General features: G+C 34.5%; 5 protein-coding genes across 5 annotated transcripts in view; 2 read left to right on the forward strand and 3 right to left on the reverse strand.

The window, feature by feature from the left end:
- LOC123885118 (ankyrin repeat-containing protein BDA1-like) overlaps positions 1 to 2230 on the reverse strand; it is a 2621-nt gene extending 391 nt beyond the window's left edge. Inside the window, exons 1-2 of the mRNA XM_045934371.1 lie at positions 1595 to 2230; positions 1 to 424 (exon numbers count right to left, since the gene is read on the reverse strand). The exon at positions 1 to 424 is cut by the window's left edge and continues 391 nt beyond it. Of these exons, the coding sequence (XP_045790327.1) occupies positions 1 to 424; positions 1595 to 2215 (1045 nt within the window). The 5' untranslated portion in view covers positions 2216 to 2230. The remainder of the gene's footprint in view (positions 425 to 1594) is intronic.
- Positions 2231 to 9154: 6924 nt separating this feature from the next.
- On the forward strand, positions 9155 to 14455 carry LOC123887154 (probable prefoldin subunit 3). The gene is made up of 6 exons (XM_045936443.1): positions 9155 to 9368; positions 10683 to 10740; positions 11448 to 11519; positions 13664 to 13783; positions 13882 to 13983; positions 14062 to 14455. The coding sequence occupies exons 1-6, from the start codon at positions 9229 to 9231 to the stop codon at positions 14143 to 14145; spliced, it is 576 nt and encodes a 191-aa protein (XP_045792399.1). The 5' UTR covers positions 9155 to 9228; the 3' UTR covers positions 14146 to 14455.
- Positions 14456 to 22983: 8528 nt separating this feature from the next.
- LOC123887153 (probable WRKY transcription factor 48) lies at positions 22984 to 26700 on the forward strand. The gene is made up of 3 exons (XM_045936442.1): positions 22984 to 23719; positions 24745 to 24888; positions 25832 to 26700. Exons 1-3 carry the CDS (start codon positions 23196 to 23198, stop codon positions 26268 to 26270), a joined length of 1107 nt encoding a protein of 368 aa, XP_045792398.1. The 5' UTR covers positions 22984 to 23195; the 3' UTR covers positions 26271 to 26700.
- Positions 26701 to 33376: 6676 nt separating this feature from the next.
- Positions 33377 to 34168, reverse strand: LOC123886268 (integrator complex subunit 5-like protein). Its single transcript, XM_045935602.1, has one exon. It carries the CDS (start codon positions 34166 to 34168, stop codon positions 33377 to 33379), a length of 792 nt encoding a protein of 263 aa, XP_045791558.1.
- A 5804-nt stretch (positions 34169 to 39972) lies between these two features.
- On the reverse strand, positions 39973 to 40760 carry LOC123885661 (exonuclease 3'-5' domain-containing protein 2-like). The gene has a single exon (XM_045934961.1). The coding sequence runs from the start codon at positions 40739 to 40741 to the stop codon at positions 40115 to 40117; it is 627 nt and encodes a 208-aa protein (XP_045790917.1). The 5' UTR covers positions 40742 to 40760; the 3' UTR covers positions 39973 to 40114.
- Between the last annotated feature and the right edge of the window lie 31329 nt (positions 40761 to 72089).

Raw genomic sequence — 72089 nt, forward strand, 5'->3', positions numbered from 1 at the left:
ACATGACCGATTTCCCAGCATTTCCCGGATTAGAAATAGTAGAATTGGAGGAAGTGATGTTCACATTATTGTCACTACTAGCATTAGCCTGATAAACCCCTCCTGGGGGACTTAGTGCTGATTGATAGACGGAAGTTGCAACAAGAGTCGCAACAATCAACCAAGTATTATGTTGCTCCTCTGATATATTCATTCTTAGGGAACATGTAAAAATAACCAATTTGTCAATAATTGTGATATTTGATATTAGTTTATGTGCAAGTGTGTGAGCAGCGCGGACTCGTAAGCCAGGTTTTGCTCCAGCAGTCAGCAATTTACCCTTAATATCTTCATTGAATGCCATGTCTAATGCTGTTTTGTCCTCCAAATTCTTTGCATTCAAATTTATTCTAGTCTCTAACAACAATCCAAGTGTGTGTGCTACCTAGTAATTAATGAACAAGCAATTGTTAGAAATCATTCCTATTGTCAACTAAAATCTTGGTAGATAAGATTCAAGATCTTGTAGTTTGAACTTTAATGGGTTTATACCATAAAAGTTCATGAATTCAAAATAACTTCAAAAATTTATAATTAATAGAATAAAAACAAATTTATTTATACTTCGTGTACATTTTTTTTATATCAAAAGAAATTCAATTAGTGAAATTGATCAATATACACTTGATACTCAATGATGGAAGGGGTATACATCGAACTTTCAAAAAATGAATTAATTTTGATGTATCTCATTGACGTATCAAATGATTTCTGATTAATGTCATATTTTATAGACATGATTTATGTTATAATATATTTCAATTTAATGTTCAAATTCGTAAGATGATTATCCGATAAAGAATTATCGAAGTTGTCATATTATTAAGTTTGACACCTTATGTCATTTGATCTTGACTCTAGTAGCTAAATTGGTAGTGAGAATGGATTGAACATGTACTTGAAGTTGAGGGTACATCGTTCGATTCTCACGGAAGACAAAAACTCTACTAGAGAGGAGAATAAAAAAGATCATGAGGTGGCAGTACCGAGATCGCCCACAATATACTTTATCATTATCATTAGGAGTGTTGATGTAGGTTGAAAAGTTTTATGCACATCTATGGTGCGCAATTCATCCCATTTACATTATATGGTCCCCTACCAAACATTTACTTATGCTACCACAAACCTCAGTACTTTATGCAAAGGATTAATTTGGAGCTACAGAAGAAAATAATAGACTTTTCCGCTTTCAAATATGTCATGAATGAGGTGTGCCGGTGTGGTATGTACCAAACTACAATTAAGATAATTTTCCTTTAAGAAAACTAATATTGAGATCCTCATTCACAAATTTTTTTTAAATTTGCCTCTAATATAGAGGATTTAATATGAACCTGATCCAAAGTTGAATCTTACTATAAAATTCATTTTTTATTAAAAGTGGTAAGAGTCCAGCTTAAACCATTTTTCATATTAGACATACTCTTAATTTAGTGAGATGAATTTCACTTCTTTTTTTTTCCTTCTAATTTCATATAAAATTAGTATGAAAAAAAGAGCGAAATAAAATCAAGAGAAACACAAACTAGTATATATCTTGATCAAAGGTTACCTGTGGCTCGAAATTCCTTTGCGCTAAAATGTGCAAAACGGTGTTGTCAGCCTCATCCTTCCGATTTAGTATTTTATAATCGAACTTCCTGGCGCCTTTTTTGATAATTTTTCTAAGAATGCAAACAAGGAGATCAAGAGCCTGGTAGTTGTTATTTTTGACAGCAATATGCAATGCAGTCTCACCCTTCACCGTCAAGTCTTCGATAGATTCCGGACATTCAAGGAGAAATTTAGCTAAAAGATCAACATAATCTCCATTGTGACTTGCAAAATGAAGAGGAGTCAAACCTCCCTTCCCTTTCACTCTAACAAGGTCCTTGTTCATGTCAACAAAAGACAACACCATTCTGTTTTGGTTTTCTTGCATAGCTAAGTGGATTGGGCTAAATCCTTTCGGATTTAGCTTCGAAGCAAATGAAGGTTTCAAATTCATAATTTCATTGGCAAACTGGATTTGCCCCCTTGATGCAGCGATATGCAAAGGAGTTTCAACAAACTGTTTTGAATCTATAATATCCAAAATGGATGGGTTATCTTCAATTGCTTCATAGAGGAGGTTTATATTATCCTCTTCACCTCCAAGTTTCAGTTTGTCACTTAAATTTGATAGGTGGTTCATGTTTGAAGCTCTCACTTTCGGTATGAAAATTTTGTCAGCTCCTATTGCTAATAAATATGGCTGGTTCTTCTTAATTCCCAAATTATTTTATACTCTCATATATTTTCTATTTTAACCCTCCTATCTCATATATATATATATATATATATATATAATCACAGTCAGTTATTTGTTAATTTTAATTGCAATTTAATACTCTCTCCGGTCCTTTTTATAAGGAACACTTAGGGCAAAAAATTTGGTCCTTTTTATAAGAAACTTTGACCAATTTTCAAATGTTTTAAATGTTCAATTTCACTTATGCCCTTATTTATTATGAGAGAGAATTTAAAAATAAGTAAATTAGTTGAATAAAGAGTAATTAAATAAGGATATATATGGAATAAATTTAAATTTATAAGAGTATTAAATGAAAATAATTATGTTAAATGTGATTCCTTGGTCTGTGTGATTTTTTCAAATTGTTCCTTATAAAAAGGATCGGAGGGAGTAGTAGTTTAGTTAGTTTTTAATAGCAATTTCATGGTCAAAGAGAAGAATAATTGAAGAAATTGATATTGCAAGAAGTTTGAAGATAAAAGACAAAAAGGAGGAAAAATACTTAGGAAAATTTCAAGCCTGCTGTTCTGAATTTTTCGCGTCCCGATTAAATTGTGCAGAAATGTTATTTCAACAAATTTTTTGGACAAAAATACCAAACACACATTGTTCATAAATACCTTTTTTTTTCCTTAAAAAATATACTTTTTTTTTCCTCAGCTTGTTTTTTCTTTAATGTCACTGTTCTTTCTCTCTTCTCCGATCATCTCACTGTTCTCTCTCTCATGGTTGAGCTCTCACAGGAACCGGTGGTGGTGAGGGTGGTATTGGTGGTGTGACCCTTTCTTCCGTTTCCATGTTTTTGTTTTCTTCCATCTCGGCAAATTCCAATCTAAGGAAATTTCAAACAAGTGAAGGCGGTGGTCGTGCTCGTGCACCACCACGACGGAAAATGGCGACTGAGATGGAAGTGAAGGCGGATCCAGAGTTGTAGAGCCATGTCGGAGGAAGTAGAGCTACTCATCTGCAATAGTGATGAGGAAGCTATCTGTTTGACGGAGGTGATGTGCGACTTTGTTGTTGTAGTGGCTGCCGGATTAGTGACTGTGTGGTGGTTGCGTATGGTGGTTAATCAAAGAGAGAGAAAGTAGATGAAGAAGACGAAGTGATATTTGTTTTGACTGAAATGTCCTTAATTTAAAGGTTGGAATGTCAAAAATGCCCCTTAATGTTGTATTTTTGTTGGTCATTTTGTGTTGGAATAGTAAATTGTGATAGTGGTGCGATTTTGGCTTACTACTTGTACATGACGTCAGCATGACATCACTAGCTTTGTTTTCCACTTGAATGACGTGGCATAATGCTATAGGGAGGTTTTTCTTTTAGTGATGCGTTTTTGTCTCTTTTGGAGACATATAAAGAAAGCTTTCTTTTAACCTAGGGAGGAGGCTGAATCACGGAGGCTTTTGGAGAAGGAACGGAAGTGATAGAACGGCAGATACAACAACATAGCTTCCTGGTTTATTTTCTCTCTTTATCACTATATTGCTTATTAAATTAAGGGTCTTGTTAACATATGCACCAAGGACATATGTTAAGATTCTAAATATAGAAAATTGCATTTAATATTAAAAAAAAATTTAATATTTAAAAAATTAAATGCACAAATTTCAATACTACTTTTGCTTCCTTAACATTTCCTTAATAAATCCAAATCATGATGTATTAAATAGTAATGATTAATAATTCAATATGAAAACATTGTTTCATGTAAACTAATATTAATTAATTTGGTACCAATGGTATTCCAAATACAACGTGCTTCAGTACAATCAAACAAGCAATGGAATATAGTTTCGGACGCATCTGAACATCTAGGACACATGTTTGAGTCACAGGCTCGACGGTGATGTAACACGTCTTTAGTGGGAATAGAATTATGTAACACTTGCCACACAAAAAATTGGATATTTGAAGGAAGCCTCAGCTGCCATATCCACTTCCAGTTACTGTGATTGTTGATTGGCTGAGGCTTTAAAAGCCAATCATAGGCCTCTTTAGGAGAGTAAATACCTGTACTTGCATGCTTCCAAACCCAAACATCCGGCAAATCTCTAACCACTCGAGGTTTCAGCGAGAGAATGACACTTCTAACGTCATCTGGAATATTGGTGTAGAGTGTCTCCAAGTTCCACCTGTCGTTGTACCACACTTCATTAACTTTAGTTTGCGTGTCCTGAATCGCAACAAACGGGACAACAGAGCTTAGTCTTTCCTTGAGCAACCAAGGTTCAAACCAAAAGTTCGTATTACCATCACCAATCTTAAAAGTAAAGCCATCCTTTAGCCGCTGAAGTGCTTTGATCATAGAATTCCAAATAAATGAACCACCTGCAACTGACACATTAAATATTTGCCGACCCTTTAGATACTTTTCAGTGAAGAGCGATACCCATAACTTATCAGGAGAGTTAATTATTTCCCACACAAGTTTACCAAGAAGGGATACATTTTGGAATCGAGTAATGCGGACTCCTAGCCCACCAAAACGACGTGGTTGAGTGATTTTCATGAAACAATGAAATGAAAATCACTCAACCACGTCGTTTTGGTGGGCTAGGAGTCCGCATTACTCGATTCCAAAATGTATCCCTTCTTGGTAAACTTGTGTGGGAAATAATTAACTCTCCTGATAAGTTATGGGTATCGCTCTTCACTGAAAAGTATCTAAAGGGTCGGCAAATATTTAATGTGTCAGTTGCAGGTGGTTCATTTATTTGGAATTCTATGATCAAAGCACTTCAGCGGCTAAAGGATGGCTTTACTTTTAAGATTGGTGATGGTAATACGAACTTTTGGTTTGAACCTTGGTTGCTCAAGGAAAGACTAAGCTCTGTTGTCCCGTTTGTTGCGATTCAGGACACGCAAACTAAAGTTAATGAAGTGTGGTACAACGACAGGTGGAACTTGGAGACACTCTACACCAATATTCCAGATGACGTTAGAAGTGTCATTCTCTCGCTGAAACCTCGAGTGGTTAGAGATTTGCCGGATGTTTGGGTTTGGAAGCATGCAAGTACAGGTATTTACTCTCCTAAAGAGGCCTATGATTGGCTTTTAAAGCCTCAGCCAATCAACAATCACAGTAACTGGAAGTGGATATGGCAGCTGAGGCTTCCTTCAAATATCCAATTTTTTGTGTGGCAAGTGTTACATAATTCTATTCCCACTAAAGACGTGTTACATCACCGTCGAGCTTGTGACTCAAACATGTGTCCTAGATGTTCAGATGCGTCCGAAACTATATTCCATTGCTTGTTTGATTGTACTGAAGCACGTTGTATTTGGAATACCATTGGTCTGCATAATCTGATTCCGAATTCGACAATGGACGAATTGTTTAACTGGTGCAGACAGGTTTGTTTGTCCCATGGCATTATTAGCATCATTATTATGTGGGTGATTTGGAAAGCGCGGAATGTTTTCATTTTCAACAACAAGAGAACGACGGTGCAGGAAAGTATTACTCAGATTCAGTCACTGTTGTCCGCATGCACTGCAGCTTTCGGCACACATGTTTTGGCCTCTCCTCATACGGGTATTGCGCGCCTTGTCGCCTGGTCTCGCCCACGTGAAGGTACTGTGTGTCTTAACGTTGACGGAAGTCTCTTAGGATCGTCAGCAGGTTTTGGTGGTCTTATTCGCGATACCAACGGACGGTTCCTTAAAGGCTTTTATGGCACTGCATCTGAAGCAAGCGTGTTATTCGCAGAAATATTGGCTGTGCTTAACGGGCTTGATTTATGTTGGGTGAATGGCTTTAGAAATATTGTTTGTTTCTCTGACTCCTTGCAAGCCGTGACTTTGATTAAAGAGGGGGTGTCACCGCATCATCGTTTCGCGAATGAAATCCAAAGTATTCGGCAATTGATAAGCAAAGATTGGAGTGTTGTGATTGAGCATACCCTTCGGGAGGGGAATGCCTGTGCGGATTGCTTGGCCAAGATGGGAGCTTCCTCAAACTTGTCGCTGGTGATTCTTAACACACCCCCGACTGGGTTATACTTGTCCCTCCTTGCTGATGCTCAAGGAGTAGCTTTTGCTAGGGAGTAATCCCTTTTCTCTTGCTTTTGTTTTTTTTTTTTTTTTTTTTTTTTTTTCCTTTTCTCTCTTGTAACCAAAAAAAAAATTTAATTTGGTTTTAATTCGTCAAAGGATTTTGAGCAGCAAATCCTATAACTTTAGTTATTTGGACTAACCCAAAAATCTCTTTCGAACTCAGTCATATTTAGGAGTTACAAATTACATCTCTTGGCTCACATAACAATATAAATATCATTCTTCAAAATAAAGAAGTCTCAATAAAACAAATCTTTTACTCCCTCCGGTCCTTTTTATAAGGAACACTTAGGGCAAAAAATTTGGTCCTTTTTATAAGAAACTTTGACCAATTTTCAAATGTTTTAAATGTTCAATTTCACTTATGCCCTTATTTATTATGAGAGAGAATTTAAAAATAAGTAAATTAGTTGAATAAAGAGTAATTAAATAAGGATATATATGGAATAAATTTAAATTTATAAGAGTATTAAATGAAAATAATTATGTTAAATGTGATTCCTTGGTCTGTGTGATTTTTTCAAATTGTTCCTTATAAAAAGGACCGGAGGGAGTATATTATAAGCTTGTATACACAAGCAAACTCTAAACCCTAATTTGTTTTCCTGTTTTCCCTCCATTTTATCTTGCAATTTTTATTAAAAAATAATACAATTTTGTCTTAACTAGGATTCGAACCTGCAAACCTTCAATGCAAGACAATATTTCCAACCACTATGACAAGTATACCTATTGTGATTAAAATTATGTGCAATAATTGATAAGCACCATCAATTTTAAAAGTATATCATATCAAAATTATTGTTGACTATATTATTCATCACGAAATATTTTTATGTCTTTCCTCCTGATCAATGATTTTTTTTCTACCGGATCATAAATTTAGAGAATAATTATCATGTGAGATTTGAAAAATTATTATCACGTGTAATTTGAAAAGTTATTATCAAACTCAATTCTGCTAAATCAATTTTTTTTTGCAATACAACCAAACACAACCATAGTCATGTCACTAATCACATTCATTATTTTGATTTTAACATTGCAAATTTAATATTAACCGATGATCAATTGATACAACATGCACTAGCAGACCAATTGTGATTTAAATTATGTCCACAAAGCGTTAAGCTCCATCAACTTTCATAGGAAATATTTCATACGATAATTAAGCACCATCAATTTTCATTGCACAATTTAAACAATTTTTTTGAAGAAACAATTTAAACAATTAAAAACCAATAATCTCTTATATTATAAATTTTTACCCCTCTCATTTTTCTTTCTTTTTATTGTAGCTTTATATTAAAAAAATACAAATTTGTCATCGAATCTGCATCCCTTACTTACAATAAAATCTTTCAACCGCTAAAACATGTGCTTCAATTATGAAAGAATTTAGGAATCCTAATATGTTAACCCCGTTTTCAATAAATTTGAACGGCGGAATTAATCACAATTTTTATTTACTTATGGATGTCTACTTAAGTTTATGTTCTTGATTATGTCTTTAATTTTTTTTTAACCTTAATTATCATCAATTTTTTAACCTTTAATTATCAGCAATTTTTTTTAATAAGTAAACAAAACGATGGGGTTCCAAAAATATTTAAAAAATATATAAAATATACAATAAGCACATAAACAAATATAGAATAATTAGTCCATGAAATTCCCTATACTACTCTTATTGAAAATGCTCTTAGAATTTTTGTAGTTTATTTTTTATTGTTACATATTACACTTAATTAGACTCATGCACCGCATGAGTCAAAGTTCTAGTATTTAATAAATACTTTATAGAATAAATCCATTTTTTATTCTCAAAGTATTGTCCTTATATCATCTAAGTCCTTCAAACTTTATATTGTCCTTATTCTTCTCAGCAGAGTCTTCATCTCACAAACCTCTTTCTTTCAAGATTCTAATTTTTCTTTCGGTTGCAAGTTTCTTGCATCAAGATCCAATTCATCATGTCTGAAACCTATGCTAGCAGAGTCAACGGAGGACAAGCCATTCCTCAAAACAATGGACATCAAAATGATACTTTAAAGCAGATAGCACTAAAATGCGCATACTATTTAGTAGTATTTTATATCTAAATAAATCCTAATTATGCGCATACCATTTTTTATGTATTTCAACCTTTTTAATTTTTTTGATTATTGAGTGCGTTTGATTTTCTAAAAATTGTTTGGGATTGATGAAAAATCATGTTAGAATAGCAAATTTGCGGTTCTGATCACATATAACATGATTTCAAAAAACATTTTCCAAAGCAATTTCGAATTCTGCGTTTCGAAATATTTGAATTTTTTGAAACGTTTTTCGAAATAGTTAACTTTTTGAAAAATAGAATACGAAACACTAGAAGGTGAATGAAAAAAGATAGATCTAAAAACTACATTTTAGTTTATTTTGGAAAATCTATTCCAACAAAATACAAATTTTGGAAAGAAAAAAAAAAACGAAAATTTCTCATCCCACCTACTCACTTTCTCACCCACCCCTTGTTTTCCCATTTTTATCCTTGGTCAAAAAATTCGGAACGCGTTTTTCGAATTTTTTTTTGCCTTTAAAAACAACTTCGGAATGTGTTTTCCTAATTTTTTCCAAATTTAAACTAAAAAAATTCGGAAAACGCGTTCCAAATTTTTTGACCAAGGGCAAAAATGGAAAAATAGGGGGTGGGTGAGAAAGTGAGTGGGTGGGATGAGAAAGTTTAAAAAAAAAAACATGATGGGTGTAAAGAGAAAAGGCCCAATTATGTTTTTCTAACATGGGCTTAACGATGAGTCAGCCCAAAACAAAACGATTCGTGGTTTTGCGTTGGATTCGATTGCAGAGTGTCAACAATGGCTTCTTCTTCGTCTTCATCATCGGGTGCTACAGAGCGAAGAGGAATACCAGGTGCTCAGTTCGTTGAAGATGTTCAAACTTATCTCACTCAATTAGGTCTCGATGTTAATTCCGCTCTCGCTTTTCTTCAAGAAAGGTTTACTCTCTCACTTCATCAAATTCTCAAAATTATTTCATATCATATGGATCTTATTGGTTTTTAGTACTAAATTGAAAATTAGATTTTATTTTAGTTTTTGAAGTTACTTTGGATGCTAATTCATATTGTTGTATATAGTTGTATTTTGAATTATTTAATTAATTAATTAATTAATTAATTAATAGCAAGTAGGAGTATGTTGTGAAGTGTTATGGTGTGTTACATGTATTGATGTGGATGTATAATTAATTACTAATTAGTAACAGTAGGTTTTTGGTAGCAGTAGTAGTAGTAATAAGAAGAGAAATGGAGGATTTTCATTCAATGGAAATGATGGATAATAGTTTAAACTGAATGTGAGTATGACGTGAAATGGATCAATATAGCTGGTTTATAATGTACTATCTTGGTTAATCAAGTGATTGAGCTCAAGTGGTTAATGAGCTCCTCCTAGGAGGAATCATTCGGGAGAACTCGAGTTTGAGGAACAATTCTTGGCCAGGTTTAGTTACCCCGCGGCTGAACTTTGGATCACTAGTTCCCATTTCCCCTAAGAACCGGAGGGTTAACACCAAAAAAATAAAGAATGTACTATCTTGTCGCCTATGTCTATGGATGTAGTTTTTCGTAGGTTGGGTTTTGCAATACAGAAACATTTAGTGGTGCAGCTTGTTGTCCGTCTTTCTTTCGTTCATGTGTAATTATCTTAAATATATATATAAAAAGTATACTTATTACATACTCTTTAGAAAGGACTGGACCAGCTGGTTCAACAGGTAGAACTAGAACCGCCCAATCTTTCAGTTGGTTCAACCACAATTGATGCATAAAATTGGATCGAACTGATTTGAACCGTGGTTCAAAAAATAAAAATAAATAAATTTTGGGGTGGTTAGAAAATTGTGCTATGTTAATGACTGAAATATGAATTTGATAATACAGTAATTTTGGATATGATCATTTTGATAGCTACTTCTGCATCTGTATGATAATTTGGATATGATTTAGATTAGAACGCAGTTGATTGTGATTCCTATTTCGAACTTTTGAAAGTATTGTACCTAAGTTTTCATTCTTGAATTCTTTAACTGTTTACAGTTCGTATAATTAATAAACCAAAAGCACCTTGCATTGTTATTACTGGTTGATTTTACAGAGAAACCATGTTTTGCAAGTTACTGTTGCATTGACTCAACACTTGAGAAACCAAAAGTTCATTCTTACATATTTTATTTGATGCTTTAAAGGGGATTTCATTTTTATTTGTAAGTTTTTGTGTGACTGATGACCAAGCATATATATTTCTTGCAGACTTCAGCAATACAAGGTTGTTGAAATGAAGCTTCTTGCTCAGCAAAGGGAACTTCAGGTTTCATTAACTTCTATATCTGTATATTATAATACTTTATTATTCACCATACAAAAGCCTGATCTTGCACTAAGGAAACCTAATGGGATCGTTAGGTTTCATTACCTTGTACATCTATGTGTTATTATTATTGTTTCGTTAATATTTTTTTCAAAAATGAAAAGGAAAAATATCCTATTATATTTGAAACTAGAAAGAACCAATGGTGTTGTAAGATTTCAAGTTTACAACTGAAAGTGAAAGTGCAAATTTCACATTTTTATGCCGGTATAGTCTCGCACTGGTTGAATCACGAAGTAAACGCTTTGTTGTGTAAGTGTAACATGCAATAAATATTATTCTTTTGGGACTTGTGTTATGGGATTCAACAGTATAGTTTTTCGTTTTGTAACATATATATGTTGTTGAACCATACTAGACGGTTTGCTTTGAAGGTAAACTGAGTTGCATTGTAGTTACAATGAAAAGATACAAACTCCAATCTTAAGTTGTTGCATGTTTAACTGCCTAGGCTATATACTTTGATTAAAAAATGCTGGTTCTGTTTCTGAAATCATAACGATCATCTTTCGAAACAATGTTGTGTTTATTCTAGTTTGGTCATAGCTTTCAAATTCAACATGAAATTATTCATCCAAATTCCATTCTCTGTATATGTGTATTTTCTTTCAGTACACTGTAGTGACACTGTTTGTGGTGGTTTTCAGGCAAAGATACCAGATATTGAAAAGTGCTTAGAAGTTGTTGCTACATTGCAAGCTAAGAAGGGCACTGGTGAGGTTCGTTTGATACCTGATTGTCTATACCAAATTATATTAGTAAATAAGGCCTTGTTTACTTTGTGAAAACATTTTCTATTTTCATTTTCTAAAGTGTGTTCATTTTAACTTGCTAATAAGAAGATATAAGACTCTTGAAGAGAGCAATTGTGATGGAGAGAGATGAAATACTAGCTCGGGATGATGCATGTGTGGAAATAATGAAAACAAGTTTTTGTCATTTTCATTGTTTTAAAAAAATGCACATGATAAAAAAATGCACTTGATTATTGACTTCAAGGGTCTATAATCTCTTTGTTAGTAAGTAAATGAAAATAGAAAATGTTTTCAAATAGCAAACAGGGACTAATTATTACATAAAATATATTTTTAGATTAGCTGAAATTCTGTGCATGTTATTTGATTGCACTGCACTTGCAATGTATGCCATAATTTTAATACTGTTAATACATCCTTAAGTTCTCCTGATTTCTCAAGAACTTACCAGCACTAATTTTATGGCTCATGTCTTTTGTCAAGATGGATCATTTTTCCTTGTTGGCTCACAACAGCTACCATATATATAGGTCATAGGTGATTGCATTTTCCTGTTTTTTGTCTTCCATGAAGTTGGTGGTGGATGGCTCAGGTCTCCATGTTTTACTATTGGATTTCAATTCTGCTGCTTGTTTCATTTTTCCAGTTTTGCAACATCTGTTTAATTGCCTTTGATTTTTTTTTTCCGGGTATAGCTCTTATGTCAAGTTTATACGGTTATAGCATATGAAAATGTTTTTTGTCTGCTGGGAATTGTCTTTTGCCAACCCCTATTAGTTGATTTGCCATCTCAGCAACTCAGGAGTTTTTTTTTTTTTTCTTTCTGTGTTCTCATATCTTATTACATTGATAAATGATTAATTTTTCCCATATATAGATGCAGTTCTATACACACAGTTAAAATAATTAATGTTTGTGCTGAATGTACTGCATCATGAAGTCCTAAACAAGAGTTTTTCTGTTTATGCTGAATGCACTACGGGGCTTACATATTAACACGGGTACTCATGCAGAACAGCAAGCTTTTGTTCATTATTTGCTAGGTTTTCACTTGTATTTATTAGATCGTGTCCTAAGTTCTTATTTAGAACTCTTTGGCTGTCTGAACATTAGTGCACCATAGTAAAGTGTCAGAATAAGTGTGACTTGAAACGTAATACTACAGAAACCAAAGCCTTTTTCTCTAGGTGGTGTTGGCTACATACATCCAAGATGTTGTATCATACATCGCGTCGGATGATAAACTATTTAAATTCAAATCCTTCTTAATGATTCAACCTATAACTTTCGTGGTTTCACTCTACCTCTAATTATTGGACTGTTCTTCCTCAGTACCCCTTCTTTACTAGTGCTTTTACAATTTACATGTCTTCCCAACCCACGTCCAACTAAATTAAGACTGCCATCTCTTCCTTGTAGTCGCCACTCTAACTATGTCTTTAAAGCTTCCATTCCTAAACATGTCTTGTGTAATCACTCATTCATTAAACATTCCAATGTAGAATAGATAACTCCCATGAGAAAACCCAAAATACATACTTCTTTTTCCTCAAATGGAGAATTTAAGTGCATTTCAAGTGTTTGAACTTTGAATGTCATAGTCTATTTCATTTGCATCTTGATTAGGTAATTCCAAATGATGTTACATCTGTAATGCAAAATATAAACAGGCGTGCTTGATCTCATATGTTCAAGTCCCACCATTTTTCCGGACTACATTACAACCCTACCCTTCCAGTAAATTATTAACACTATTGCAAATGACTATATTTTGGCAATGGTAGCAATATCACAATGTCTAACATGTAGTACTGTTACATCAGTTAGTTTCAAATCTAAGGTTTGCGAGTGGCCAAAGTTTTTTTATACAATAGTTACTGCTATGTATGTTGTCTTCCTTTTATTTATGCAAATGCTCAGCTGCTGCTATGGAGCCCTCAGTAATAATTATCAATTCCACATCACTGTGTGTAGTGGAAAAAATTTAGACTTTATCCTCTTACAACATATGATGCCACAACTTAAAACTATTTTAAATTTATATACTACAAGGGAAAAACGTTAGTTATGGTATAAACTAGAAGATTTATGTTTGACTTTGGATACAGGAACTTATTACTGATTTTGAGGTGTCAGAAGGAATATATTCACGAGCTGCTATAGAAGAAACTGATTCTGTGTGTTTATGGCTGGGAGCAAATGTTATGTTGGAATATTCATTAGAAGAGGTACTTGTATCATTGTATGTTAGTTTAAGGGTATTATAGCTATTTTCCTTTCGTTAAATTTTAACCTTAAATATGTACAATATGAATTTCTGTTGCAGGCTACTGCTCTCCTACAGAAAAACCTCGATAATGCTAGAGCAAGTTTAGAAGTTCTTGTTGCTGATCTATTGTTTTTAAGGGATCAAACAACAATTACTCAGGTCTGATTCATAACTATCAACTGCTCCGTATCTTTTTGCTTTTCGCACCTTCTCATAAAATGTAACGAACTTGTACAGGTTACGATTGCTCGTGTTTATAATTGGGATGTTCATCAACGGAGAACTCAACAAGTTGCTGCTACTGCGATTGCTCAAGAGTAGTATTGAAGAGAATCCGTTCACACTTTTAGATCTAAAGTTGTGCACTACACATCTTTCGGTTTAGATTATGCTTCTAATCTCTTGCCGGTTTCAAATTTTAATGAATTGTGGGTTCCTTTCTGTCCCTAGTTCCGGTTTCCCCAAAGTAGATTCTAGGATAGGAACCATTTTTTTAATATGTATGTTATGTTGATTATGAACATTTTTGTAAAATTAACAGGAAAGTTTTGTCTTGTATGAACCTATGGGTATATTCTACTCTACAACTTGGTTTTACTTGTTTAATTTTATATTGTTGTTGCGAATGTTACTTTGTCTTTAAGTAAGCTGTATTTTGAATTCAAATTCAAGATTAGAGGGATAATCAATATGGACCCAGAGAAGTTTCAATTTGTTAATGAAATCTTAGTAAACTATGCAAAATAAATACACAAAGGGACAAGACATCATATTCAATTGCTCTCAAACGTTGTCAACTTCATCATCTTATCATTCCTCAAAAGGGTCGTAGATTTGGTTGTTTTATAATGAATATATAAATGTTGCCATGTTAGTCAAGGATGAAATTATGCCTTGTCTTGTTTTGTATGGGATGATCCAGTCAACTTGTCTACTAATACAGTTGTGAAAAGAAACAATAATATAAAACTGATAAACCCAATATATAGTCTGAAAGATCTCTTAACCAAAAATCAATTTTATAAAATTTGTTTGAATGAATGAATGGATAATCTAGAAGTTTGGTTGAGTAGCATGTTCCAAAACATGGACCTGGATTCTGTGAATTCGTGAACGGTGCAGTCTGTAGGTTTCTAGTCGTCCAATTTTGATCGGACGGTCTAAATGTCTTCTCAGAATTTTATATTAAAGTTAAGATCTAAACTATCTGATCCGTTTGATCTTAATTAGACAGTTCTAAATCGCTAACTTCATATATAGTCTGACCCTTTTTTTTCTTTCCAAATTCTCCAAAACATGTATGATTCATTGACATGAGGTTGATAGTATGGTTGGAAGATTAATTAAATTTTCCAGCATAGACTCTTCACATGACATGGGGACCCATAACAACCATTGTGGATGTCTGAATCCAAAAGCATACTTTGACCATTCTAATCCATGAAAGCAGAAAAACAAATATGTGTAGTTACATTTAAGATGTTTGCTTAAACTAAGAAAAAAAAAGTTAGGTTTTTAACAAAATTAATAATCTTTAAAGATTGTTCATGAGGTGTAGCTCACTAAGAGTTTGATTGTGCAATTCTCTGATTCTCAGGCGAGTGGGGATATGATAATCTAGAGTTCATGTGCGAAGTAAGTAAAATTTACTAAAAAATTTACTAAAAAATTATTTTCATTAGGAATTGAACTCGGATTCTTTCGAAAATTTCTAGGAGAAGCACATTAACCACTTAAACCTAATATTTTAGTTAGACGAAGTTCAAATTTTATAAGAGGGTAAACTGATTATTAATGTCCGCGTTATTAATAATTTTACTTTCATATTTTTTTTTTTAATCAACTTTCATATTTTCTTCTTAAAGAATCGATAAATGTAAATTTCATTAAAAGTGATAAAGATGACTTTCTTATTAGCTTGACAAGTTTATACAAAAGTTTTCATCAAACTTATTTAAAATTTTAAGAGTTAATTATGTTTTTTGTCCTTATAAAATTATCGAATTTTTGTTTTCGTCCATATTAAAAAAATCAGATGTTTTCATTCTTAAAAAATATCTTGTTTTGGTTTTAGTCCTTAATGAACAACTTATATTCATTTTAAGATTTAATGTTAATGTTATCACGCTGTTATATTCAAGATGTGCCTATATTATGTTTATATAATATATTAAACCTAAAAGTTTATATTATGTTAAAAAAAAATATAAAAAAAAAAAAACATGTCAAAATTTTGTCACAAAGCTAAAAAAAATTGGGGATAAAAACATATGATTTTTTTTATATCGACGAAAATCAAAACTCACTAAATTTATAGGAACGAAAAATATATTTTTTTACCGAAATTTTAAATACCAAAATATAACAGTTTCTTTATTCAAACTTAAAATGTTTTATTCAAACTGTTGGTGTCCTTTAGCACAAAAATATAAAAAGACTTGGTGCAGTCCATTCTTAAGAATTAGTATTATCACAAAATCTATCTACTGCTTCACTTTTTAAAATTAAAATAAACTTTTATTAACTTTTTTTTTTTAAACAAAACTTTTATTAACTTATCTCCGGTTATTTTCAGTCTAACACCCAACCAGAGTTGAAATGGTCTTGAGTATTAAAAACAAAAACAAATGGGCCAGTGGGCCAAAAAGTATGCCTCGTGAACCAATAACTTTTTTTTAATAAAAAAACAATAATCTCTCCATTTTAAAATGAGTAACTCAGGTTAGTTAACCATTTGTACTATTCACATATTTTATTTTGATCATATTTATTTACTAATAAATAACAACAAAAACATATAATATGTTAAATTTTTTTCGATGAATATTTTCAAAATACAAATTTATTATAATACAATTAAATATATTAATGGTCAAAATTATCTACTGACATACCTGAAACAATCAACTATCACTTATTATAGAATAAAGGGAGAAATAACTTTTCTATTTTTTTAGTTGGTAGGTTTAATTTGAGGTTTATTTTGCGTTGAAATATATTGAAAGGCTCAAGGAGAAATTCAAACATCTCTTTCAACGAAATTGTCAAAGGTATAGCTATGGTTGACCATATAAAAGGGACCCTTGCTCATTTAATTCCCAATAGAATGGTCCTAAATCTTCTTGATTAACATGCTGTTGACCATTTATATGTCACCTTCTCAACATGAATTTCTATTGTATTTTTTGGTCCTTTGATTATATATATATATATATATGAGGAGGGATCCGTTGACTCTAGGAGTAAGTCTATAGCTTAATAACTCGATATCGACACTACATTTCTTCAATTCAACCGTTGAATTCAAAGATTTCATTGAGTAGATCAACTCCACAAATTTTTATAAAAATTCAAAACCGTTTGATATTTTTTCTGATAACTTCAATTGAACGTACGACAAACTTTTAAAAAAATAGTTGAATTTCAAATTATTTTTAAGTACAAAAATCCAATAGATAGACCAAAAAAAGATAATTTTAAAATAGAAGGTCAATTTTGTGAATGACCAAAACAAAATAAAGAGACAAAAAGCTAATTGGTACATGTATAAATTAGTTAGACTAATTGGTACATTCATTCAAAATTAGTTAGACTTAACTCACTCGTTAGTCGGTTGTTAGTTGATTGGTTAATTGGTTCACAAGTTAACTAACTTAGTTTTTTCAAGTTTTGCCGATAGAGTTAGATCATGATTGTATCAATAACTTTCATTCTTATTAATCAATAAAACGCTATTTTTCTCTCTTCTCCTTCATCTTCTCAAAGTACAAAGTGTGTGTGAGTGCATTGCAAGATAAGGATCAAGCTGAGATCAATCTCTACAACTGTGACATAGGCTCATTTCATGCCTATTGTCTATGGAGTAAACTGTCAAATACCCCCCTCCCCCTCCCCGAAATTTTAAAATTCGTTAAATACCTTTCTTGAAATTTGGAAATAGGCAAATACCTCCCTCAAATTATAAAAAGTCAATCAAATTGCCCCCTGACACTACCTGTCAGAGTCCACGTCAGGGGGGTAATTTGATTGACGAATTTTAATGGGGTATTTGTCTATTTCCAAATTTCGGGGGGGGGGGGGGGGGGGGGGGGGGGGGGGGGTATTTTTGACGAATTTGGAAATTTCGTGGGGGTATTTGGTAGTTTACTCGTTGTCTATGATTGTCCCAACAATTATTTTTTCTATTTTTAACCGGAGCAAGTAGTTTGATCATAAATTTTATTTGTCTAATAATTTAATGGCTAAAAATTTTACTTTAAAAGGAATAAATGGAGGGTTTTTAGTTTCTGCATATGTAAGGTGATATTTCTAATAACTGAGTTAAGCTCACGAGATTTCATCGTAAATTTTAATTTAGATAAAAAAATGTTTTTCTTTGTATTTCCTCCGTCCCAAAATATAAGACCTAGTTGACCACAGCACGTATGTCAATGCACAACTTTGATCACTAATATCTTTAATTGTCTATTTGTAAAAATTATAAAAACTTAATATTTGAAAATACTCATCAAAACAAATAAAACAAGATCTCATATTACTAAAAAAAATACGGTTAAAACAAGATAAATGAATAATTCATTTAGTCAAAATAGTTCTTATAGATTGGAACGTAGAGAGTATTTGATCGGTGGGTAAAAGGAGCAAGAATAAATATTCAAAAGGTTGACCGTTGAACAGGTGTGTTTGTTAGATCTCATTGCATTGCATCCCCCAATACGGGGTTCCTCGTCCAAATACATATACCCCCAAACATGACCTTAGTATCTCATGTCGGTTGTTCCCTTGTACTTACGGTGAACACCGAGAGAATAAAATGGTAACCACCGACAGCGCCGTCGAGACCCGTTATATGCTCCCGTTTTCTTACTCCAGCTAAGACTCAACAACATTGGTCACGTGAACTTCATGTGACACTGAAGACAATAATTACGTAATTAATCTAATATTTTTTGTTGTGAATTACATGTTTTTTTAAGTAGTCTGTTGGGAATAAGTGAGATGTCTAATGTACAAACAGCGGTTCTGTATATATAATCTAATGTTATTATTAGTTGAGTTAAGCTCACGGAAGATAATTACGTAATTAATCTAATCAATTTTTTTTTATTACCATGTTATATTGTATGAAATTTCTACCGCCGTTAAGAACATGTGGAGTACATAAGGACGGTTCTTCTCTCAACAGAATTTTCTTAAGTTTTGAAATGAAGATATAATATTTTCCTCTCATAAGCATTTTTCTCGTTTGTTTGTTCCAAAACTATCTTTGGATTGATGAAATGTGATGAATGAGATGAAATGAAGTGATGAGAAATTAGGATCCATTATTTGGACTTGAAAAAATAAATGGAGTGGAACATAACGATACTCATTTCATTTCATCTAATTTTTCAATTTTTCATTCATACCAATTTAAGGTATATCCAATAAAATGAAAATTCACTCTATTCAACTATATTCTGTTCCGCTCCATTTTAATTTACCCTATATTTCATCAATCTAAACATAACCTCGACTTTCCCAACAACAATTGAATTGGTATGTATGTGCAAATTTGTAAAGTGGGATGATAGTAAGGCTAACAGCATTCACAATGGAGTACACTGAAGTGAACAATGAAGGATTCCAACAATGAAATTGAAGAAATGAAGAAGCAAGAGAAAGCATCTACTACTACAGTACATGGTACCCACGTGTAAACCCCCACAGATGCTTCCTACACAAGCTAAACCGGTAACCAGTCAAATATCCGCGTGAAACAGAAGTAGGACCCATTAGCGGTCCTGTATTGCATTAAATGCTATCAACATCGTGCTGCCATTCTTTGTTTGTACACTCTGCAACTGACACCTGTCGGTCATAGTATCAACTTGGAAATTGGATTATTACCTCACATTCCCATCTCTTGTCCAAATTCCCAGCCCAATCAAACCTTTCCTATACAACAATCCACTTTTTTTTATGACTATTCTAATCAATAAATTTAGATGAGATACTTGCTCCCAAGATCAATTTTTATATTCTCTCGTTGCAAAATGTAAGTTACTTTGGTCAAATTATACTCCCTCCGTCCCAAAAAGAATGACCCAGTTGACCGAAACATGCATGCCAATACATAACTTTGGCGACTAATATCTTTAATTGTATAATAGTAAAAATTATAAAAAATTGATATTTTGAAAATACTCATCGAGACGAATCTAACAACATCTTATATGTTAATATTTATTTTTATTTATTAGTAGAAAAATATAGTCAAAACAATATATATGAATAGTGCATATATTCAAAATGGGTCATTCTTTTTGGGACGGAGGGAGTATAAATTAAGAAATATAATTAATGTTGTATGGAAAAGAAAATTTATGAGTTAGTTTATAAAATTGTCCTTTATTAATGGTATAAGAAAGATAAATTTGAACAATTGAAAGAAGAGAAAGTAATAAATAGTTAAGAATATAATAGGAAAAATAGTATTAAATGCTTCATTGATAATGTAAAGTGACTTATAGTTTGATATTTTTTTTCTCAAAGTGACTTACATTTTGGAACGGATGAAGTACTAAGTAGGCTAATTTTAAACTCGCAAGTTTAGTTCAGTTGATAGAGAGATTTCATTATAGTAATATGTAAGAACCAAAGTTTTAATTTAGGATACCTCATTTATTTATAATTTTGCATCATTCAATATATATAGATCGTATGTCATATTATTTAAAATATGTTAAATCACATATGAAATATAAAAATCTAGTGAAGGAACTAAAACTGAATGAATATGGAGATCAATTTCATGAGTGAGTGAAAATAAGGATAAATTATAGGGCGAAGGTTCAATTAAGTCCCTCATCGGTGAGGGAGAAAAAATACACCATTAGATCTAAACAACCGTTTAGATTATATTAAAAATAAAAATAGAAGATACACAGATACTCGCACACAATTTAACCCCCATGTCATCTACAAAAAGCAAAAGTGCAATCTGCATCTAAAACCACAAAAATTTCAATTTGGATCAAAAGTCAAAACATATTATCATCCAAAGAACAAGATGAATTTGAGATTTAACAAATTCTATTCAAATTTCATCCAATTCATAAAATAATTTAAAATAATCCATCTTCATAATTTCAAGTGTGATGAATAGGAAAATAAGGGTTTTTAGATCTCATATGAAAATGGACGCACGCAGTAACCACGAAATTGAGAGATATTTCATTAGTGAAGATGGATCTAAAAATTAGCCATGTAATTTGCAGATATGGATATAGAAGAATTAACGGATGAGTATAAAGAAGAGTTTCAATTTGCAAGAATAATTTTTTTTTATAAGAGAATGGAGAAGATGGGGAAACCATGGAAGACCAAAATCTAGTGCGGCAATGAGAATTGAAATCATGTGGGACAATTTAATCTAATGATGAAAGTTAATGTACATCGGTGAGGGACTTAATTAAGCCATCACCCTGAAGCCATTGAAAATAAGGGGACAAAATTAATTAGGCTTAAATTTTATGAGTCATGCTAACATGTGTTCTTAGCGTTTTTCAATTTTATTTTATCAAATGCTATTTTTTTTGTCAATTAATTTGATGGTTAGAATTTTATCTTTAAATTTTATAAGTGGGGTATCTGGGATTGAAAAGTGCGAAATGAGAAGTGAGGGATGAAGCTGTGAAGTGTGTGATATTTATAAAAACAGTTTTTTTTTTTTAATTATCTAACCCTAAAAAAAAGAAATTTGAATTTTTTTGGGTAAATTGCATTTTTCACCTCTTAACTTTTACAAACTTGCGATTTTGACCCCTTAACATTCAAAATAATACTTTTGACCCCCTAACTATCACAAACTTGCAATTTTGGCCCTAACTTTGGCCAATTTTGCAAAAATATGACCCCAACTAATTTTGCCCAAGTCAATGCACATGCAAGTCGCTTGCCACATGTGCATTGACTTGGTTATCGATTCAAAATCGAAAGTTTGTGAAAATTAGAGGGTCAAAAATACTATTTTGAAAATTAATGGGCCAAAATCGCAAGTTTGTAAAATTTAGGGTGACAAAAATACAATTTAACCAAAAAACATTCATATATATTGTATTTATATTGTTTTTTTTAGTATTTTTTAAAATAATTTTGTTTACTAAAAACTTACACACCCTAAATCCCAAACCCTAAACCCTTCTAACCCTTTGCTCCTCAAAAACGAAAAAAAAAACCCAAAACTGAACACTACTTGGTAAGTAGCGCGTTCTTTCGATAAACACTGTATTGACAATAGCGCTTCCATTTATAAGACGCTAGCTCACCGGTAACGCGTTCCCCTCACCAAAAAATAAGACGATTTAGACTCTTTTTTAAAATGTACGAAAATTGCGAATTTTTTGTTGTGTTCAGGAGCAATTAAAAAAAATCCATTTATATATGGTGCAAGAGTTTTTTACTCGTACACACTAAACAAAACTCAAATAAAATGTAATGTGACTAATTGGTCTAATAGTAAAAAATAACTTAAGCATGGTACAATATATTTTATTTATGCATCATATAATTAGTCATTTATTTAAATTATTTACTTACTCTCATTTTTTTTAGTATATATTGCTAGATTAACTTGTCAATACTTTAATGTGTGACAATTTCCTAAGAAGGCATATTTTGATGTTGTTTTCTTCTTATAATTGACTAGAGAAAGTATATTTTTAGATTTTTGTTCTTTTTTTAACAAAATAAATTATATTCATTCATTCAAATTGATATAGTACATCAATGCAATATAAATTCATAATCTCTTTCTTCAAAAAAAAAAAAAAATTCATAATCTCTAAAATAAATAAAAAATAAATCTATGAACAAATTCATAACATCCATCGTCCATATTAATGAATTAAAATGTTATTGTTAAATTATAAAATTTGTCTGGTATTGTTCTTTCTAGTAGTATTTGTAGTCTTTTGCCAATTAAACATGACTACATACTTTTTTTTTTAATGGAAATTAAGCATGACTACATGAGAATATTAGTACTAATTAATTATGTAAACTATAAGTAAAATATTATTTATTTAAGCCAAAGATATATTGCGATAAATAGTAACAACACGCGTTAAGAAATCTCAAAATTTGAATGAATCCATAGAAAGCACTTCTCCAATCCCCAAACCATCCCTTTCATCTTTTTGTCTCTCTCTTTCCATCTCCTTTTTCTATATCTTTCGAAATAACAAGTTGAAAAATTAATTAGCACATTTCCTTTTTTTAAATTTGTTTGAGCAAAAAAGAAACATCTCACACAAAAAAAAATTTAAAAATAAAATAAAAAGAGGAATATGTGCCATGCTTTGTATTGATACATAATAGCATAAAAATCAATGGAGGAGAAGAAGAGAGAAGAGAACAAAAACCCCACCAACTCATCATCCACCACCATCACCACCACCATGACATTTTCCAACGAGATTCCGACCACCACCACCACCAACAACAACTACACAACTTTATTCCCTTTTCAACCTTCAATCTCAACTTTCTTTGACACCATGGCATCTTCTGACCAAAAAGCTTCATCTTTTGGATTCATGGACATGTTGGGTTCTCATGATTACATCAACAACAATTTTTTATTATCCGATTGGGTTCTTCCTACTGTTGCAACAACAACAACTCATCATCCTCTTCCTTCGCCAGCAAGTTCTAGCGTCCCAGACTCTTCTGGGACGCTGAACACTCCGGCTAATTCTACTTCAATTTCTTCTTCGTCTAATGAAGCGACGATTAATGATTCATTAGAACAAAATAGAAGTAAAGTTTCAAGAAATGAACATGATGCAGAGGTTGAGGAAGATGTAAATGGAGGCAGAGGAGATGAGCAAGATCAAGACAAGTCTAAGAAACAGTGAGTATAATTATTAATATTATTTAATTATTAAATTAATTTTCTTATAGAATATTTTTTTTTTTTTTTTTTTGTGATAATTAAGAAAACGTGTGATGAGAGAGGGTATGGTTGTCAGTGGAGAAATTTCAATGAAAATCATGAAGCAGTTTCTGTTTCTGTTTCCATTTCTATTCATTGAACTTAAAATAGTACTAGTAGCTTTCTGCTAGTGTCGTTGCTATGTATGTGTTTGGTTTTGCGGTGGACATAATTGATTTTGACAGAATTGAGTTTGATATAATTGATTTTAATAGAATTGAGTTTGATAGAATTGATTTATGTTTGGATATATTCATACAAAAGTGAGTTGAACAAAGAATTTGAGTGTAAAAATCAATTCTAGATTGAGAAGCTACAATTTCTAGCTTCAAGTAGAATCCATTCTAGAGGCAGAATCAATTCTACTTTTGAGGAACCAAACAAGTCAGAATCCATTCTACATGTCCAGAATCAATTCTGGCTACTCCAGAATTGAAACCAAACATACACTATGTTCATCTTTTGTCTCTGTTTTTTCTTACCTAATTTCTTCAATTACTTTATCATTTTTTTTATTAACGCTCTGGTTATTAGGGAAAGCTAAAGACTCCAATAATTTTGAATTTCGGGTGCGATTTTTTATTAAAAATCGAATTTGGATATCTCCTGAGCAATTCGTCGTAGGAAAATTGATTAATCACTTGAACCCACACCAATATTTTGGTATTCTTTTTATTGTTCGAGAAAAAATTAGTAAATAAAATAGAATAAGGTTTTATTAACTAAGAATTTATTTTTGACAAAAACTAATAATCTTTTTAAAAAGTAAAGAAATTTTTTTAGTAAAAAGTCACAATATTTAGTACCTTGATAAGTTTTTGAAAAATTAATTTTCTTTTGTATTTGTGTCATTGCACTCATCTGCAATTGATATAAAAATAAAAAAATGAGCATAATGATTTACTAACAACTATTGCTAATTTTGTTTAAATCCTACTAATGAGATTGAAAGCAAAGAAGAAGAACCAAAAGAAGGAAAGAGAACCCAGATTTGCTTTCATGACAAAGAGTGAAGTTGATCACCTAGATGATGGCTATAGGTGGCGTAAATATGGTCAAAAAGCCGTGAAAAACAGTCCTTATCCCAGGTACACATACATCTTTCCTCTCTTGTGAGTGTCTCCTAATCTATGAATCAGGAAACTCTTTGGATTAAGTGTGTTTCAGCATCGAACATGTATCAGTGTATGACACTGAGATAACATCGATATATATATGATTATATTAAATTATGTTAATTTTTATTGATGTGTCATAGTATCAGGGTTGTGTCGTATCCAATGTATGTGCTTCATAACCCTCAATGTATGAAGAAGTACACGATATTGACGGTGAACACAACACTAACTCATCGATACTTAAAATATTTTTAAAAAATAAACTGATTTGGAATATGTAAATTTGCCTCATGTAAATGTTTCATAGATGATATGTGTCGGATACCGAACACTTTTTCGGAAAAAAATAACAGTGTTATTAGAAGTATCGTTGTTAGAATAGAGCATCTATTCAATCGTCATCTTGTAAGGAACAAACTTTGAGTTTCATATACCACTAACAAGTCGTCCTCACAATACATGTTATAGTTGCTCCCCTCGGATTAGTTGGTCCTAATACTGGATACTGAGTTTTCAAAAAAAATAAAATAATACATGTCATAATTATACAACTCATACACATTTTGGTCGATGATATAAAATTATATGACTTAAATACTTCTATACAAAATTATTTAAACATGTCCACTTAAATAATCCAACATTGACAATACGGTAGCATAACTTGAATTATTTCTTTGCTACTCATCCTGCCACGTCATATTTTCTTTAAATGGAAAGAAAAAATAAGAAACAAATCATCACTATAGGAAAACTCAGTTAGATATGATTATAGGAGTATTGGAGATGTTGTACTCTGAATAAACAGTGTAGTAGTTAAAATTAATTAATTGTAATTAATTGGGACATTGATTATTAATTAATTTAACTTTGACTTGTGGGACACGTAATGTGTTGTTGAAACAAAAAACAGGAGCTACTATCGTTGTACAACGGCAAGTTGCGGCGTGAAAAAACGCGTGGAGCGTTCATCTGATGATTCTTCCATTGTCGTAACTACATATGAGGGTCAACACACACATCCTTGTCCTGCCACGTCACGTCATCCTAACCTCAGCTTCGTCAACGCCCAACCTACTGCTTCGGGTTCACACTCACACTTTCTATTACCAACATTGTTGTACAATAACCCCACTACTAATATTACTACTACTACTACTACTACACCCCCTAGTTCTTCTCATGTTGGTGCTTCTAGTGGTACTTATCTTAACACGTCGTCGTTTGGTGGTTTTGTTCATGACCAAGGGATTAATCATATAAGAGAGGCTTTGTTAAGAGATAATGGATTGCTTCAAGATATTTTTCAGATGAAAAAAGAAGAGAATGATTCGTTCAAAGATCAACATTAGGTGACGACAAATTGATGATTATTAATGTTAATTACTAATATTCCATCTGGTTTCATATAAGAGCAAAAATTTAAATTTTAGACTTATTGAATAAAATAACTTATGTATCTTCAAATTATGGACTAGAAGGGCACCAAAAATATTATGGACCAGATACATCAGTTAATTAGTTCAATAAATTTGAAAAAAGAATTTTTGTTGATATATGATATCGGAGGAGTATTATAGATTTATATATATATATATATACTAATTACTGTGGATTTTTTGTCAAGAATTACTATGGATTTATTTCATGTGTCAATATATTGCTTTTGCAGCTAGTATAGGTTGAGTTTATATGAAATTACTTACCTTTTGGAGCCTAGTTAATTTTATTTTAGCATTTCCATTGTAGCTTATAATGGGGCCAGGATTTTGTTTATTTCATTATTATTATTATTATTATTATTATTATTATTATTAATTTTTCTTTTCCTTTTAATTTTTTTTGAAGCACTTTTCCTTTTAATTATATAGGCTATTCTTTGTAACTATGGAGATTTTATTCCATGTTGAATTATTATATTCCATGATGAGTTATTTTCCACCTTAATTGTTCTTTTTTATTGGTGAAGATTCTTTTGATCACTGTTTAATTCTGTTTGTTTGATAGGACAATAAGGTGATATTCTTAGGGTTAGGCCTTTAGGGTTTTAACTTAATTTGGAATGTGGAGACATGATCTAGCCACGTGAATCTTCCTTGACCCCTCTTAAAATTACATCAAATTGAGGCTTAATTGAGGAAGGTAAGTTGAGTAAACTTGGAAATTGTTCATATTGCAATTGGTGATGGGATGGGGAAACTGATGATACAAAATTAATATGTTGAAAAAGTTAACACTTAACACCAAAAGCTATAAAATATTAATACTCAGGTTTTTAATATAAGAAACAAACTACATATTAGGTTTTTTTAATATATTTGGTCCATAATATATATACTAAATATATTAATTTTTTCATGAACCTAAAGAATTGTTTGTTTCTTATATTAAAAACCGGAAGGAGTATATTATTACACTATAATATCGTATATATAAGATAGAAAAATAAATGTTTAGGACAATATTAAAGTTAATTAGTTCCAAATTACTTTTAACATTAAATTTTTTATATAAATTAATAAAGGTATTTTTTTTTAACAATTAAAACATCTTTTAAAAGTTTTTTCTTTTCTTATAATTGGAATAAAAGAATGACCAAAAACTTTGGTATATTTAGATGGTGCATCTAAAAAAAGGTAAAAAAAGAAAGAGTACTATGAAAAAGTGTTAGGATTGTCCCATGACTTATAAACAATGCATGAGGAGTGGAAAAAGTTGAAACATTATTACTTGAGCAATGAACAATAGCTTTTTGTACAATAGTACCATTCTACCTTTTTTATCATCATTACTAACTCTTCCTCAATAAGGTTCATACAAATATGGGCTTCAGCCATTCAATGATGACGTTTGTTACCAATGATGGTATAGTATAGTTGAATTCGTATATGTTGATGATGGCCAAATATGGATAATGGAAATTAATATTGGTGTATTTCCATAGATATATGGCTTCATATATATGCTTTATAGCTAGCTAGTAATGAAGTTGTATTTGTAGCTGTAGTCATTCTCCTTAATTATAACTAAATTTTATGTGCTAGTGCTACCAAGCCTAGGCATATGACATTAAGATTACGCCATAGTTATTGTTATTTTTCTTATTTTATACTCTAGGTCAAGAATTTAGTTAATCAAGTGAAGTTAAATTATAGAATTGGTGTATTGTTTTATTTCAACATTAAAGCAGCAAAATACATATAAAAATCTAATGAAAGTGATCAAAATTTTGATGCATAAACTTCTTGTAAAAAATACAAGCTAACGCTACTATGCCTATCCACTACTACGGTGGTCATCATCGTTATGACATGCAATGTGGCATGTTCTATGCACGGAGAGTGTAAATTTTAGGCCGAGGGAAGGACTCGATAGAGATCCTGACTATCGGCCATATTCTTCCTACAAACTACATATGTATAGTGGAAACCTCCTACAAATCAGTTACGGTTGTTTTCATCATGTACATAAAAAACAATGAATAGATATTGTGGCACTCTACTTGCTGCCAATGCGAATGGATGTTGCAGAAAAGAAGGATTTTTTTTTTTTTTCAAAGTCAACTCAAGAAGAAATGGAGTTTAAATTTTTAACAGTTTAACAAAATAAAAAAATGAGTTTTTTTTTTTTTGCTAGAAGCGTCCCCAAAACCAATTATTATTTGCCAAACTGATTACTTACCTGTTACATACGATTGATTTGAATTAAATCACACTAGAATTAATTTGTAATGGGCTTACCAAATAGAGTAGACCCCTTATCTAAAGTGGTTGATGAGACAAAGAAATATTAACAAATTCTTTGAGACCCCAAAAATAGGACAAGTCGGCATTTAAATTTCATTTATTGAGAAGTTTATTAACTACTTTTGTGATTACTTGCAAAAAAAAAAAATCACTTTTGTGATCACTAAAAAAGTGTAGTAGCATAAATCAATTTTTTTTTCTTGGTAGAGATAGCATAAATCAATTTATTCTCTAAACTATCGATATTTCTTCAATCTAGTGTTTAAATACTAATAATTTTCTATTTGTACATCGATGGAATTATTTCCAAGGAAAAAAAGGTTTAAGGCACTTACAAGTGAATAAATATTTTATAACAAATAAAATTATATTTGGCACACTCCATATAAAGTTAGGGCAACCTCCAAGGAGAATTTAGAATTTGAACAACAATGTCCCAGTGGTAAGGTCTTGACCTACTTAAGCATATGGTAAGGGTTTCATATCAAAGTAACCTAAAAAATTTAAAACATTGAACAACAATTAGTGTAAACTACAGTTACCTACAAATGGAATATTTAGCCTATATAATTGCATTAATCATGCTTTTTACCCAATTATTCAAGATTTAAAATGCAACATATATAACTTCAAATTTGTCAAGAGTACTATGATGAAAAGGTATTGGCAAAAATTGATATGTGTATACATCTAGATCAAGACAAGCTGGAGCTGAGGAGGAAGATATGGGTTTGAAATTAGGGACATAAAGATAAGGTTTTATAAAAAGTTTTGTGATCAAATGCTCTTTATCTCTCTCTTTATAATTATATGTACACTTTTCTAAATATAGCTCATTCATTATTAGAAAGTTCTCTTGACAAGACACTTGATTTATTTAGCAAAACCTTAAAGCATATGATCACGTATAGTACTTGTTGGATGTTGCAAAAAAAGGTTAAGTTTTTTTTTTTTTTTTTTTTTTACCGTAAAAAAAAAAAAGAAAAAAGGTTAAGTTATGGGAGACAAAACTGTGAAATAGTATGTAATTAAATTCCTGTTAATATTGTTATCTTTATATTATAGATGTTTACAAACGGACAACAACTTATTTTTTAGGTGTGTTACCTTAAGGTGCATGTTTGTTAATGTAGACCTTCTAAAAAATAAGTGGGTGTACAAAAGACACAATCATTCTTTAGCACAAAGAGGAATACAAAATTTTGGTATAATTTTTGTTTTTAATTTTAGTCTAGTTTTTCTTTGAATTTTCCATATTGTCATTTTATTTGAGATGTGTATGATACTAAGGGTCATTTGGATTTGACTTATTGGTGAGTTTGTGAATAAACTTTTATGTTAATCGATAAATTTTTGTTAACAAAGATTGCATCTCTATAAGATGTTTTTTCATAAAATATCTTGAAAAATTTATAATAATACAATTTTTTTGAGCATTTGATAAAAACGAACAAATGTGTCAATCTACAATGGTTTTCGTTCGATATGGGTTTCAAACTCTTATTTACAATGGTTTTCGTTCAATAAAAACGAACAAATGTGTCAATCTACACACTAGTTGTTAAGAAGAATTTTATATTGAACATGAGTTTATAAATATGAGTTAGACCATATGTAAAAATCTAACGTAATATCAAAATATTTATGATCCGTTTGACTATCTGATATCATATATCACCGCTATTGGGGATCTCACCAGATGTCTAATTCTCGCGCAACCCAAAATTCAAAGGCCGGTGATAATTAAGAGGAAATATGTGAAGAAATTAATTAAGACAATTTAGAAGAAAAAAAACAAAGCAATAAAGATAGAGAAATCATATACAAGCAAGTGAATATATTTCAATGAAGCTTGCACGCAATATTTCCACCATGCTGCAATTGCAAGTGAATATTCTCTGTTAGAAATCATGCAGATTTTTTCCCCAATATGAATAAAAGACTATTTGCGTGTGACTGTTCTAATATTCCAAAACTTTCCAGCCATTAAGATATGTTCTTTGGTATAATAATACAATTGTTGAATGTGTCAATAAGTTTGATGCTCATACAGTGGCAAATTTAGATTTTTTTCGTAGTGAGACAATAAAATAGTCTATTATATTTATAGAAGCAATTTTTTTTTTCTTAAGTCGTCTAATAACTAGACTTATATTTATAGTACACTTTAAACGTGGAAAAGTAGGGGATTTGGATTTTAACCTTTCCAATAATGTTTTAAGTAGCTATCAATTAAACAATACTTATGGGACTTAAACAAATTTTTTCAATTTAACTTTAACAAAAATACAATTAGTAATAAAATTCCCCAAATGGTATATAATATGTAAAACAATGTTTTTTCTTTTTAAAATATGGAGTATATGTTAATTAAAATTAGTAGTAGTTTTTTTCTAATTTATCTCTTATAACTTTCTCTATATCCTTTCAAAAAAACAAAATTTCTATATATCTTTTTTAAAATTCGATTTATGAAACAGGTTACATAATTTTTTTTATGGTGGAAAAATAAATATGATTAAGCATTTTCAAGTAAATATACTCCCACCATCCCAAATTATAAGGGAAAAAAACCCTTTTTTTTGTCCCAAATTATAAGAGAGAGAGAGTCATTTTCAAGAATGTTTTTCCCTTATTCTCATAAAATTAAATGCAAATTGCATTTAATTTTCCCTCTCTACCATTTTCTCAATAAACAACAACCAATAAAAATTGTTTTTACATCTTCCTATGCAACTTATTCCAAGAAAAACCCACAAAAACATATTTCAAATTTTCATGTTTTACTTTTTCTTAATAAATGTGATTTTTTTATTTTCTCTTATAATTCGGGACGGAGGGAGTATTTTGTTATGTGGGGGCAACAACCACCATACCAATATACATGTATCCGCCACTGTGTTCAAAGAAGTCCGTGCAATCCAAATGATTCTATGGGGATCTTAATTATGACTTTTTTTTTTTCTCTGCTGATATGCATAAAAGACACATTCTTCAGCATTAACATGATGTTGCTTAATTTATTGGTACATGACAAAGTGGACGTTTCTCTCGTGACCCCGTGTTTCTTTTATACTCATTGAATTTTCAATTTCATTCTTGAAAAAACTTCGGTTTATAGAAATCGAAGTTTTTTTTTTGCCTTGAAAACAAATTTCGATTTCTATAAACCGAAATTTACTCTGAATTTGCACTAGAAAAAATTCAGTTTCTGCGAACCGAATTTTTCTGCAAGGGCAAAATTGGAATATTAGGGGTATAAAAGAATCACGGGAGGTCGAGAGAGAAAGCATCGACAAAGTGTTGTGGAGTGGGCCCAAGCCCAATCCGGTGTTACGTTCGTCCCAATTAATACGTTGGTCCAAGATCACGCATCTGCCCAACGGTCACAAAAGCCGACATTACCGTGTAATATAAATCATATCATTCAGATTGTTACTACTTACTATAATAGTCATAAATGTTGAGACCGTCAAATTCGCCCTAATATTGATGGTTGTAGCTTCGCGTCAAATGCTATATATACCCCTTTGATGGAAATGGGCCAGGTATTCTATTTCTTATTCTCAAACCTATCACTTCACGCAAATATTTACTTTAACGGCGGCGGAGTATCTTCCAGATAAACCCCCATCATCACAACCATCGTTCAGACGCAACATTTCACTAACCAGCACCCTTCTAATTAGGTAAGATCACAAAGAATCCATGGACAATCTCCTATATTATGAATTCATGAGCACAATGCTTAGAATAAAGGTTATTGACATTTGAACATTCAACCATAATAGCAAAAATCCATCCATGTTCTTTCTAACTATGGGAGCAATTTATGTAGGAAGACATAATTCTTTTGTTATTCACACATACTGCATAAGGGGCAATGAGCATTACCTCTTTCTATATTAAACTTCTTTAATCTGCTCCTCATATTCAACTTCTCTTGTAATATATGAACCAAAATTAGCGCTAAAATCTAGACAGAACCACTCCCCATTTCTGACTTTAGAGAGTGAACTCCTATCACATGGCTAGACATTTGGAAGGAAACCATGTATCCTTTAAATTTGATGCATTTTTTCAAATTAGAATCAATTTGTTTTAAAGCAAAATAGTGTTTTGCATACATGGAATGTGACATGGAAAGACACGTTGTCATTTAACATCACACGCCAACATGTCTAATAGTCAAATTTGACGGAAAAACTTATTGAGATAAGCTAAAAAAATTGAAGGACTATATAACTATTTCAAAAATATTGAAAACCAATTTAATTGATGACTACAAATTGAAGTTACAAGATACCTATTTACAAGTATTTTATGTAACTCAAATTATCAATGTTGTTCATATATACACAAAACAATTTTAATTAACAAGTTTTAATAAATTAGACTAATCCCTAAAATGTTCATATCATGCATAAACACACACAAACTTAATATAGATTTAATTCTATACAAACAAATCATCATTATCATATTCATCTGTAAAGAATTTATTTATTTACATTCTTTCTTATTCCCAAGATCCAAAACAGAGTAATTGACTCTGTTTTCAGTTTCTGCAACAAGTACTTAACAAGACTAAAACCAAACACAGTATACGAATCAACCTCAATGAAAGAAATTAACAAACTAAACCTCAACATTAAAACTTTAATCCCTAAAATTACTCATCAACATGCAATTTTAATTCAATGATTAACATACTAATCATCCTTATACCTCCAAGCTTCAATAGAAACCCCCATCTTATACGCACAAAAAGCATCGATCGACGCATAAGCAATTTGATCTAAATCAAGATTCAATTGACCCCAATTGCTCATTGCAGTGTCTGTTCTTTGCTCCACTTGGAACCCTAAGCATTTCAACGCAATTTCATCCAAGTTAGCTAATGAAAGATTTTCATTACATATTATATATGCCTTATACCTCAGATCCATAGGATATCTGAACAATTCCAAGCAATGTTTCGATCTTGACAGCCTCCAGCGATCTCCATTGTTCCAGAAACCTACGAAAGTATTATCACGATGCAAGAGAAGTTTTCGGAGATTTTCCGGTATCATATCGGCATGTTTCAGTTGGAAAATAAGGCATTCGTTACCGATGCATAGCTGTAAAGTGTCGGTGGTAAAAGGATTCTGATTGTTGTTGTTGTTGTTGTTATTGTTGTTGTTGTTGTTTCTGGTGGAGGTGGAGGCGGTGGTGGTGGCGGTGGTGGTGGTGGAGGTGTTGTTGTTGTTGCGATAGTTAGTCCATTGAACACCGAGGCCGACTACCAGTTGATGAGCCGAGAGAGTTTGGCGGTGCTGGCGGAGTACTGTACTGAGCCATTGTGTTACGGCGGATGCAGTGGCGGTGACAGTGACAATGATACGAGGTTTAGTTGAATTACCTTGATGATAAGTAGCGTCGATTGAATCTTCACCGACGTAAACGACGTATCTTCTAAGGTTTTGTTCCGGCGGTTCAGCCAAGACGATGTAGGTGGCCATGAGAATGGTGAAGAAAATCTCTCCAAGAAAATCTCTTCAAGAAAATGTGGCAATGAGAATGTAAAAAACGGTTAGAGCGGTTGGAATGAATTTCCCGCGCGAAGGAATTATATATAGTCTGAGAGTTTGTACCGTTTTCTTTTTAATTTTGAAAATAAAATTGCATTTCAATTTTTATTTTATTCTTAAAATGAAATGCAATTGCAATTGATTTTTGGTGTTGGAGTTTGTCTATATATTAAAAATAAATGTCTATATTGTTTTTTTGAACAATTAACTATATGTAACTTTATTAAGAAAAAAACTATAATGTATACTTCGTCTCATTACTAATGTCTATATTACAAATTTATAGAAAAATATTATTATTAATAACATTATTACTGTGTCTATGTAAAAAAAAAAACATTATTACTGTGTCAAAAAAATTAATAACATTATTACTAAAGAAAAAATAGTAAATTTTTATATTTTTTACACGATAAAAATAGGAAAAAATAAAAAAGAAAAAATAAGGGACCGGAGCACCAATGACAAACTAGAAAAAAACTAATAAATCATAATAAAAAAGTAAAATTACATCTACAAGTCCTTCATCTTATTTTTTTAACACTTTTTGGTCCTTTATATATTTTTTTTAACATTTTGATCTTTTATCTTTTATCTGTAACACTTTGGTCTTTTATTTTTTTTTATTTGTAACATTTTAGTTACTTTTTTGTAACACTTTGATTTTTATCTTATTTATTTATAAAAAACTAGCTGGACACCCGTGCGTCCGCACGGGAGTCGCGGCGTTGCCGCTCCTCACTTGCTAACATGAAATAATAATTTACTGGAAAGTAATTCAAAAGATAAAAAAAATAAATAATAAAGGATATAATATTTGGTAAAAAAAAATAGAAAAAGAACAATGGTAAAACCATCACAAAAAAACCTCAGATATCCGTATTAGTATAATATGAATTTTGTTCAAAAAAAATATATAAATATAGATAATGGAGAAATCATGAAAAAATAGGCTACCTTATTAATATATTAGTAAAAACATCGTCTTGTAAAAATAACCAAAAACTTATGTCTGTGTATTCAATATATGAGTATAAATATAGTCCCGTAAAAATTATTAGAAAATAGGCAACCTTATTAATATGTTAGTGAAAATATAGGTCTCACAAAAATCATCAAAATAATTAGGTCACCGTATTAAATATTAAATATGAGTATAACCCGTAAAATTGTAAAAAAAAAAAATAGACAACATAAAAAATAAGTTTCCATGTTAATATATGAGTATAAATATAGGTTCCGCATATATTATAAAAGAACATGCAAGCTTAGTAATATGAGTAAAAAACATAGGTCCCACAAACATTACACAAAATATTAGGTCATTGTATTAACATATGAGTATAAATATAGATCTCACAAAAAATAGTAAAAAATTGGAAACTTTATTAATAAGAGTAAAAGCATATAGCCCTGCAGAAATCAGACAAAAGATTATATCCTTGTGTTAATATATGAGTATAAATATATGTCATGTAGAAATTATGAAAGAATTGACAACCTTATTAATATATTAATAAAAAACATAGGTCTCGTAAAAATCAACAAAATAATTAGGTCCCTGTATTAATATATGATCTATTATAACCAGTGACGGAGCCAGGAATTTTGTATAGAGGGGGCATCATAATCGTATAGTATAAATTTGTAGCATTTAATATATTTTACATTTTATTTTTTAAGCATAAATATACATCATAAATGTAAAATATTGAATGATCTTCTCATTTTTCAATCTCAATAAAAATACCTCTTTATAAGACAAATACGAATATCATGTTTATCCAACAGAGCGAACATATATATCTTACAATATTATGTAAAATGTATATCCATTTACATTCCTAGAAGTCACTTGTGTGTAGTGGGGTGGAGTACAAGTTTTACACTCATAGCAACTTTAGTATTTGGATGATAAATGGATGTGGGCTTAAGTGGTAAAAGTGTCAACATATATAGTATAAAAAAATTCTCAAAAACTTAGTGCAGGCTTGTGCCCCCATTGTCATGCATGTGCCTCCGTCCCTGATTATAACCCGTAAAATTATAAAAAATTAATTTTTTTTATTAAATTATGATTAAAAATATAAATCTTGTAGAAATTAAAAACAAAAAAGGTTCTGGTATTAATATATGAGTATAAATATACGTGCTACATAAATTATTAAAGAACGGGAAACCTTATTAATAAGAAGAAAAATATAGGTCCCTCAGAATTCACACAAAAGATGATGTCCTCGTATTAATATATGAGTATAACTCGTAAAATTAATAAAAATATATACAACTTTATTAATATATGAGTAAAAATATAAGGCCCGTAGATATAACCAAAAAAATTATGTTCTCATATTAATATGAATATAACCCGTAAATTATTAAAAAAAATAGACAACATAATATATTAGTAAAACAAAAGTTCCGTGAGACTAAATATAAATTCTGCATAATGTATTGGTCAATCTATTTCAAAAGAATGACCAATGTATTGATGACAAGTGAATTTTTTGTTCCGGTAAAATAAAAGATAATTTATTTCTCAAAAAATTAATTTGTCCTTACATCAACAACAAAATATCTTCCAAAACAAAACTTCTAAAAAAATGTCATTTATTTTTTAACTTTGTATTTAATTCTTTTTTTTTTTAAACTAAAAGTATCATCCGCACAACCCTGCAGAGACCAATCCCCTCGAGATGACTAAGAATTCTTATTGTTTTAGTCTCAACATTTTTTCGGGAGTTTTTCAATTATATCAGTAAAACACAAGTTCCGTGAGACTAAATATAAATTCTGCATAATGTATTGGTCAATCTATTTCAAAAGAATGACCAATGTATTGATGACAAGTGAATTTTTTGTTCCGGTAAAATAAAAGGTAATTTATTTCTCAAAAAATTAATTTGTCCTTATATCAACAACAAAATATCTTCCAAATAAAACTTCTAAAAAAATGTCATTTATTTTTTAACTTTGTATTTAATTTTTTTTTAAAACTAAAAGTATCATCCGCACAACCCTGCAGAGACCAATCCCCTCGAGATGACTAAGAATTCTTATTGTTTTAGTCTCAATATTTTTTCGGGAGTTTTTCAAATTTTCTCCCACCATATTCTGATATTAAATTAATTAAATATAAGACAAAACTTAGAAACGGTTCCATTTTTCTCCCACCATATTCTCATATTAAATTAATTAAATATAGGACAAAACTTAGAAACAGTTTCATAGGTACTGTTGATACTGTTCACCAATTAAAATGCGACACCTGAATTAATTTATTCGTCATTAATAATTTATTAAACTCCGTCAGTTCACCATTATTTAAAAATCTAAAAGTGAAACTGAGTTTTTAATTTTCACAGTTGTTATCAACATTGATTGTATCATTGAAAGTGAAATCAACAATAACAACAGTATAAACATGCCAATAACCCCCAACCATGGAGAGGCTTTGATGAAAGGCTAACAAAGTTAAAAAATCGTTTGAGTCCTCCCATTGTTAAGCCATAAGTTGGGAAGGTGAAAAAGGAACGGATGAATTGAAGGAAAGAGTATTGGTGATCTCCATCGCTTTACTCTTATCTTCCACTTGCTCGACGAAATTCGAATTGACAACGTGAATTTTATTAAAATTGAAATTAGTGATATGGAATAAATTAATCCATGTGTCATGTTTCAATTGGTCACGGTAAAAACCATTTCTATGGTTGTACAAAAAAAAAAACAGTTTCTATGGAACTGTTTATAAGTTTTGTTCTTAAATATATTTAGTTGAATTAAAAATTAACTTAATTGAATATTGGCTTGAAGTCCATAAATGAGTTTGATATTAAAAAAAAAATCAAAAATATATGTGTAGACAAATATAAAATAAACGGACAAATATAACATTAATATTTTATTCTTTTTAAGTAATTAGTATTGCTGGCTTATTGATGAAAACTTTCCATATAAAACTTTTCAAAAAATAAAAAAAACGGAAACATAAAAAAAAAAGGACAGCTATTTTTGTTTTAAGTAAGATTAAAAAAAAAATATGTGTAGACAAATATAGCATTAATATTTTATTTTTTTACGTAATTAAAAAAATGGATTTGTAGATAAAAAGAAAAAAAAAATGTGGGAGAAGAGGTAATTTAGATTAAAAAATAAATAAAAATAAAGTGATGTAATTTAATTTGGGTTACATACAAAAAATTGGATTTGTAGGTAAAAAGAAAAAAAAGTGTAATCTACCTATATTAACAAAAACGTGGCAAGATGGTCGATGCCCATTTAATAAATATGTGGCTTAACTACACATTTGGTCCCTTACGTTTATTTTAGGTTTCAATTTGGTCCCTTACGTTTAAAAAGTATCAATTTAGTCCCTTACGTTTATTTTAGGTTTCAATTTGGTCCTTTCCGTCAATTTTGTCACTAACACCGTTTGAACAGTACACGTGTCAGTGTGTCCAAGTGCCACGTGTCAGTCCACATGTGCAAATTGACTGCCACATGTGACAAAATTGACGGAAAGGACAAACTTGAAACCTAAAATAAACGTAAGGGACCAAATTGATACTTTTTAAACGTAAGGGACCAAATTGAAACCTAAAATAAACGTAAGGGACCAAATGTGTAGTTAAGCCTAAATATGTATAGGATATATCGATGACCAGTTAATAATTGATTTTTATTTACTAAAAAATTGAATTTGTATAAAGTGAGGTATTTGAATTTGGGTTACATACAAAAAATTGAATTTTTAGATAAAAAGAAAAAAAGCGTGAAAGAAGTAACAAATAAAGTGGAGTTTTGTGGTTATAATTGGTCATTTAACTCATATTGATTATATGTTGGTTCCAAAAATATAACAAATTAATTCATATGGCTTAGTGGTAAATGTAATAAGAAGTGTAACTAAAAGGTTAAGCGTTCGAATCCTACTGAAATTTGTCAAAAAATGAATAAGGGACAAATTGGAAATTTCATTAGTATCTTCTTTTCTTATATTATATAGTAGATGGTTCCAAAAATATAACAAATTAATTCATATGGCTTAGTGGTAAATGTAATAAGAAGTGTAATTAAAAGATTAAGGGTTCGAATCCTACAAATGGGCAAATTGAGAATTTCATTAGTATCTTTTTTTCTTATATAGTAGATAAAGGACCTATACGTTACAAAAAAAAAATATATAGGACCAAATGTTACAAAAAATAAGATAAAGGCATGTAGTGTAATTTTGCATAATAAAAATGTATGCTTCAAAATAAAATTCTAATTTATAAACAATATGATTTCATCTTTGTAAGAATATAAACACAAGTATTCTCTTCACGAACAATATGCTTCGAAACATAGTTCCAATTCTTCTTCATATAATCTAAGATAATATCCAAAATATTATCTTCACGAACAATATGGAAGGCACATAATTGTTGTTTCACAAATTTGAAAGACCAAATTGAAAAAGTCTTACCATTTCATGGACATAAATGTTCATTTATTCTTATTTACTAATTACTACTACTATTTTTTGAGGAATAATCTTTATCTATTTCAATATTAATATCTAAATGTGTTTTTTTTATTTTATTTTTATATTAGCTCAATATCTAAATGTGTGATGCATAATGTGACAATTAAGTCAATATACACTACTTATAAGTGACCAAAATATTAATTCAATTCAACTAATTTTCTCATTTTGCACAAGTCCTTACTCACTAGTCAAAATCCATGGAAACATTACAATACTATCACATCACCATTGATGAAAAAACAAGACTAAACTTCAGAAATATGTAAAACGAGATTAATCAACATTTACAGTCATAATCCATTTTTAGCAGATTAATCAGCAAAACAAGATTTGATTAAAAGCAATTATTACAATTCCCAAGCTCCGATATTCTTACCCATAAGAAAAGCACAGTAAGCATCAACACAAGCATAACTAACTTGTTCATCGCTCAAATCTTCATCACTCCAATTACTCTTACTAATTTCCCTTCTCTGTTCCACTTCATAACCAACACATTTCTCCACAATCTCATCCACCGAAGCACCTGCAAGATCTTCATCACATAAATCTTCCGCGTAATACCTCAGATCTATAGGATCATCAAACATCTTCAATTCATGCTCCGATGACTCCAATTTCCGACGATCGGAATGATTCCAGAAACCTACAAATGTATGATTAGGATTCTGAAGGAATGAGCGAAGACGTTGCGGAATGTATTCGGCATGAGCGAGTTGAAAGATGAGACAGCGACGACCGATGCATAACTGCATTGTGTCGGCGGGAGGATTATAGCCGCCGGGAGTCCACTGGACACCGAGACCGATGACGAGTTGGTTGATGTAGTCGCGGCGTAAGTAGAGTGTGTCGTTGAGCCATTTTTTGACGACGGAAGAGACGGCGGTTACGGTGACGGTTATTTCGGTTCCGTCTAAATCGACGGTGTAAGTGCTGTGGTTGTGATAGTGGTTACTGTCGATTACGATCGCCATTGGGAGAGAAAATCAGTGATGCGTGATTTGTGAAGTGAGTGATGTGTGACTTTTTGGTTTTTAGGCGGTTATGAAGCTTCTAGTGGAAGTTTGAGAGTTATTTTTTTTTATTTTTATTTTTTTATCTTAATCTTAATATTCTTAATATAATAAAGGATGAGTTGTTTTCCTAACCCTTATTGCTTAACCCTAATCTTTTGCCCAATGAATCTTATACACTTTTGCATATTGTCCAATCATAAGTTGCCACCTCTAGGTTTCCATTTGATCTAACCTAATTTGCTTGTCCTTTGATAACCCTAATGTTCTATCCAATTGTTAATTGACACTTATTATATGCTTAGAAAATCATATGTTGGCAACTAGAATCTTCCATGTGGTTGCAATGATTCAGTCTGCATCAATTCTATTAGACCTCTCCTTGAACCAATTGAAGAGTTCCACTAAACACAAGGTAACAGTAGGCCCAAATAAGTATAGATTTCTATTCTCTCATATTTATTTTTTTTCATTTGTCAAATTTGTTTCTCTCTCTTCTCTCCTTTCTCTCTCGTACGCTCTCCTTCTTTTCTCAAATCTCACACTTTCATCTCTCCTCTCTGCCCCATCTCATCCTTCACCATAGCATCCATCACAACCTCCACCACCACCTACAAATGAATCACTCGTGAGAGTGAGGAAGTGGTCGAGTGAGAGAAGATCTGACGGCGGGAGGAAGTTTCGGCGAGGAAGAGAGAGTACCGGCCGACACCGGAAAAGCTTCGACCACCACCATTGGCACCACACTGCTTGACTCTCACCACCGACCGCAACCTTTCTCTCTCTCTGCTCGGCTGAGTTTTCAAATCAAAATCACCGGAAAAGCCAGTCGCGCCACCACCACAAAAGCTTTCTCTATGCGACAGACAGGTACAATTATTCTAAATCTATAATTTTTCTAGGTTTTAGGTTCTTGGAAAATTTTGATTTGTTTCTTTGATTGATTGATTGAATAAATATAGATAATGGATATACTCAATCCTCTGTATTGTTATGTTGAGTTAGAAAATTTTGAATGCTGAGTTAGAAAATTTTGGTGTTGTTAACCTTAACTTACTATAGAAAATATGGTGTTGAGTTACAAAAACAATATATCATATTAACTAAGTGTTCTGGACTGGGCCAAGAGCTGGCCCAATCACTTATGCCCGACATTTGGGGCAAGGCCCAATAAGGGGATACTTCCCCGACACGTCAGCCAATGACGTGTCCTGCTCGACATAACAGATTAGCTCCACGCTAATCACGTGCTCGGCTATCCGTGCACGACGACTCATTCAGCCTTAGCTTAACAGCTAAGCAGCACGTTTAACACGTGCTCCATTGACCAACCATATCCGTCACGGAGTCATCCATTACCCGCCAATAGCGGAACGACTCCAAACCAGGATAGAGGCAAATAACTGCCTTCCCCTACGATACAGGGACTATCCTGGCAGTTGGACCTATTGGGCCGGTTATCCAGGCCCAATAGACCAACCTTTGGCCCAGCGCTGGGGGCACTATATAAGCTCTCCTATACAGGAGAGCCAGGTATTCTAAACCATTCTATACCTTACTTTCTCTCTCTTCTCTTGTATCTCCTTTGTTCTCTTTGCTGACTTAGGCATCGGAGCACCTGCAGGTACAAACCCCCCCTTCGGTGTGGAAGCTTGCTCAACGGACCGGCCATCAACCTTTCTGATCACCAGGTACGATCAGTGGCGCCGTCTGTGGGAACTGAGTTCTTCCCCGTTCTTTAACCTTTCCTCAAAGAAACAAGAATAAAAAACCAAACCTCTCAAAAAACTTCATCATGGCCAGTTCTTCGCAGCCACTCAACACCGATACCGGCGACGATAACGTGCTCAACGTTCCATCCTCTCCGCCGCCGCAGCATAACACCATGCTATCCCCGGTGCGTGACAATACCACCGCGTCTCACGGTCCAGAAACCGACTCCCGCGACGGACGGGAAACCTCACTCTCTTCCGATGAAGAAGACGTCGAGATCCTAACCGATCGTCAGATGGGCAAACGCCCGCAATTGAAACAAGAAGCTCCGGCAAACAACGCCGAACAGCCCGCCGTCTTGGCCAACTCTGAGGTCGCAGCCTTGATCGCTGCCCTCAAACAAACAACAGAGGCCATGCAGGCTCAAAATCGTCGACTGGACGAGCAGAGCGAAAGAATCGCCGCGCTGGAGAAAAGCCGGCGTCGCAGAAAGACCAACTCTCCCCCGCGGAGACACCAGGCTACTCCTTCCCCTCCCCGACCGGCGGCCGTCAAACATCGACGCCCCGACTTAGAGAGGGTCGAAGTTACTCCTCGGAAGAGGGACCGTACTCCTCCACATCGCGAGGGTAGGCTCTCCCCGGGCAAGAAAGGAAAACACGAAGCCCCGCGCCGCCATTCACCTCAAGGGTTGACGAACATGGCCAAGCATGGCGCGTCGGGCAGCTATCGTCCACGCAAATCTCGCAGTCCAACGCCCATGCCCGGCGATTATTCTCCCCGGTCTTCCGAGGACCATTCTCCCAACGGGAGCGACGAGGGCGATCCCCGATGCCCTCTTTCCAGAGACATCTTAAAGAAACATATTCCAAAGGGTTTCGAGAGACCTCCTACGCTCCCCGCGTATGATGGTTTGACCGACCCCGACGATCACATAGCCAATGTCAACGCGAACCTGGATTTCAGGAACATTAGCGGTGCCATTAGGTGCAGACTGTTCCCAACCACGCTGAGGAAGGGAGCAATGGCATGGTACCAAAGCCTGCCCCCTCAATCCATCCATTCATGGAGGGATCTTACTGAACAGTTTTCCAGACACTTCACTGCTTCCCGCAAGCATCCAAAGACTGTGCACGCCTTGGAGGCCATATACCAAGCCGAGGAAGAAACTCTCCGCAATTTCGTCGAGAGGTTCAATAAAGAGGCCGTGCAGGTCGAGACGACCGACGACATGAAGAAATACTTGCTGCAGAGGGGCCTTCGCCCGGGCAGCGATTTTGCTAAAGCTGTGGGCATAGAAAAACCACCCACCTGGGACGACCTCCTCCTAAAAGCTTAAAAGTACATCGACTACGAGGAGGTCCAGGCAGCTGATGTCGCTCGCCTTGCCCGACCTGGGAGCAACCACCCTGCCCGCGAGTCCACCCACAGGAACGATGACAGGGGAAGCGACCGGGGACATGATAGAGGCGGCGATCGGGGCGGCGAGAGGGGCAGAGACAGAAGGAGGGGCGACAGGCGTGAATCTCGTGGCCCTCCAAGCACATTCGCCACATACACCCCCCTCGTCAAGTCACGGGGAGAAATCTTTGCTGAAGTTCACATCTCTGAGTTTAACAGAGCGAATGTAAAACAGCCTAAGCCGACTCCCCTGAAGCCCGGCCAAGACAAGAATAGGTATTGCAGATACCACAAGAGTTACGGTCACAGGACCGACGATTGCATCCAGCTGAAGGATGCTATCGAAATATTAATAAGAAACGGACAGTTACGAGAGTTCGTGAAGAGAAACAATGACCCTCGACCAGAGGCCGCGGAGACTCGCGCCGTCGAAGAGGTAGTTCCCCCACCAGTCGGGCAGAGTGGCACCAAGCAGATTGCCATGAGCGTCTCCCGGCCAGAAGACTTTGCTATCCCCAGCGGTTTTGGGGACACCCATACTAGTCCTACGCTTACCACGGGGGACTACTTCACAGACTCACTCGTCATATCCGGCGGTCACATGGACAAGCACACCGTCGGATCAATAAAAAGAAAATTCGAGGATCTCATAAATACGTCCTCGAATATGAACGCCACGCTGGACAAGGCGAAGGGGCGATCAATGCCTTTAGCCTTCTATCGAGAAGAGCTGCCCGGTGGGACAGCCAATTTCCAAATTCCCCTCCTCGTCCGGGCAGACATGGCCAACATGGACGTTCGTCGGGTCCTCATCGATCCGGGGAGCTCCTGCGACATCATGTACGCCAGTTTGTTCAGGACCTTACAGCTGGACGAGACACATCTCACCCCGTACTTGGGCTCAGATCTCACAGGATTCAATGGAGCAACTACTAGGCCTTGGGGTTATGTCGACCTGATCGTCACCTTTGGCTCCGAAGAGACTGCTAAGTCGATCAGGGTGAAATTCTTGGTCGTGGACTGCCCTTGCCTCTACCAGTGCATCATCGGCAGGACGGCCATAGCAGACCTGGTTGCTGTCCCCTCCACTGCCCACTTGAAGATGAAGTATTATACTCACAAAGGGCAGGTTGCTACTCTACACGGGGACATTGAAGCTGCAAGAAGGTGCTTTGACGCAGCCTCCAAAGGCAACAACTTCATCGGCAAAGCTCCTGAGCCGAAAAAGCAAAAACCCTCCTCGGAAGCGCCATCAAAGCCTTCCCCGGAAGCATCATCAAGTCTGCCAGCCCCAAATGTGAGCTCTGTTGACCTCGACAGCCGCACCTCCAAGAAAGAGCATAAGGAGGAGAAAAAGTTAAAGAAGGAGGAGAAGGAGGACGACGAGGCGAGCAAAGAACATTATCGCCCCATTCCAGATGGAGATTTCGAGATAGTCCAGTTTGGCGAGGATCCAGAAAAAGGAGTCAAGATTGGGACAGGGCTCCCCGAGTTGGCGAGGAAGCAGCTGAAAGCCTGCCTTAGAGAAAATGCTGACTTGTTCGCATGGCACGCTGCCGACATGCCCGGGCTGGATCCAAACATCGCTTGTCATCAACTTACTGTCGACCCACTTGCTAGTGCTGTAGTGCAACGTAGGCGTAGGCAGTCTCCCGAAAAAGCGGAGGCTGCTGAAAAAGCTGTAAAAGACCTCCTAGAGGCAAATTTTATTTCTGAAGCCAGATACACTACCTGGTTGTCAAACGTTGTACTAGTTAAAAAATCTAATGGAAAATGGCGCATGTGTGTTGACTATACCGATCTCAATAGGGCTTGCCCTAAAGATTCCTATCCTTTACCTTGCATTGATAAATTAGTCGATAATTCTTCTGGCTTTAAATTATTGTCTTTTATGGATGCATATTCAGGATACAACCAAATCCCAATGGCTGTGGCCGACAGGGGAAAAACAGCTTTCATGACCGAGTCGGGCAACTATTACTACAACGTAATGCCCTTCGGTCTAAAAAACGCTGGTGCTACATACCAGCGGATGATGAACAAAGTATTCCGGGCAGAAATAGGCGACATGCTCGAAGTCTACATGGACGACATGATCGTAAAATCCCACGAGGAAATCGACCATACCGCCCACCTACGTAAGGTCTTCGAGCAGGCCAGAAAACACAACATGCGATTCAACCCAGAAAAGTGCACCTTCGGGGTACGAGCAGGAAAGTTCCTCGGATTCTACCTAACAGAACGAGGAATCGAAGCCAACCCCGACAAATGTCGTGCATTTACGGAGCTCCCAACTCCGAGCAACAAAAAATCCATACAAACCCTGAACGGAATGCTGACCTCATTGTCTCGCTTCGTAGCAAAATCTGCTCAACACGCATTACCGCTTTTCAAATTACTAAGGAAAGAAGCTGTGTTCGAATGGACGGACGAGTGCGAGCAGGCCCTCCAACATCTCAAGAAGGCCCTGTCCGAACCCCCAGTCCTCTCGCGCCCGGATGTCGAGGAGGTGTTATACATCTACCTCTCCGTCGCATCCGAGGCCGTCAGCGCAGCCCTTGTCCGCGAAACAACGGAAGGACAAAAACCAGTGTACTTCACGAGCAAGGCTCTACAGGGGCCCGAACTCAGGTATACACAAATCGAAAAGGTGGCCCTCGCCTTGATCAACGCAGCAAGAAGACTACGTCACTACTTCCTAGCACACACGATCATAGTACGAACCGACCAACCCATCAAATCATTGCTTGGTCGACCAGACATGGCGGGCAGGATGCTCAAATGGTCCCTCGAGCTTTCCGAATTCGACATTCGTTACGAAAGCAGGAAAGCGCTAAAATCACAAGTCCTAGCAGACTTTGTGGCCGAAATGACGAGTCCAGCCTCCTCGACAAGCGAGGCAGACAAATGGACAATATTCGTCGACGGAGCGTCAAGCTCCACAGGAGCAGGAGCAGGAATTATCCTGGAAAACGAAAATGGGATCATCATCGAAGTTTCCCTAGCACTATCCTTCCCGACATCAAATAACCAAGCAGAGTACGAAGCCTTCCTAGCAGGGCTACGGTTGGCCGAGGACATGGAGGCAAAAGAAGTAAAAATTTTCACAGATTCACAACTTGTTGCCTCACAAGTATTGGGAGAATATCAAGCCAAAAATGATAATCTCTCTGAATATCTAGCATTAGTGAAGGAAAAAATCACTAAGTTCGAATCCGTGGAGGTCCAACACGTTCCACGCGAGCACAACAAACGGGCAGATATCCTGTCCAAACTGGCGAGCACAAAAAAGAAAGGCGGAAACAAATCCGTCATTCAGGAAGTACTCCCCCGACCAAGCATCGAGAAGGCGAGCAACGTCCTCGACATAAATGTCATTGGCGACCAAAACTGCTGGATGACCCCCGTATACAATTTCCTCGCGAATGGAACCCTCCCTGACGATCAGAAAGAGGCAGCAATAATTAGACGTCGAGCATGCGCTTATGTCGTCCTCGACGGAAAGTTATATAGAAGAGGATTCTCAATCCCACTCCTTAAATGTGTCGACGAGGAAACGGTCGACTATATCTTGCGCGAGGTACACGAGGGAATCAACGCCCAGCATCTGGGAGGAAGATCGCTGGCCAGGAAAGCTCTTCGAGCAGGATACTACTGGCCCACCATGCAGCAAGACGCAAAGGACCATGTGAAGAAATGCGACAAATGTCAACGACATGGGGACATGCACCTAGCTCCTCCCCACGAACTCAAATCTTTGTCGTCACCATGGCCCTTCGCTTGGTGGGGCATGGACATACTTGGCCCCTTCACAAAGGGACTCCACCAAAATAAATTTCTAATAGTCGCCGTGGACTATTTCACCAAGTGGGTAGAGGCTGAACCCCTCTCCGACATAACGTCGTTCAGGATACTCCGTTTCTTCAAACGCGACGTACTCTGCCGATTTGGGATACCACAGGCCGTCGTCACGGACAACGGGACACAATTCACGGACAAAAGTTTCCAAGACTTCCTCGCTGCCCTGGGGACTAAGCAACATTTCACTTCCGTGGAACATCCCCAAACTAACGGGCAAGCCGAGGCCGCCAACAGAGTAATCCTGCGCGGCCTACGTCGAAGATTGGACCAGAACAAAAAGAAATGGGTCGAGGAGCTCGAAAGCGTCCTTTGGGCCTATCGCACAACACCACACTCCACAACCGGGGAGACCCCATTTAGAATGGTATATGGAACAGAAGCAGTCATCCCCGTGGAGGTGGGCGAGCCATCTCGCCGAACCGAGCAACCGCTCGAAGAAGAAATGAACGACGAAGCTCTCCGTGAAGAGCTTGATCTCGTCGAAGAGATCCGCACGGGGGCATCCCTTCGGGAAGCCACCCTTAAACAAAAAATAGCTGCCCGACATGACGTCAAAGTCATCAAAAGAGAATTTGAAGTGGGCAGCCTCGTCTTAAGACGAAATGCTAAGGACTCCCAGGATGGTAAATTGGCGGCCAACTGGGAAGGACCATATCGCGTCATCGACAAAACAGAAAATGGCGCGTATTATCTCGAGGATCTTCGAGGAAAGAAACTTCCTCGACCTTGGAACGCCCAAAAATTAAAACAATATTATAGCTAAGTTATTGCCAAACTAAAAACAATTCTAAAAGGCTGCTCGGATCCTCTAGCAACGAGCCCGACACCCCGACAACGGAAAGCACGCGGGCACACGTGCTCGATCCAATAACTGAAAAAGAGATACTTTGGCTCAGGAAGGGCATAGCGTCTCCTCGACGAGGATGACCTTTGAGACAAGCTCCTCGTCTTCGTGCCAAGGCTTAACGCCCAGCTCGCGATGGGAAGTTCAAGCCGCGGGGGCGGGCACAACAACGTGTCGGCGTCCGTATTAGCCTCAGAAAACAACTCTAGGCGCTTAGTTAGTTCCCTAAACTTTCTAAGTTAAATCCGAGGACGACCTCCTCGACGAAACGCGCTCGCAACAAAAAACTTACAAATATAAAAACGGTTTTGTCGAGCAGGCATACAACAATGTCGAGCAAGTATACGAATAGCAAAACCAAAAATTTGTTAAGTTAAAAACGAGCAAGCATAAAGACATGCATATTTCACACAGGCATAACTTAGCAAAAACAAAGAGCAATAACTTAAACATACATACGAGGAGATAAAATAGACGAGCAGGATGAATAAAACGATCATTGTTATAAATACCGGGCATAAAAACCCATTTGTGCAGGTGTTACAAAAACCGGGCACGCAGGCCCCCAAATATTGTTCAAAATAAAAGTAAATTACAAGTCATTGGCGCGCAGGCCCAAATAAAAATCCGGGGAAGATCAGGAGCTTTCATCATGACCCTCTGGGTTGCCCTCCGGTGCCCTCTCCTCCCCGACAACCTCCTCTTCGACTTCCTCATCCTCCTCGTCCTCATCATCAACCACCTCCGCATCCAGCTTCTCCTCCTCAAGCTCCATTTCCCTGTACTCTTCGGGAATGATGATCTGCCCGTTCTCAACCCGTTTGAGTTTGTGAATACCTTCAGTGATCAAGTCACGCTCGGCATTCACAACCCTAAGTTGGGCGATCGCATTCTTCCATCCATGGATCATGCTCGCCAACATCAGACCACGCTGCCTCTTGATCTCCTTGACTAGGTCAGCCCGACTTACCATCTTGGAAATCTCAGCACCCTCATCGGCAGTAGGAGCCAGTTTGGACTGAAGGTCAGCTATCACCCCTTCCAACTGTCTTTTCTCCTCGGCACTCCGGGCCTCCACTCCCTCAAGATTTTTCTTCACAAGTTCCAGTTCATCCCGGCTCTCCCTGACATCTTTCAGCAGCTGGCCATAATTCTCCTGCTTCCCCCTCAGATCGATCAGCTCACCCTCCATCAGCATAATTTTTCCCTCCAACTTGGCATTCCGAGCAGCCAACTTCTCCACCTCGTGAGTTGGTCCCCCTTCATTCAGCACCAAGGCTGTCTCCGCCAGACGGATGACAGCAGCAACATCCTCATTCAGCTGCTTCTGTCGGGCAGATGCGGAAGCGCCCAGTATAAAAGCCTTCTCTGAAGCGGGCACCTGGAGGGGATTCTTGTCGAAGTATTTCTGGTCGCTCAAACACGCGGGGAGAGTAAAGCCCCCGTCCCCTTCTGACAAGTCGACGATAGGCGCCATACGCTCCTCCCGCTGCCTCTTCGTTCGACCACCCGGAGTCCCAGCTGAACTGCCTACCGGGGAAGATTGGGAGACGCTCCCCGAAGCACCCTGATCGCCCATCAAAATGGTTGGCTTGGCCCCCCTCGCCTTTTTCCTAGCCTTCTCTCCCTTCTGTTCAGCAGCTATCCTGACAAGCTCACTAGCAAGATCTGCCATTCTACCTGCAAAGTTAAAAACGTGGTCAGAATCACGGGGAGAAATCAAACATAAAATTATATAAATTTATTACAAGTAAAAGACGGGCAGGCAGAAAAACGGATACCCAGCAGAGTGTCCTCGGCTGAAACAGTCTTGCACGATAACAACAGTTTGGTATTAACAAAACGAGGCTCGATCCTCGGTTTACCGTGCTTGTCCAATGCAACCTCCCCTAAGCTGGTCATGACCTTGCAAGGCTTAAAGCCATCTACATATGTTTGGAGCTTTTGAAAGCCCGCCATTTCGGCCGGGGTAAGATCCTCGGCCGCAGTTAGATACTCGTCGGTCCGCAAATCAAAATGCTCTGACGACCACGATAATGGAAACCGGAGAACCCACTCCGTTACCTGTCCCCCCTCCTCGTCCAACTGAGGAGTCCCGTCCTCGTTGAATACAGGCTTCTCCATGTGGAGGGAATCCTCGGCAAACTCCGTCAATGCCCTCACCACATAATATCTCTCCTTGAAGCCCCGAGCAGACTCAACGAACATCCTAAAAATCTTGCTCGACTGATGCTTTAAGGAAATCCAACCTTGTCGATCCCCGACTTTCTGGCGTTGGATTTGGAAAATATAAAAGAACAGGGCAACAGTAGCCTCCACCTCCAGATACCGACAAAGGATCTGGTAGGCCCGGATGAACGCTAGTGAATTTGGATGAAGCTGTGAAGGAGCCACTCTTAGGCGGCCAAAAATTCCGGCTTCGAGATCGTTGAAGGGCAGCCGAAACCCCAACTCTTTGAACGCCATCTCGTACATAGTAAAACTACATCCTGCGTACGACGAACAAACCCGCTCCCCTTCGGCGGGCATATGAACCTCCCAGTTCTCTGAACCAGCCTCCTCGACGACAGTAAAAAGCCGCGGATCCTGCGCGGTAATCGTCGAAGCAATCCCCCGGGGCTCGGGCGCAACCCAAGCCAGCTCTGGGTCAGTAATAGTGTCGACCAGCTTGTGTTTCGACGTGGCTTGGCTCCCCGTTACTTCCTCCACGTCTGACATTTTGAGTACCTGAAAAGCAGCGAAAATAAAGTGAATTCGACAGTCATATCAAATCCACCCTTTCACCGCAATTCAAGTGAAAGGGCGTGAAATAGGGCGAGGACGCTGTCCCCGACCAAAAGCCCTTATCAAAATGGCAAACAAAGACAAAACAGAGGAAACGATAACAAAGCCTAAAACGGGGAGAAGGTCCCCGACACAAGCTCAAAACGTTGCTCGACACTTAGAAGCAAACTTAGTTTTGCATAAAAACCTAAAGTTAAAAACGGGGAGAAGCTCCCCGACACAGAGTTTCTACAAACTCATGTATCTACCAAATTTCCCAGCGAAACAACGGGGAGAAAGTCCCCGACAAAGAGTTAAATAAACTTATTTTCCAGTCAAAAACGGGGAGAAGCTCCCCGACATTCATAAAACTTGTTGAAGACACACATAATTCGCTAAGGCGAAAACGGGGAGAAGCTCCCCGACACAAGGTTCAAATAGCCTAGCATTTTGCTATACTAAACGGGGAGAAGATTAGTTGTAACGAGGAGAAAGAACAATGCTTCTCTCCCCGACATAAAACTCATAGAATTCCAGAAATCTATGAGTGTTCTTCGCAAAAACCCAGAAGATTCATCATCTTCATCGCATCGTTCATCATTTTTCCAGAAGTAAAATCAAAGTTCATCAAAGTTCTTCATTTTTCCAGAAAACGAAAACATCCACAATCATAGCATAAAACCAAACGCTAAACACTCGATAGAAATGGAAACATAAACCCAAAATGCTTATAGGCACACGATGGCAGAGTTTGGCGTTGATTCAAACACCAAACCACACCAAAATCAGGGACACACAGAGGAAATGGGTTGCTAAAAACCCAAACAAAACTCATAACACGAGATCCCTAAAACTAAAGAAAGAACATAAGGGGATCTAAACAACATGCAAACCAAATATCAAATCACGCTGAAACATTAAGTTTTGGCTAAGTGCATAACAGGGACAAAATCCACAAAAGAAGATTAACAGAAGCAAGAAGCAAAACACACATTACCTGTTTGAATGAAGATTTGAATCTGCAAATGAAGTGAGAAGTGGTGAACTTGAACTCTGAAAGTGGAGCAGGTGAGAGCAGCAGCAACGAATGGGAAAAAGGAGTGAAAAGTTCCAAATGATTTCCTTTCTTCCTATTTATAGACGTTTCAAAACCTTGCACCTCCATCACGAGGCAATGTACCTTACACATAAACACCGTTGATCAAAATCCAACGGTTGTGATTAAAAGCCATCAAATGGCCAAGATTCGATCTCAAGAGAAATCAAAAGACGCAACGATCTAACGGCTAGAAAGCCTCCTCGTAAAACGAAGCAATTAATGTCTGTTCCCTAGGCAATAATTGCGTCTCTTTATAGCCCACACACGTGGCTTGGAAAGGCGAAACGCTTGTCTTTTCAGGTCACTTCAAACTGACGATGCGTCCCTCGAGGAACTCATCGTTATCCCCAACGCAAATATCTCATCGACGTTTCGAGCAGACAAACGCGAATTACGGGCAAGCAAAGCAAACGTAACTAAACGTGCCCGCAAAAACAGGCAGCATCAACTTGATGCAATATACGCAATATCTCCTCGACAATCAGTCGAGGGAGTAAAAAGCCAATAATTCCAAAAGGTAAAATCCTCTCCCCGTAATTTCCACCACGAACACCGTGGCACGCATTACGAGCAAAAGGAAGCTTACTCCTTGTAAAATCCTCCTCGTCGTGCCATAGAGGAATTTACGAACAACATATAAACTCTGCTCGTGCAGACGAGCAACAAACATAATCAGTGAATTATGAACTCCTCCTAAGATTGACGAGGAAAACAACTCCTCGACATACGGGCATGGACCTTAAGTCATTACTCCTATACCTAGGAGCAACGACTTGGGGGGCTCCTGTTCTGGACTGGGCCAAGAGCTGGCCCAATCACTTATGCCCGACATTTGGGGCAAGGCCCAATAAGGGGATACTTCCCCGACACGTCAGCCAATGACGTGTCCTGCTCGACATAACAGATTAGCTCCACGCTAATCACGTGCTCGGCTATCCGTGCACGACGACTCATTCAGCCTTAGCTTAACAGCTAAGCAGCACGTTTAACACGTGCTCCATTGACCAACCATATCCGTCACGGAGTCATCCATTACCCGCCAATAGCGGAACGACTCCAAACCAGGATAGAGGCAAATAACTGCCTTCCCCTACGATACAGGGACTATCCTGGCAGTTGGACCTATTGGGCCGGTTATCCAGGCCCAATAGACCAACCTTTGGCCCAGCGCTGGGGGCACTATATAAGCTCTCCTATACAGGAGAGCCAGGTATTCTAAACCATTCTATACCTTACTTTCTCTCTCTTCTCTTGTATCTCCTTTGTTCTCTTTGCTGACTTAGGCATCGGAGCACCTGCAGGTACAAACCCCCCCTTCGGTGTGGAAGCTTGCTCAACGGACCGGCCATCAACCTTTCTGATCACCAGGTACGATCACTAAGATAAGCAAACCTAATCCCTTAATTGATTCTGCTATTCTTATATTTTTGGATTATTAGTGGTTAGTTGAATTTTTTAGCAGTGACTAAAGTAGTTCAAAGTTTGGCATTGGATCTGAGGATGAGATATAGCAGAGGCACCAAAAAATACGGCTTATTGGAAGCATCAACCATAAAACAAATTCTTGCAAGTTATTTGCCAGTTTTTCACGAAATTCGGTTTCATATCAATTCACATTTACTGATACTAAATTACACATTGCTAGATTATTTGATGATTTATTTTTTAACATTTGATGAGATTGTGTTTTTTGCAGATAAAGGGTGGATTTTGATCAAGTTGTAGTTTCAAGTCACGGTAATATATATGTCAAGTTTGAAATTTCTAGATTATTTGATAATTTATTTTTTAACATTTGATGAGATTGTGTTTTTTTGCAGATAAAGGGTGGATTTTGATCTAGCTTGAAGGTTTTGATCATCTGTTATAAGAGGTAGTTCTCTTCTTGCATCTCTTTATATCTCTAATTTGGTTTTTAGATTTTCAGTTCAGATTTTTTTATTTGCAGATTACTTCTTGATTTACAGGTTTGATTTAAAAACATGTAATAGTATTTATACCCGCGAGGAAGATAGAGTTCCGATCTAGAGAGTTGCGGTGGCAGTTCGCGGTGACACTGCGGTGCTTGGCGATGGAGGTGATGAAGCCTTTTTCTCCTTTCTATTTATTTGATTTTTTTCCTGTTGTTTTCTGCTTTGTTTGTTTTATTCTAGCTTCTTTTTTTCCTAACCAAAATCAAAATGGATGCAGGGTCCTATTCTTCATTTTTCATTCTTCTTTTCATTGCAGCAATCATAGCTGCTTATTATCATTCAGTTGAAGCAGCTATGTCTAAAGGATCTTTTGAAGATAATTTCAGCATAATGTTGTCCCATGACCATTTTACTACCTCTACATATGGACAGATCTGGTATCTCTCCTTAGACAATGATACAGGTATATAATTACATCATTGAACTATAGTATTATTAAATGTACTTTTTTATGAGTACCTTTTTGGGTTTACTATATGAATCCAATTGGTGTGGTGTTTATAAGAATGTGAAATTGTTGCAGATGTGTACAGAAAAGGGTGCAGGGCCAACAAGAGATGAACTTGATTTTTAGTTTCTGGGAGATTGACACAAATGTGTACAAGAATGGGACTGGTAATCGCAAGATGAGACATATGCTATGGTTTGATCCTACCGAGGACTATCACACCTATTCCATCCTTTGTAATAATCATTCGATAGTGTAAGTACAAATATTTCTCTCATTGGTTCTTAATCTTATAACAAAATGTACACCATGATAATTTATGCGGTTTGTGCAAATTGAATTTGGCTTCATAGGATATAATGAGATTGCCTAGAAAAAACCTTATTCATCGAAGGCTGATTAGAGGAATCGAAGATAGAAATAATTCTCATATGTTGAAGTGAGTTATTTTCTCATTCTTCGATGCATTTATTTTATTATTTTACTACTTTTTGTGTAAATTTTACAGCTTTAATTAATTCTCCTTTTACAAGTTTGATTGATTGCCTCATTGAATTGCACTTTCACGACTCATGTTCTTTTTGGGTTACAAATGTGTATTTTATATTTAGCCAACCTACACCTAAAACTAATAAGCATCAATCACAGGTACGGTTCATCACCAAATGATTTTGGAGGAGTATATGCGCATTTTGATGTTCCTTTTGTTCAGGTAAACAATGTGGATTCATGTACTCTTTTCTCTTTTCTATCAATTTTGTAGGCTCGCTCATTTCCTACACTTTTCATGGTGTCAAATTTTGTTCGACGGGTGTTCTTTCAACCTGTTGGCTTCCCTAGATATAAATTGTATACTTCATATCTGTTTTAGCTTCATGGTTTATTTACTTTCTCATCCACTTTTCTGATTTATTTGTAGTTTTGCATATCCTCATCAATTTTCTGCCATATGCTACCACAATGATCTCAAGGAAGATTGACATATTATTAGTATGATTACTATCTCTATCATTTTGTTTTCCATGTGTTATTTTTGGACAATAATAAATCTTTGTTAAGATTTAAGACATTAATAAATCTTATACAATTTTTATTTTTGGGCTTAATTTGTCAAAAAAATTAATTCGGATTGTAGGGCTGTTTTCTACCTTACCCCCTTCAATTGTTTGTAGCTTTTAAATATGGTTAGTATATTCTGCTTCTGCATATTTGCTAAAGTTGCATCTTTTATCCAAACTTTGTATCATTATTTTTACTTGCTTTAAAATGGTATGAGATTTTTGTTAGCTTTTCCAACCTATGTTTCCTTGACCCCTTTGTTGTTCTAATGATATGATCAACTGGTGTTACTTCTTATTCATGAACTTTTTATCTATGTGGACAGTTTTATGCTGGATAATTGGAGTGTGGCATGGACAAGGAAGGTGGAGATAAATAATGCTCGCGAGATTGGTGAAATATTTGATGCAATAAGTTATAGGAAAGGTGCATCTGAAGGTGAAGGTTCCTCTACTGTATTGTGTTCGAAAGTTATCATAACTTTAATTTAATCATATGCTAGGGAAACTATATTCAGGGATGTTTCGCATTTGTCAGTTAGGTCATCTGGCCTATATATAAAGCAATTGTGTTCAACATGTGACATAATATATATAGTCCAAGGAACTTATGTTGTAATATGTGAATCAGACTTGAATTTTACTGCTTTTTGAGATGGTTCATCTTGATGATCATGCTTTGTGCCTTATAGTGGAGCTCTCTATCAAATGATGAATGTAGCGATAATGATATTACAATTAAATTATTAGATGTTGAATGAACCAATTTGATTTAAATTTTTCTGCTTATGTCTAGCTTACTTTGACTCATAGCATCCATGGTTGGCAACAATCATGATTGTTATATATGAACCCGTGCATCGCACGGGCCGGTTACTAGTTTTGGTAAAATGAGAGTTTTATTTTCTACCAAAGTTTTTAGACATAAAATAAAATTAATGAGAATGTAATTGATTTTATTTTGATCTCGACCATTGATTTTGTATCGGTTGATTATAATTTTACGGTAAAAAATAATTATAAACAATTTCGGCTACTTATTTAACATGGGAAGGTAAAAATTAGTTGCTACGTCCTACTATTATAGTAGGAAATCGAAATCACAGTGACCTTTAAGAAATATTTGTAAAGTTTGAAAATATTTTATAGAGTTTTAAATTAACTTGGTAGTAGGATTTTAATTTCGGGCCATGTCAGACCATGTTTAAAAGCATAATTTAGTAAAAAAAAATATTGTGAATCTAGCTCCAATTGTGTAGCAAATACACAAATTTAATTTAATACACATAGTTTTTTTTTTTTTACAATAATATACATAGTTGTTACTTTTCTATATTTTTTTTTTTATGGTTTACAATAAGCTGGGGGTCTAACTCAGGACTTATACTACCCAAACTCTTCATCGGTAGAAATCTAATGATTTTGTTACTTTCCTATATTTAAGTAAAATGAAAAATATAATCAAAATAAAAGTAAAATTCTATCAGAAAATAAAAGTAAAAATATAACTTTATTTATAAGTGGTACTGATCAGTGATCACCTACAAAAGATGATTTGCACATGATATAAGAAAGTATATATATATATATATATATATATATATATATATATATATATATATATATATATATATATATATATATATATATATATATATATATATATATATATAAAGATGATTGTGCAAATATACATAAGAGTTTTTTTTTTTTACAGGATAACTAGGAGAAAGTTCTAAACCAATGCCGAAGGATCCGTAGCAAATGGGTCTACTGCATGAAATTTTAAAAAAAATGTCTTTTTTTAAAAAAAATCATTTTCAAGAAAATAGATTTTCTTGAAGAAAATTTAAAAAACTATTTTTCGTTTGTTTACAATCATAAAAATCTATTTTTTTTTAAGATGATGAGTGATAAAAAAATGGATTTTGATAAAAGCTATTGAAAATAGATTATCATTTTTGATGAAAAAAATGATTTTTTGAAAAAATCTGAAACAAACATAAATAAGATAAAAAAATAATTTTTTTTTGTGAAAAATCTGAAACAAACAGGCCCTACATGATTGATTTTTGCGGCGGTTATGCGCAAAAGATAGGGGATGTTCCTGTGCTTCATGTTGAGTTAATCACCTTGATCATCGCTATGGAATTGGCTAATAGCAAGGGCTGGACGTACCTATGGTTGGAGAGTGATTCACTAACGATGCTCCGAGCTTTCGATAACATTGATTTGGTACCATGGTACTGATCATGTTTTTTTAATGGGGAGACACATGGTGCAATTAAATGGGTCTATTGCTCTGATCTTAAATCACATAAATACGGCAACAATTCACATTTTAATTGGTATAAAAGAATCATGGACTAAAATCTTCATGACAGGGCCCTTAATTCGCCCTGGGGGTTTCATTGGAGTGGTAAAGAAGAGTGGTATGTTCTTCCAAGATAAAGACTACGGATTATTTTTGCTCGATTTGAATACCCAAATGATTAAAGTCGTTAGTGGTGGTGACGAAAAAGATGATGAACATGACTGGAATAAGATAGTAACTTATAAAGAAATTAAGCCTTGTTCCATGAGAGAGTTGCATATAAGATGATATATCTGAAAGAATTTAAATAAACAACCTTAGATCAATAGATACAAGTTATAGCATATTGTCATATCAGAGAATATATGGGAACGGTGTACCTGAAATGGCAGCGGATGAATCCTCCTTTGACTGAAACTAAGAGAGGGTTTTTCCAGGTATTAGGATGTCGAAAGATTCCCAAGTTAGTGATTTAGAAATGCCCACAGTCTTCAAAACTGACTGAATATGCATAAGAAATACAGTACAAATGGTTTCATAATCAAGGTTTTTGGATAAAGTATATTTTTGTAAGAAAAGAGACGAAGTTTTCAACTTCTTATTTACCCAAACCAAACATTTGCAGTCATCATTCATCTCGTCAAAATGTTTGTTGATTATTCCTTCTATTTTCCCTAAAACCCACCAAGCTTGAAATTAGATACTTTAAACCCAGAAATTGAACACTGATGTGAGTTCCGTTGCAGATTTGTGCCGTCTTCAGTTATATACAGAATTTTCAAAACCCCAAAGTTCCAAAAAATTAAATCGGATATATCAATTCATTAGAATATTAATTAAATTAAATTAGGGTTCATGTGATTCAACAATAGCTATAATATGTATCTAAATGGCTCTCATACCAATTGAAAGAATTTAAATAAACAACCTTAGATCAATAGATACAAGTTATAGCATATTGTCATATCAGAGAATATATGGGAACGGTGTACCTGGAATGGCAGCGAATGAATCCTCCTTTGACTGAAACTAAGAGAGGGTTGAGACGGTGCTTACACCTCTCACTGATGAGTCTTTTATGCGTGTTATGTTTTTACAGTGTATCTAGCGTAATGGGATGACTAGAATATATACTCAGCAGTGGAGGCAGGGACCTTCTCAATAGGCATAATAAAGAACGACCCAACCCATCACGGCCCGTTCAACATAAAGCCCAATGATATATATATATTTAAATAATTAAATATAATATAACAAGTAATTGTATTTAATACTATACACTTTTAATTATATTTTAAATATATAATTAAAGTAAATCCAAAATATTCAACAATATATTTGGTAAGTATATAAGGGGTTTGGAGGGGGACAGAGACTCACCGAATTGGTGCAACCAAAGGCTTTCATGTCATTGTTCCTGGTGGTTGTTCCAAAACCATCGTGTGATGGTGTTTTTGTCCAAAACTATAGTTCAATTGAAGCATTTTTAATAATGATCATTTTGTGTATTTTATGGGATTTTGTTTATATGATACTTGTTTTGTTTATATGATACTTTGACACTTAGAGAAGTTACAATTATGAGGCATACAATATAAAATTGTTTACTATTCGTTTTGGCGATATATTATATTAATTCATCCCACTAGTAGAAAAAAGCTATTTTACATCTGGCGAAAACCACTTTTTACATCTGAACAATTTCAGATGTAGGCGCACGAGACTTAGTAAGTATACACGTTTTACATCTGGCGTAGTCAGATGTAAAAAAACACTTTTTACCTCTGACCAAGGCGAAATTCAAATATTATTTTTTTAAAATTAAATTGAACTTTTTACATCTGACCAAGTCTACCTGATGTGAAATCTTAACTTTATTTTTATTTTTTTTGAAAAACCTGCGATTTTTTTTTTTATATATATTTTAAATCTTTTTTTTTATTAAAAAAATCTAACCCACAATGCCAACAATATAACATAACTTGCATCAAGAACATAATACTAAAATTCAACATCCATAGCCAAATTCAACATTCAACATTCAACATATATATATAGTAATAATGTCATTAAAGTACAACCACATTGTAATCCAAAATACAAAACATCATAATAATTAATACTAATCCATCCAAAATACAAATTAAAACATCATCATAACTAGTCCATTGTAACTTCACACAAACCTCTAGCTCCTAATCTTTCTCGTCGGCATCATCATAATCTACCTCGGGATTATATAGTTGAAGAAAACAAGTTGCCCAGCGGTCTCGCAAATCATACAACTCCTCCTCTGTTAATGTCGTGGGATCATTGAACACCTACAATATGTAAATAACATAATTCATATGTAAACTACAACATGTTAATTAATGTATGGTAAATGAATCAGCATAGCCATTTTTAGTGAACCAGCATATAGCACAAAAATTGTGAACCAGCTGCTGGAGCCAAAAAAGGTGCCCAAATAGAAATGCACAGCAGCAAAAAAAACAAGCACAGCAGCAAAAAAACAAGCACATGTGCCTATATACAAATGTCTATATAATTGACATCAGGTAGACTATATATCATCATTCATTCACTACTAAGTATACAACAATATGCACAGCAGCCTATATATCATCATTCATTCACTACTAAGTATACAAATGTCTTCCTATCATCATTCATTCACTACTAAGTATACAAATGTCTTCCTATCATTCATTCACTACTAAGTATACAATTGTCATTAACTACTTAGCTAAATGCACTAAACTATGAGTCTCATAGAAAAATATAAATTCATTACATAGAAAAATACAAACTTAGCAGAGACAACGTCGATAAAGAAAAATATGATACCTCCATCCACAGCAGCAAAAAAACAAGCACAACAATATGCACACTAAGTATACAAATGTCTTCCTATCATCATTCATTCACTACTAAGTATACAACTGTCATTAACTACTTAGCTAAATGCACTAAACTATGAGTCTCATAGAAAAATATAAATTCATTACATAGAAAAATACAACCTTAGCAGAGACAACGTCGATAAAGAAAAATACGATACCTCCATCCAATTCTTTGTAATACTAGCAGAGACAATGTCAATCATATTCTTCATTACATAATATCCACAGTCATTGCCGTTAGGCTGTACCCTTGTCTACATATAAATGACATTTAGTTAATACATATATATATGCCAAAAAAAAAATACGAATCAATCATCATGTGTTATTAACGTAAATAAATATTAAAATTTACGCCACACTTACTTTGGGAAAAATCCATGAAGCCTTCTTTCTATTACCAAATGTTGCTAATTGATGAACTTTAAAAAGCACTACAAAATGTGAGGGTTTCCAGGGTCGAAATCTATTGTATTGATCCTTCTTCGATGCAATAGATTAATCGCATTATCATTTAAGAGAGGCATACAATAGATTTCTTGGTAAAGTTTAAATGATCCTTCATTTAAGTGATTGGATACAATAGATTAATCACATTACATTTTCTTGACTCAAATTTATTAATGTTATTGACTATACTAGTGTGAAGGGATGCTTTGGAGCAATGGTTGAAGTTGTCCCCCATATGACTACAATATCACTAGTTGAAATTGTGTAATCGGCCTCTTGCAAATGCAAGATAGCTGACTATAATACAGGAACTTTATAGCAACAGGTTGCTCTACATTAACCATACTAATATCACATTGACCTATTATTTTAGACTGTAATTGCAAGTAATAGTTTGCACTTTGCAGCCATTTCCGGATATCTAGAATACTGAACACTAAACGTTTTATATAGGCTCCAAAAAAATAGATAAATGTTTCCTGTTAAGACATGACATGTGTTAACATATATATATATTTCATATAAAAATTAGAATCCTAATTTTTGTATTGTTACTTGATCCTACAAAAAAAACTGGTCCCACAGCATACAAATCAAAACAACACATTCACTTTTTAATAATAGATCAGTTGCTAAACGTGATATTGTCAAACATTATAAATTCATTTTTTTAGCAGTTTGTAAGGAAGACACAATCATCGTAAAACTGTATAAGTTTATGTTTTCTCTTACTCATATAAGAGCAATGCTAGCAAACAGTCTTCAACACACTATTTCAGAACACTATTATTAAGTTACATTCATGTAAGTCCCACTATACTATGTGAACTTCACTCCCTATTTGGTTCACCCAGCTCCCTATCCAGGGAAACTCATAAGAATTTCAGCCAACAATAAAGATGTGTTGAAAAAGTTAAAAAGTGTTTCTCACCACATAAATCATGGAGGCGCAGACACTAATACATTTAATACTAATAAACACATAATTGCTGAAAACCAAAATAAATTATTTGTTTTAAATGGTTATTTAGGGGTTTTGTTTCTAAGGAACCGGGCCACGTACCTGACCCGCGAACACAACCTTTGCAAAGCCGTTAGACCTGTCTATTTTAAAAGCCCACTGGATAAAATCTTAGAGAACAAGGAACTTCAATGCTAATACTTTCCATAAAACGCTCACAAAATTTAGAAATGTGTTCAATAGGATTTGATGCGATCATCATCAAGATTTATTGTGACCCACCTCTGTGTAAATGGCTTGCCTGATCCCAAGTGTAACAGGCGAGAATCGAACTCAGTACGCCGGGGTTTACAATACTCACAAACACAGAAACACTGCAGAACAACCACTTGTGCTAGACCCTGGTGGCAATCTGCAACTTCAATTTCATTTTGTTTTTTAACTATGGAATTTACCCTAACAAATATGTCACCGCATATCAAACTTCCTCAACCCAAAGATACCCTAGAAATTGGTGGATATAAATCAAGTCCTCCCTAGCCTAGAATTTTGCTAATTTTCTTAGGAAAATAATATTTCGTATCTTACCATAGCTCAACTAACTACTACATGTGAAATTGCAATCGCAATTGGAATAAACTAAGTTCATACTTTCTACAGATTATCAATTCCTGATTCCTAATCATAATTGCAAACAACTAACCGCAAAAAACTTCATAATCAAACTTCTAGGTCAAAGCAAAGTCATAAAAGTCACAGATCTAAGCAAATTCAAACAAGATCCAACAAATTCTCCACTCCCTATTTGGTTGACCCCGCTCCCTATCCAGGGAAACTCATAAGAATTTCAGCCAACAATAAAGATCGTGTTGAAAGAGTTAAAACCTGTTTCTCACCACATAAATCAAGGAGGGAAAGTTCCCTGATCTCCAAAAAGAATGTAAAACAGACAGGGTAGTTAGGGAAAGCATAAACTTAAACTTAAACTTAAAAACGATTAAAAAAGAAAGAAGAGTACCTGAATCGATGTGAGAGAGAAAGACAAGCTTCGATTCGTGAGAGTAGAGGCCGGAGAAAGGAGGACAAGCTTCGATTTGGAGTTCGATTTGGAGTTAGGGTTCGATTTGACGAGTGAGAGAGAGGACGACTGCGAGTGAGAGAGAGAGGACGACTGCGAGCGAGAGAGAGAGAAGACGAATGAGAAAAGGCAGTGGTTCAATCTTGTCGCCGGTAGAGGTCGCCGGCGCTTAGGGTTTGCATCGCGAGAGAGATGGGTTTGCGCGTTTTGGTTCTTTTGGTATTCTGATTGTGTTTTTTTAGTCTTAGCGTTTTTTTGTTCTTTTTTTAGTCTTGTGAGAGAGATGATTAACTCCATCAGCTGATTGGTTCCAAAATATATTATTTTTTTTTTTATTCAACTTGACTTGTTATATCTATGGCTAAATATGGCTAAATATGGCCAGATATATATATATTTTAGATAATTGTCACCATAATTACAAGATTGCCACCGCGTTTAGTTATGTTTCTGGTATATTGAAGGCAGATGTAAAAAGTCTTGTCTATATATTTTTTACATCTGTGGATATTGAGACCAGATGAAAAGACTACTCCATATAGAGTTTTACATCTGACATATATTCGTCAGATGTAAAATGCTTAAGTAATATGTCATATTTGTACTAGTGTCCAGATTGCAAAGTTGAATAATTCTCGGTTGTTAATTACATCACATCAATTTGTGTCTAGTAAATAAACAATTTTTTTACTGACAGTAAATTAATAATTGATTTAATATCTAAAGTAATTTTGATTTTGTTTGCTTTTATATGGAAGTTCTTCAAAGAATGATTTGGTTAATTTTCAAATCGATGCTCAATGGGAGATTACTTGGCTAAAACTGGAGCTATAATTGTAGGGGTTGGAGGAAATATTTTCTATGGTTTGAGACTCTATAATTATGAGTTCACAAGGGTAATCTCTTGCACGCTTGTGTTTTAGTGTATCTCTTTAGATAATCAATACTCCCTTCATAAAAAAATTTAAGTAAAATTCATTTTTTTAAGTTTATTGTATAATTTAATAAAGCCAAATCTCTTTAACCCTATAATTAATAGTGTAGTAATTAATAAAATCAAATCTCTTTAACCAAAAAAATAAATTAACAAAACTAAATCTCTATAAATAAGAAAAGAAAAAAAAACATACATGTACACTTTATAATTTATTTTCACACGCTCATTTTTTTTTTCATACTAAGCTTTCTTTTTTCTTTCTATTTTATTTTAATTTTTTTACTAATTGAAACTTGTATTTATATTAGTAATAAGCTACTAATTCAATTAGTTTATATTTTATTATTTTTTCTCTCATTTTATTCCTGTTATCTTACTTGAAAATAATTAAATACTACTGTTAATTAAACATTTTTTATGGCACTTTATATTAATAAGATAATTCAACCGTTAATTTAACTACATAATATAAATTGAATTATCTAGCTTATCGGCTATAAGCTACCTTATAATTTATCCAACAAATTCATAATAGTTTGGACAGTCCCTAAGTTTTCAAAAAGTACAAAAATAATAATGATGTATATTCTTTGATACACAAAATTCCGTACGCAAAATTCTTTGAAATATGATAAGTTAGTATCAAAATATGATAAGACATTTACTTAACAGGTATTCAGCAATGTATTGATCATCGAAGTGTTCACATAAAAATAATTGAAACAAGAAAATTAAAAACAAAGGAGAGAGCTTAGTTGGAGAAAAGAAAATATGAGCAATTAGAAAAAAATAATAATAAAGTGCACAACACATGTTTTTTGATAACTCATAGGGATGGCAGAAAAACCCAAACCCGTGAGACCCACCCGAACCTAAACCCAAGTCAACGGGCGAAACCCGAATTGACTGGGTTTGGGTTTGGGTTTGGGTGACACCCGAAAATATGGGTGTGGGTTTGGTATCACTCAAACCCACACCCGAAACCCATACACCCACCCGAAACATGTTAAAATTACCTAAATACCCCCACATATATATATATAAGTGTAAAAGTAAAATTAGGTTTTTCACAAACCACAAACCAAAATTGTGTTTGAATTTTGCTTGAAAGTTGGAAGAACTTAATTTTGGTTTAGTTGTAATTTAATTTCTTGAAAGACTATTTTGTAATTTTAAATTCCCTTGTAATTTTAAACCTATGTTTTTGCTAAGTGATTGACAATATGTTTAAATTCCATTGTTTTTGCTTAAATTTACCTTGTTTTGCTTAAATTTGCAAAGTAGTACAAAATGTGTTGTGGGTTTGGGTTTGGGTGTAAAAAACCCGAACCCAATGGGTGTGGGCGTGGGTGTGGTTTTGCCACCCGAACAGATTTGGGTTTGGGTTTGGGTTTGGGTGTTGATTTCGGGTGTGGGTTTGGTATCACTCAAACCCGCACCCGTGGGCGCCCATTGCCATCCCTAATAACTCATTTTTTTCCTTTCCTTATTTATAGAGATTTAGTTTTAATTATTTATCTACTAATTATATGTAATTATTTAATATAATAATGAGTTATAATTATGTGATTTGTTGTGCCTAATCATTAATGCTTAGGTGATGACTCACCTAAGAATTTCTCAATATTTCTCAAGAAGTATATGATTTTTTTTGTTTCAATTACTTCCTCGAATTAAGGGAATAATTGATATGATTAATTTTTTATTTTTTTTTTGCTATAAATATTGCTCTTGAGTAGAGCTGTAAAAAGGGCCTTAAGGGGTCGGCCCTTTAAGGGGCGGACCCACTTATTCCTGATTATTAATTTTATTTAAATTTTAAACACAGTTTTTTTAGGGTGCCGATCGTGGACAGTGCTGATTGAAGAAAAAGAGAATAAGTTCACGACACTAGAAAAATTGTTTAAAATTTAAATAAAATTAATAATCAGGAATAAGTGGGTCCGCCCCTTAAAGGGCCGACCCCTTAAGGCCCTTTTTACAGCTCTACTCTTGAGTATCACATTTTTATACAGCATTAGGAATCATTAGGAATTAGGAAATACATTATGAAATTCTTCTAAAAATCTTTTTGATTTTTTCTTCTTCGTTGAAACAATTTTCTTATGTTCATATGTTTTTTCACATGTTCAATTCCAAAATCTTATTTATTTTATTTTTGGTATGTTTTTTATAGTATGACAATACATTTTAATCATATATTTCTATCAATATGATTTTATGAGTTAGTTAGTCACCTTTTTTACATTTTATTTGCAGATATTATGATTTTATGAGTTAGTTAGTCACCTTTTTTACATTTTCTAGAGAACATGTATTTCATATTTTCAATTCATACATCAATACGGGAGCCTATTTTTTATTGTAATTTCTATGGGAACGTATATTTCTTCGTATGCATTAATATAAATGACTTTTTTTATTTTATAATTTTTACTTTTTTTTGACACATTATAATTTCTACTTAGATCTATATTTTTACTCATATTAATATGAAGACCTACTTATTTATAATTTTTTCACGGTAATTTTTATTTTATAATTTTTATAGATTCTATATTTTTAGTCATATATTAATACCAAGACCTATTTATTTTATAACTTTCAACGGGAACCTGTATATTTCTGCTTAAATATTAATACAGGAATCAGTTTTTTTTATTATTTATATTGTAGTCTATATTTCTACTCATATATTGTTACACAAAATTTATTTTTTGTAATTCAAATTCACCTCAAAGCCTTTTTACGAAACCTCAAAGTCTCTTCCATATATTTTCGATCAACTTTATGATTCTTTTAGTGGAGAATAATATAAACAACAATTATGATATATTTTTAATTTGATAAGAAAAAATACTAACTATAGGAATCTTCCTTAAGAAGATCTATGACACTATACATAAATTTTACGGTTAGTTTTTTTTTATCACAGGGTGTTATTTTAATTATTAAATTTTATATGATTATAAATATTTATGTAGTTGTCGTTAATTATCTTCTATTAACAATTAAAATTTTAATTTTTCAGTTTGAAATAAAGTATATTATTTATAAGTCAATAAATCTACAAACGTGTTTTTACCCGTGCTTGGCACGGGTCTGGATACTAGTTGATCCAAATTGCAAAGTTGAATAATTCTTGGTTGTTAATTACATCACATCAATTTGTGTCTAGTAAATAAACAATTTTTTACTGGCAGTAAATTAATAATTGATTTAGTATCTAGAGTAATTTTGATTTTGCTTGCTTTTATATGGAAGTTCTTCAAAGAATGGTTTGGTTAATTTTCAAACCGATGCTCAATGGGAGATTGTAACACCCAAACCCCTTAACGCAAATCTATTGACTATAAATAAATAAAACACTTAAGAAATTAAGGCGTCACGATTATAATACAAAACCACTGCAGAATTAAATCATGCTAGCACAACGGAGATTAAAATCAAATATAGTTCATTGTGCATATCATACAATAACCATATTGTTCACACAATATCCCTAGGCTCTAGGCCATATCAACAACAAGGATATTATGTTTACAACAAAAGTAAGGATTAACAAGGTCAAATATGTCATCATGGGCTCAATACAATTCAAGCGAATAACCCGACACGGGAAACACCTAATCATAGCAATTCTATACAACCCATCAAAAGATATACAAATATCTAAAGGAGTAGTCTAAGCTAAACTCCTCACCAAAAAGTGTGCTACACTAAGCACAAGCAACGCCTCTAACTCTGAGCCGGATCCTCAACCTGAGAATCTGAACCCCCAACGGTCCAGCACATAACACAAATCATGAGTTAGATCACATAATCAAACTATAAGTGTAAATAAAACGGTACTTAAACACTCCTTCTTAATATATGCATAAATCATAATTATACATATACATCAACATCTATCATTCCATTATAGGTTATTAAACACATATGATCGAATACTCCACATCAATTATCAATTATTACAATTAGTCAAACATGTGTCACATATCACTTATCACATAAATGTACACATAACCTAATGCAACTCTAATGCTTCAACTTCATGAATGTCACCCTAGACATTTCTAATGCATGTGGTACCATATTCTTTATTTGAGTATCTCACCTCTAATATCCTTCTTTATCAGATAAATTTAATCCGATATACTTCTTTATTGGAATATCTAATATCCTATATAATTCATGAATGCATGTATATATATCATGAATTCACTCACATTTAGTTAGCATATAGCTCTTCTTCATTTATTAAGTGAATATAATTCAACTTACTTCTTTATTAAGATATCTCAATCATAATATTCTTCCTTTATAATCATCACACAACATCAACAAATAATTGCATAAGAACACAATTAAATCATACTATCAACATACATCGTTTATTACATACAATGTATTCACTTGCAATTTAACACAATACCAAAAACATAAGCTAATTTTATTAAGCATGCATTATCTCATAAAACAAACTCCGGAATCGGAATCTACGCAAAAAATCGAGTAAAATGGGTTTCGGGTACATAAACCATCAAAAGTCAAAAGTCAACGGTCAACCAAAGGTCAACGCAAAAATTGACTGAGCGGAGCCGGGCGCAGGAAAAGCTGAACCGGGCGCAAGGACCCGCAAGCTCCCCAGAAAAGCTACGCCAGGCTCGGAAAAAGCTGAGCCAGGCGCCGGACGCAGAGTGATTTTTGAGTTTTCCTGAGCAAAGACCAAATAATCACTTATTTTCACATATAAGCAATTATTATGACCCAAAAACACACATACATCATTTACCACATTTATATATGATCAAAAACACTTAAGAACAACGATTTTTTTCCCACAAAAACTAAATGTATAAGTTATTTTTATGTCATTTTTCATTTATGTCGTTAAAATTAAAATTATAGTAAATTTTTTCATATTTTTTTACTAATGAAATTGTCTTTATTAAGTAAATTTATATCAATTATATGCTAAGTAGAAACTATATTATTAATTGTCCATATTTTTTACACGTCCATATTTTTTTACTAATTATATGCTAATAGTGTCTCTATATTATCAATTATATGCTAGTGGAAACTATATTATTAAATTTTTACACGTCCATATTTTTTTACTATTTTTTTTTTATTAATTGTTTTTTACGGTAACTAATTATAAATTTGTTGTGTGTAGGCAACGGAAACTATTAGACCGCGAGCTGGGGGCCGATTTAAAGCACCAAACCCTTTGTTACAACAATTGTTAGCAGAATGTGGTTTTGGTAACGTCGTCCTCCTTCAAAAATGTAGGTTGGACTGGGCCGTAGTCACAGCTTTGGCAAAAAGATGGAGACCGGAAAGACATACATTTATGTTACCGTGTGGAGAGGCCACAATAACTCTCCAAGACGTGTCAATGTTGTTTGATCTACAAATTTGTGGACAAGCTGTTACCGGGACTTCCACTAACATATGGGAGACAGATTTCCCACGACTATTGGGAGCCGTTTCTCCACCTAACGCCCGATCAGGATATTCTGTTAAGCTATCATGGCTGGAAGAATATCTTAACGAAATGCCCGAAAACCCCACCCACGAAATTCTCTTGATGCACCTAAGGGCATATATTCTTTATTTTTTGGGAAAATTTTTATTGCCCAACACAAGTGGCGACCGTGTGCATACTATGTACCTCCCATTGTTGGAAGATACACAAACAATAAGAGGATATAGTTGGGGTTCAGCTTGTTTGGCAACGTTGTATAGGGGCATGTGTGATCTCGCAGATCAACACCAACAAACCAAAACCATGTCCGGATGTGCCTTACTTTTACAGGCATGGGCACGTTGTCGAATAAGGGAATTTCACCACGAGAGAACTAGAAACCCAGCGTCCCAAAGGCCATTGGCTCTAAAGTAAGTATCTGCTAATTTATTTATTTTCGAATCAATCTATTAGAATTTAATAATAAATATGTATATTTACTATGATATTAATCGTATCGTGAAAATATTATTTTAGGTACGTTGCTTCCGGAACAAGGTACACTGGCTGTCCGGACCACGACGTACAAGGCGCTACAAACGTGCTCGATCGTTTAACGGACAACGGGGTAATATATATTCTCGTAATATTTATTTGTTTTTTTTTAAACTAATTAAATTCATACACTAACAAATCTCTAATTTGTTTTTAAAAATATCAGTTTACTTGGACTCCTTATGACGTCAGCCAGTGCTTGTATCCAGAGGACGCTGCATGTTGGTCAGCAACCACATTTATCATAAACTTTGAGGTTGTAGAGTTTCATCAGACCGACAGAGTCCGTCTCCAATTTGGATTTCAACATCCGAGATTTCAGGGCGTTCCCCAAGTCATGACGAGTTACCACAGAACAACAATGAGATCATCGGTTCATGATTGGGCAGCCAAATTTATGGTTGAAATCCAACACTGGAATAATCGTCATAATTGTGTCCTCGTTGGAGATCAGGTGGATGGTGTACCTATGCACTCAACGGAGTTCTTGAATGATTATACAAGGTTCAACATGCCATATCTCTCTTCCGAACATTATTTATTTGATCCACGCCCACGTCCTGATGTGCAGCAGAATACATTTACCATACATACCATTTTACCCGACGCACCCACATATAGCCAACAACGTCAACATACCGATATCCCAGACCCACCATCTTTTTCCCCTCAACAACAACATTCATCTCATTCACAACAACAACCATTTACCCAACAACCATTTACCGACCAATATCCAATGAACCAATCCAATTTTTTTACCCCATTGCCACACACCCGAAATTTTTTCGACGACCAACCATTTCAATCACCGGGAACTCAACGTTTCAATGAAAATGCTTACTACCCCGATGATTCTACACAAGCCCAACAAACCCAACAAACTCAACAAACCCAACATATCCCCCTAGATTGGGGTTCTGCTGTACCGGACGACGTGTTAAATTCAACATGGGCTGCTGGTGAAGGTTCCTCGTGGAATCAAAGTCTTTTTAACAATCTCGAGAATGAACTTCAGAGGGACGATACAAATGCGGAAGAGGAATTATATGGACGAGGACATCCGAGGAATGCAGGTCCTCCACCTTGTGGCACCGGAGGCCATCGTAGACATTTTTAGGAATTTTAGTGTTTTGTTTGTAATTATTTATTTATTTATATAATCGTCTTGTAATAAATTTTTTTCCATCAAATAAAAAAAAAACAATTTATTTATTCATCGAATATTTGTTCATCAAATAAATAAAATCAAATAAAAAAAAATTAAAAAAATTTCAAACAAAACTATTTTCTTTCTCTCCCTCCCATGCATTCAAACCAATTTAATCTCCCATGCATGCAAGCCTCACACGCGCACCAGACAGGAAAAAACAACAAGGGAGATGGCGCCATTCTGAATGGTGCTATTCTTGGTCAATGGCGCCATTTCAAATGGCTACATGTGAGAAAAGCAGTCAAGGAGACAGCAGGTGCAGAGG

The sequence above is a fragment of the Trifolium pratense genome, linkage group LG5 (assembly GCF_020283565.1).
Source record: "Trifolium pratense cultivar HEN17-A07 linkage group LG5, ARS_RC_1.1, whole genome shotgun sequence".
Taxonomy (NCBI): Eukaryota; Viridiplantae; Streptophyta; class Magnoliopsida; order Fabales; family Fabaceae; genus Trifolium; species Trifolium pratense.

Bases quoted from the DNA above. Each gene is read 5' to 3' on its own strand.
- LOC123887154 (XM_045936443.1), top strand. From the start codon at position 9,229: ATGGCTTCTTCTTCGTCTTCATCATCGGGTGCTACAGAGCGAAGAGGA. The intron at 10,741-11,447 runs GTTTCATTAACT...GGTGGTTTTCAG, and splicing joins CTCAGCAAAGGGAACTTCAG to GCAAAGATACCAGATATTGA. The intron at 11,520-13,663 runs GTTCGTTTGATA...CTTTGGATACAG, and splicing joins CTAAGAAGGGCACTGGTGAG to GAACTTATTACTGATTTTGA.
- LOC123887153 (XM_045936442.1), top strand. From the start codon at position 23,196: ATGGAGGAGAAGAAGAGAGAAGAGAACAAAAACCCCACCAACTCATCA. The intron at 23,720-24,744 runs GTGAGTATAATT...CCTACTAATGAG, and splicing joins CAAGACAAGTCTAAGAAACA to ATTGAAAGCAAAGAAGAAGA. The intron at 24,889-25,831 runs GTACACATACAT...AACAAAAAACAG, and splicing joins AAAAACAGTCCTTATCCCAG to GAGCTACTATCGTTGTACAA.
- LOC123886268 (XM_045935602.1), bottom strand. From the start codon at position 34,168: ATGGCCACCTACATCGTCTTGGCTGAACCGCCGGAACAAAACCTTAGA.
- LOC123885661 (XM_045934961.1), bottom strand. From the start codon at position 40,741: ATGGCGATCGTAATCGACAGTAACCACTATCACAACCACAGCACTTAC.